This window comes from Pelobates fuscus, chromosome 5 (assembly GCF_036172605.1).
Source record: "Pelobates fuscus isolate aPelFus1 chromosome 5, aPelFus1.pri, whole genome shotgun sequence".
Classification (NCBI taxonomy): domain Eukaryota; kingdom Metazoa; phylum Chordata; class Amphibia; order Anura; family Pelobatidae; genus Pelobates; species Pelobates fuscus.
This window is the reverse complement of record NC_086321.1, coordinates 208,616,381-208,688,469: the sequence shown is the minus strand read 5'-3', so window position 1 is coordinate 208,688,469 and position 72,089 is coordinate 208,616,381. Positions and strand designations below refer to the sequence as shown.

At 42.3% G+C, this 72,089-nt stretch overlaps 1 pseudogene; it reads right to left on the bottom strand.

Annotated features, from left to right (window-relative positions):
* Positions 1-49,689: 49,689 nt before the first annotated feature.
* On the bottom strand, positions 49,690-65,208 carry LOC134612175 (craniofacial development protein 2-like; annotated as a pseudogene).
* Between the last annotated feature and the right edge of the window lie 6,881 nt (positions 65,209-72,089).

The following is a 72,089-nucleotide window of genomic DNA, read 5'->3' as shown; positions in this document are numbered from 1 at the left end:
ACGGAACTGTTGCTCACATTGAGTGTTTTATTTATTTTGCTTAAAATGCTGTCTACTATGAATTACTTTGAACAAGAAATACTTTTTTAAAAATAAAATCAGAAACCCATCTGTCTGTCTAATACAGGCCTAAAGTGCTAATTTTAGCAGAGCAAGACAAGGCAAGCTGAATGTATGTTGACTGAATTCTAAACATGCTTAGTCCATTCCATTTATGATCTGCAGGGATAATTAAATGTCTGACTGCTCTATCTATGTTATGACACAGTTTTAGTGATGCCTTAAAGTACTATATTTTCATTATTACCTTGTTTTTTTCTTTTTAGGTGAATCAGTAAAGGCATTTGCAGTATCTGTGCCTAAGGATGCTTGGGGTATTAATTATAAAAAATATCATAGAGTAAAAAGGCAATAAATATGTTGTTTCCACAAATCTAAGCATGTTTTTTTTTAACACATATGTATCATTACATAAGGATAAAATGTCTTAAATAATACCTCAATATTATGTTTTTATTCCTGTGATTACAAAAACCCAACCAAAAAAAACCCCAAACCACAGGCACCTATATTAGCTGAAAACTGAATTTTAACAAATGAAATCTAAATGGAAAAATAGCTGGTCTAGATCCCACTCAGCTATAGTCATAGCTTGTCTTTTTAGCTTACATTTTGCTAAAATTCAGTGTTTAGTGAATGGCCCTCTAGGTGTTGCCTTAGCACTATTTATTTTTGTCAGTTCACTGAAAAATATTTTTTCTTTCCACGTCACAGAGTACCATGGTAACCTCTGCTACCTTAATGTATTTGATTGACTCCAGTGATTTCTAAAATTATAGTACAGTAGCAAAATGAAAGCCAACTTAAAATGAATTATCATCATACTGCTCTGACAACTGCCTTAATGTTTCTAACTGGTGGGAACATTGAAGGGTAATTTCTTACACGCTGTACTAACTCGAAACTAAATAATTTCCATTGGCACAGTTTTGTAGCATTACCATATGTATAAATCTTGATAATCTTGATTCATCTGTTTAGAATTTTTTTTGTAGCAGTACAGTGTGCATGAATCTTGCTAGAACTGTTAAATACAGGAATAAAATATGAAATAAATAAATTCAATCTTGATCATTTTGGGATAGCTCTTTGTGGAGCAGATGGTAAAGTCTCCTAAACCACGTGAGTTGTCTTGTAAAAATAATAAGAAACAATAAGACACAAACTTATTTTTTATAATTATTGCAAATTTTATAGTAATATTTGTTACCGTGAGCTTGTCGTACTGTTCATATGAAGATATTTAATTTAACATGAATAAGAATAATCCAGCCCAAAATGAAAAACAAATGTCCTCATCCTAAGAATGGCATTGAAATTTGAAATGTCTTCTTTTGTCTTTGTCAGTGTAATTGTGCATTTCTGTTAATTTCGTGGTACAGTTGTGCTCAAAAGTTTGCATACCCTGGCAGAAATTGTGAAATTTAGCATTGATTTTGAAAATATTACTAATGCAAAAAAATTATTTTATTGAAGGATAGTGATCATACAAAGCCAATTATGTCACATAGCCGGTTGCCTCCTTTTGCAGTGAACTGAACAATTTTTATTTCCACCAGGACCCTGGGTCAACACTAAACTGTGTTTCGGAAGACATATTAAAGGGACACTCAGAGAACTTATGCTGCTTTAATGCATTTGATAGGTTTTGGCGTCATTAATATGCTGTATTTTTCTGCATGCTCAAATATCCACAGTTTTTTCATAAAATAAATTATTTACAGAATGCTGCCGGTTGCCTCCTTTTTTTTTTTTTTATTCTTTATTTTTGTTTGACAAGTCAACATATGACAAGGCAGGATATTCCGGTTTAAGCATAAAAAACAGTGGTCAAGCATAAAACATCTTATTACAGCAGAGGCATTCATTTGGTAGGTTTGATAGACATTGGGTGATACAATACATGCCCAGTACACAAGGCTCTTCATTGGGAGTGCGGACATCACACATATGCTGTCAATTTTTATTTTTAATGCTCAGTGACTCATTTGCAGGTGGCCAGGTGGGAAGGTGGGCTTCTGCGGGCATCCGGTGGTGCCTACCGTATAGCTATCTAAAGGTCTTAGCGTATACCTGGGTCTTGACTTATCTTACATTGATGCGGTGGAGCCGCTAGTAATGTTAGACTAGGGGGGTGGCCCTGCTTACTTGCTCCGAGTGCAATGTTTCATCTGTTCTATGGTACCCATGGCTAACACCTGCCTTTTTTGTACTCCATTCAGCTTAGCTTCGGCGTGTGTAAAAGCCGTACTGGTCCCTGGTGCCTACCTGTCTGGCATGTGATTACGTGGGTGTTTGTGCTATTTATAAGCTTCAGTGAGCTATCGATGCCTATGTGTGCTAAGCATGTAATGAAGTATCGAGAAGGCCCTCGTCTAGAGCGAGGACCCTAGTGAGAAGATGAGTGAGAAGTAAAGTAGATAAAGAGGAGGAATAGCAGAGAAGAAGAGTGGAACAGGAGCCCGGGCAGCAGGGGGGACCCAAGAGGGAGGGGGAAGGGGGTGAGGCGGCGGGAGAGGCAGGAAGGGGGCCAACCAACACCTCCCCCCTGCGGGGTCTACAGGTCCGGGCCGTCCCAGGACCCTCCGGGCTGCGGCCCCACTTTCTACAAAACGTTAGGTCAGTCAATCTGCCAAGGGGCATTCTTTCCAGCGTCCCCACATTTTCTCAAAAGCCTTGTGGCTGTGAGGTCGTCCACGAGATAGCTATCCTTTATTTTTCCTAGGAGCACTGATCTGAGGGGGGGTTGCATTTTTAACCAGCATTGTGCCAGGGCCCGCCTGGCTGCCAGTGTGATTTTGTTGAATAGTTTTAGGTCGTATTTGGGCCAGTCGTCTATTGGCCTGCCTAGAAGGGATGTCCACGGGTCTAGGGCGGGTGCCCTCTGGAATACCTGACCCAGTATGTCTCTAACGTCTTCCCAGAACGTGCGGATGATGGGGCATTCCCACCACATGTGGAGGTATGTGCCCCTAAGGCCACAGTTTCTCCAGACCTGCGTAACAAGGGAATGAAACTTCTTAAAGATGGAAAAGATATAAAAAAATATCCAAAGCCTTGAAAATGCCAGTTAGTACTGTTCAATCATGCACTAAGAGGTGCAAAATTTGTGGATCTCTTGATACCAAGCCACGGTCAGGTAGACCAAGAAAGATTTTAGCCACAACTGAATTGTTTGTGATACAAAGAAAAGCCCACGGGTAACTTCAGGAGAAATACAGGCTGCTCTGGAAAAAGATGGTGTGGTTGTTTCAAGGAGCACTATACAACAAGTTGCCAGAAAGAAGCCTTTACTGCACCAATGCCACAAAAAAGTCCAGTTATAATAGGTCCGACAACACCTTCACATGCCTCGCAGCTTCTGGCAAAATGTAATTTGGAGTGATGAGACTAAAATAGAGCGTTATGGTCACAACCATAAGTGCTATGTTAGAGAGAGGCCTATAGTTAAAACAATATAATCCCCACTGTGAAGCATGGTGGTGGCTCACTGATGTTTTGGGGGGTTTGAGCTCTAGAGGCACAGGGGATCTTGTGAAAATTGATGGCAAGATGAATGCAACATGTTACCAGAAAATACTGACAGACTATTTGCATTTTTATGCTTGAAGGCTGCACATGGGACGCTCTTGGACTTTCCAGCATGACAATGACCCTAAGCACAAGGCCTAGTTGACCCTCCAGTGGTTACAGGAGAAAATGGTAAAGGTTCTGGAGGGGCCATCACAGACTCCTGACATTAATATTATTGAGCCACTCTGGGGAGATCTCAAACGTGTGCTGTTCATGCAAGACAACCAAAGACTTTGCATGACCTGGAGGCATTTTGCCAAGACAAATGGGCAGCTATACCACCTACAAGAATTAGGGGCCTCATAGACAACTATTACAAAAGACTCCACACTGTCATTGATGCTAAAGGGGGCAATACGCACTATTAAGAACTAAGGGTATGCAGACTTTTGAAGAGGGATCATTTAATTCTTTCTTTGTTTCCATGTTTTGTTTTATGATTGTGCCATTCTGTCATAATCTACAGTTGAATATGAATCCCATAAGAAATAAAAGAAATGTGTTTTGCCTGCTCACTCATGTTTTCTTTGAAAATGGTACATATATTAAGAAATTCTCTAAGGGTATGAAAACTTTTGAGCACAATTGTAAATCTCTAGAAGTTTTAGGAGGGATTTGCTACACATCTACATTTTAGCAACTGTGCTGTTATCAAAAATAAGGCCAAGCCCTTCATTCATACGTACTTATATCAGGAACATTATGTCACACATTGGTGTGCTATATACTAGTCAGGGCAGAGATTATTTTTGAAGTCAGGTTATTGATGAAGTTCACAGTACATTTTAGGTACTGGTCAACTCCCAAATTCCCTTGCACCCCGGCAGTTTTTCTACTTTTTTTGTGTTTCTTCCTTTTATGGAATTTTGTATTTATTTATTTTTTGGCAACATGAAATTTAAATAAAGCATCACTGTTATGATACCTTAACCATAATTTGTTTATGAAGGACTGCAGTGCAAGAGTGGTCTGAACAATACATCTTTGAGCAATGTTCTTTTAGTTTGCACCTAATAATCACGTTTTCATTGGAGTCTTTCATTTGGAGAGGATTGTCACGGGAACAAGTAAAAATGCCACATTCTGCCTACAATGGTCACTTACCCAATACAGAGACTGCCTCACCACACGGACCATCCCATCCTACTCTCTACTCCCTGTCCCACCCCCCTCAATACTACCCTCTCACTCCGGATAAAAAACAACACGAACCAAGACAGAGATAGAGCCCAGAAGACAAAAACCCTAGGGATACTTTAGAGCTCAATGTAAGACTCTTCTACCATCCTAAAAAGCAGACAAACCTCCACTGGAAGATACACATCACAAACTTACCCGAATCCAGACCAGAAAAGTGGACTCAACCCCCCATTACATCACCAGGACCCACCACACAAACGACAGAATAAGCAAATAACACGGTCACAGGCAACTCAACTAACTACCACGCAAAACTCCCCGACAGACTTCAATCTGTTAGGCTTATAACAAATGGGGAAAGTCCACATGTAAATACGAACAGCCATATGGGTATAACACAATTGTCACAGTCGAACATGAGAAAGTATAACCGCTAAGCTTATATCTGATGTCTAACTTATGTAAATGTGCACGTCTATCCGGTAATTACAGTATTACGTATTGACCCCCAACTTTCTCTTCTGTACCCCCACCCCTTATTACAAAACCTCTCAAAACAAGGTGTTTATAAAAACCAACTTCCCAGGGCAAAGGCACGAACAACAAGGTACTACAGCCCGGGCTTTGACCCCCTTCCCTTTTTATCCTACCCGTAACCCCACACTCCCACGCGATACCCCTAATATTGGTTATAGACACAAAAAGGCAAGTAATCACCATTGGTACAATGCTTGATACGCAAAGTTAAGGACTATGCACCCTACCCCCCACCCTTCTCATTTCTGTTCCCCACCCCAATCCCTAAACAAAAACAACAGACATCGACCAAATGTAGAAAATGTTTATTTGCAATCAAAGCAGGTGGAAACCACCAACAGATAAATTATATACATGCTTGAAATGTTTGCCTACTGTTAAACGCACAAGTCTGTTCTGTGAAATTTGTACTACAAACCTTAACCTCCTGTTTTCTTTTCTGTACCCCCACCCCATAAAACAAAAATCTTTCAAAATAAAGAATTTATAAAAAATAAAAAAAATGCTACATTCTGAAGTGCTTAGACAAGTCCCCAACTCTACTGGGTATTTATTCACTCGAGGTATAGTTACTATGATTAGCTTTAAAATAATTTCTTGTAAAAGGTCAAGCTTAAAATATAGCCAATAAAAACATGGATGCAAATATTATTATTATACATTTTTTGTCAATCTTTTTTTTTTTTTATAGAGGCAATTGCAAGTTACAAGGCAAGCAAAAAGGCGTTAAAACAATATTGGACATGTAGTACACATATAATCGTGAACATGTCAGTGGTAGTAGACATATGCAAGTTAACTCCTGAACAATTCAGCCTCTTTTGTTTGTTAAAGAAATCATAATAAAACAAGCTTGGAATGCATGAATAAACATTTGTATATGAAATGGGTGAGTTTTGTATGAGCAACTAGAATTTAATGAGCAAGCCTAATATTCATAAATATAGAAGTACTGTTAAGAATACTACCCCACGGGGGTCAGAGACATAAATAAATTGTCTAAATTAACTCAAACATTGTGCAATCAAGGACAGCGAGAAGACATTTGTTAGCAAACTTGCTGGTATAAGTCTCTAGGTGGAACCATATGTAATAAGGTCTAGTGGCAACCTATGAGATCTTATGGATCTTGCATAAACCAAGCATGTTGCACAGCTGTATAAAGACCTTCAGAGGGCTCTGGCAAAACAGGGTAGCATGCATCTAGATTGAGAGGGGGTGGGGAGAAAGTTAGAGCGCCATTTAGTGGGGTACAGGTATATGCTGTCCAGGCATACCTATGCATATATGGTACACGTGTATCTGTGATTCATGCATGGCATTGCTAGCAGTGCATAAAACAAGAAATAAAACACCTTTAAGTAACTGAAATAGAAAGTTCCGCAAGGTAATTCCTCTCCCAGTCACAGAGCCATTGGTTGTGAACCTGAAGCCCTCAGGACAAAATGGGTGATCTTCCCAAGATTCCACCGGGGATCCCATGGATGTAGTAACAGTTTGAATAGTAAGTCCCAAAGTTCCCAGGATAGTCGAGGCCACTTTCATCGAGGATAGCATATGTGGAGACCCATCTTGTTTTGCCACCAAAGTGTCATTTGTACCCCCACTTTAGGCTTTTCCTGTAGTGTGTATATGCGCAGTGACTGGGCAAAAAGACTTGCGTAAAAGGAGGTAGCCCTAGAAAGTGACAAAAGTCAGGTGAGATTTGCCCCTTAATGTCAACATGATTTGATTCTTGTTAGGTAGGTGGGACATCTAAGAATCACGTCTTGGGACATAGTGGGCTGAAGATGTGTTGGACTAGGGAGATGGTAGACACCATCAATAGCAACTTTCTTAGCCTCCACCTGTGGTAGGATAGTAGCCAACAGCCTTCAGACGTTGATGGCGCAACCTTCCCACTCTGTTCTTTGTTGTTGCATACTATTGGGGTTCAGGGGCGACTCCCGTTTCCTTAGGTGTGCTGCCTTTAATCCTTTGTTTGATTACTTAGCATTGATCCACTGTTTTATTTCTTTTTATGTAGATTGACCTGCCCTGCATGAATATCACTGAGACTGAGACATTATGTTAAAATACATTAAATTAATGTTGTGTTTGATTGGTACTGTTTTTAACGTTTAATGTTAGGATTTTCCTCTACCCATTTAATTAAATCAGGAATTGACCATTTTGATGATTTTTAAAGATATATTTTATGCTGACAATATAATGCTGAAATAAACAGTGTGATATATGGTTATTGCTTTATACTTGCTAGAATATACAGCACAATCCAAACTATCACAAGCTGATGACCCCCCGCTCTCCTTTTGCATACTATACACAGCCCTCGTAATATTCCATTTAAGCTGTATTCACCTTTAGTTGAAATGCATGCTTTGTTTCTGATATGGCACTGTATTATGTTACCCCATTGCCTCCATTGAATATCTAGAACAAAATGTAATTGGGTATGGCTGGCTCATGTTGCAAAACTGCAGAAAAAAATGTAATCAAGAAAAGTGCCTGTTGAACTGTATAATGTAAAAAAAAAACAGTCTCCATGACAACAATAAAAAGGCACACTGTTCAATAGAGATCTCCTGGCACTGTTAATTTTAATTTTTCTTCCATTTAAGGCAGGTAATTTGCCTTGGTATGGCTTGCTTTTAGAGTACACATTTACTACCTCTACTGTGGCTTAATTACCGTTGATTGCAAAAGAACATAAGATATTTCCAGCAACCAAAATTAAGTCTTTCAATGTTACAAATTCAGGTATTGTGATCACAAAAACAAGGGTGGTTTTGGTTACTATAGAGAGGGGGTTCAGAATGAAAAGGTTTAGAGGAAGATGGGCACATCCCTATCTCAATAGATTAATTAAGTTATATGCAAGATAAGAAAAAACAATAGGAATACTGTAAATGTTTGTCTTTCTGTCTGTCTGTCAATCAATGTATTCTCTTAGCAGGGTAAATGCATACTCTGCTTTCTGAATAGCAAATTTCCTATACACATCAAAGAAAGATTTGTTATCTGCTAAGAGAATCCAGCCAGTACAATTAATATAATATAATAACGTTAAACAACCATTCTCTGACAATGTGTCCAAATATTAAGTAGGGATCTAAACCTGCTTTTGCACCATTTGTGTTATAGAAATCTGGCATAGCCATCCACATACCTCCAAACATTTTAAATGGACAAAGATGTACACTTTGATTTTAGGGTTGTGGGATAAAAGGGGAGGGGGGGACTGGGCTTGCATGGGAAAATGTAGGAGAATTACTATTATTAATTTATACAACTAAAATGTAATTTAGAACAAGAACAATGTATCTTATTTACACACTGGCGGATCCGGGAGGGGGGGGGGGGGGGGGGGGCAACGGGGCAATTGCCCCCCCCCCCCCGAGAATCCGAGGTTCTCCCTCTCCCCTGCCGGCTAATGCAGGGCTGGCGGAGGGGAGATCAGAGATCTTCCTCTCCGGTCCGCAGGCACTGTTTGCTGGCCGCCGGCAGAGGATGGAGAGAGAGGACCCGGGGGAGCTCAGTCTGCAGCTCCTCCAGGTCCTTCTCTCGCGAGCACAGAGCGATGACACGGCAACGCTCCGGATATCGCGATAGTGAACTCTAGCCCTGGAGACCTGGGCTAGAGTTCACTCTCACCACATGGACCACCAGGGATTCCCCACCGGACCACCAGGGATCGAGAAATGTCCCCCCTCCTCCCTAAACAAAGGTAAGAAGGGAGGGGGGACATTATGTATATTTTAAATTAAAAAAAACATAGAAAAAGCCCCCCATCCTTATCACACACATACCCTATTCACACACTGCCCCCACACACATAGACTACCCCCATACACACACACTGCCCCCACATACATACACTGCCCCCACATACATATACTGCCCCCACATACATACACTGCCCCAGATACACACACTGCCCCCACATACATACACTGCCCCCACATACATACACTGCCCCCACATACACACACTGCCCCCACATACATACACTGCCCCATACACACACACTGCCCCCATACACACACATTGCCCCCATACACACACATGGCCCCACATACATACACTGCCCCCATACACACATTGCCCACTGTTCACATACAATACTGCTCCCACACACATACATTGCCCCCATACACACACATACACTTCCCCCATACACACACATTGCCCACATACACTGCCCCCAATACACGCACACACCCTACACACACATTGGCCCCCCACACACATACACTGCCCCATACACACAAACTTACCCCCATACACACATTGCCCCCCCACTCACACTGCAACGCACACATGCACACTGCCACCCTAACACACACTGCCATCCTTAACGTACACACTGCAACTTTCACACACACACACACACACACACACACACACACACACACACACACACACACACACACACACACACACACACACACACACACACACTGCTCACACAGTCCTTCTTACACAAACACACACACACTGCACCCCTGCTCCTATGCCCTACTACAGCCCCATTTCCAAGCAGAGCTCAGGTAAGTTGTCAAACTGTTCTTAAATGGTTTGACTACTTACTCTGGGAGGGGGTCCCGGCACTACTGGTACCATAACCACTACACTGAGCTGTAGTGGGTATTGTGTCTGTATTTTTTCTCTAAATAGTCTGCAAGTGCCCCTCCCGAGGTCAGGCTCTGGATCCGCCACTGTACACACATTGATTTATATATACATTTATTATAATATAAAGACACATTTCTGTGAGGATTATTACTGTGGAACGGAACCCTCTTTCACTCATTAACAATATGTAGCTCCTGGAAAAGCAGTACGTATAGATAGAAAATAGGGACAGAAAGATTTTGACTTAAAATGAGGACTGTCCCCAACAGAAGGCTGCCATTATTTCAAACAACACACTCTGCATTCACTATCTACACACTACGCACAGACACTGCATCCACTACACACACTGCATCTAATACACACAAACACACACTCTGCATTTACTATACACACACACACACATACACACTGGTACAATGCAGTATACACACTACTATAGATAGTAATTGTAGTGAAATATATACACAAATGCTTAACTTATATGTTATAATGCAGCCTCCCAAGATCGTTACCCAAAGAAGACGACCTTTTCAAATATAGATAACCACAAACAACAAAACTTTGGGATACGGCTGAGAATGATTCTAAATGGAACATAAAAAAATATACAACATAGTGAAGTACAATTAACACATCTTTTTGCGCTATATATGAATGCACTCACAAGATTGTAGTAGAATATATCGCTCATAGGGTGCCTCCCCCGATAGATGTGGGGTGCTGATGGTCCCTTGGCTCCTCGTGAGACTCCTTAATAATGCTCAGGACTTCAAACAGGTTGGTAGGAAAAATGCTTTTATTGATAAAAGGTGAAAAATCACGATCAATAAAATAATACGGTATGGTCCTACGCGTTTCGTTCTGCAAAGAACTTCCTCAGGGACCGCATATAAAAATAAGATCAATGTACAATCATAACATATGAAAAAAAACATATCCTATTCCCCCATCCCCTAGTCCTCTTTAAATAGGGCTAATCCCTATGTCCATTGGTGGTTCCGTGGGTGGTACCCGGTGTCCGTCGCTTGATTGGTCTTATCGGTACGTTGTTCAGCTGTTTTCCATCTCCTCATATCGCTATTAATCGAATTTGGCGCGTTCGGAAAACCAGAACCGGAAGTATAGATCATACTACACTTCCGCGTTCCACGTGCGTTCCAACCGCGGTTTATATGCGTTCCACCTCCGTCTGCATTCACTACACACCACATCCTTTTTACACACCGCGTTCACTACACGCACACAGCATCAACTATTCACACTCTGCGTTCACTATCAGCTCCTCATCCACTACACACACTATCTGCATCCACTATACATACACAGCATTCACTGCATCCACTCCACACACACTGCATCCTTGTGGCTGGACTCAGGATGGGCAGTGTGGGCAGGCTGAGAGGCATGACTCAGGGTTCCAGACTTTGAGCTGTGTAAGGGGACCAAAATGTCTGATGGCTCTTCTTAGCACTTTGACTGGATGCAAACCTCCCAAGTATCCCTGTCTGTTAGGGACAGTGCCCATTTTGAGTCAAAATTCCTCCGTCTATCTTTTCTATCCATATGTACCGCTTTTCTAGGAGATCAACATTGTTGATGTGCCTGAGTGTAGAAGAGGGATCCATAGTAATAATTCCTTACATAAATGTGTCTTTATATTATAATCAATGTATATATATAACTCAATTTGTGTACATATGATACATTGTTTTTGTTCTAAATTACAATTTAGTTGTTTAAATTGTTATTAGTAAGTCATCTAAACTTTTGCAGGCCAGCGCAGCCCCGAAGCCCAAATCACAGTGTACGTCGTTGATCATTTTAAATGTCTGGAGGTATGTGGATGGCTATGCCAGGTTTCTATAACACAGATGGTGCAAAAGCAGTTGTAGATTCCCACTTAATATTTGCACACACTGTCAAAGAATGGTTGTATCACAGTGTTACAGTAAATTACTATTTCTTGATTAAATTTATCTATAAAGAAAAGACAACATACAGCATAGCATACATAAAAAAACAAAAAAAAACAAAGATGAATAAGAAGAGATTAAAGGAGCACTCTAGTCACCAGAACAGCTACAGCTTAATATAGTTGTTCTGGTGAGTGTAATGAGTCCCTGTAGACTTTTTTCAGTAAACTCTATCTTTTCAGAGTAAAGGCAGTGTTTACATTACAGCCTAGGGACACCACTAGTGACAACTCATCAGATGGCTACTAGAGGTAGCACAGTGTGACATTCAGTGTCTCCACCTCCTGCATGGAGACACTGAACTTTCCTCAGAGATTTATTGATTCAATGCATCTCTATGAGGAGATCCTGATTAGCAATGGCTGCGTTTGGCACCAACCCAGCCAATAGGAAAAGCATTGGATTGACTGAGATCATCAATTCTAATGATGTTAGCAAAAGAGGTGGATCAGGAACGGGGCCAGTGCCAGCAGTGGCGTGGAGAGCTGGAAATAAGTTTTAACCCTTTGTAAGGGGACAAGGGGAGGGGGTGGCAGCCACTTAAATGGGAAATACATGTTTGTGTTCCTTACCCCAGGGCTGGTGCAAGGATTCTTGCCACCCTAGGCAACAATCCATTTTGCCACCCCTCATTATTGCAACTAGTTTCTCTAAGAAGTTTAATCACTAAACTCTGAATTGCAGTGAAGAGACATTTAGAGAAAGAGATGCTAAGTGAAAGCAGGCGCGTGTTAAGAAATTTAGAGAACGGAAAGCCTGGAGAGACATTTAGGGAAAGGATAGACAGGCTGTTGAGATGTTTAGGAAACAGAAACTGGGAGACATTTTAGGAGGGAGACACATTTAGGGAAAGATAGTGTCACAGTGCCCCAATATAAACACACTCATCCAGAATATGAATTCATATACACACGCTGCCTAATACATCGATACATACTGCTTAGTACATACAATCAACCATACACACAGAGCCGAATACATAAATACATAGATACACACACACACACAAACACTTCCCAAAACATACAGTGAGGGTAAAATGTATTTGATCCCCTGCTGATTTTGAACGTTTGCCCACTGACAAAGAAATGATGAGTCTATAATTTTAATGGCTGGTGTAATTTAACAGTGAGAGAGAGAATAACCAAAACGTTATACATTGATTTGCATGTTAGTGAGTGAAATAAGTATTTGACCCCTTCAACTTAGTACTTGGTGGCAAAACCCTTGTTGGCAATCACAGGTCAGACGTTTCTTGTAGTTGGCCACCAGGTTTGCACACATCTCAGGAGGGATTTTGTCCCACTCCTCTTTGCAGATCCTGTCCAAGTCATTAAGGTCATTAAGGTTTCGAGGCTGTCGTTTGGCAACTCGAACCTTCAGCTTCCTCCACAGATTTTCTACGGGATTAAGGCCACTAGGCTATGCCACTCAGGACCTTAATGTGCTTCTTCTTGAGCCACTTTTTTGTTGCCTTGGCTGTGTGTTTTTGGGTCATTGTCATGCTGGAATACCCATGCACGATCCATTTGCAATGCCCTGGCTGAGGAAGGGGGTTCTCACCTAAGATTTGATGGTTATATGGCCCAGTCTATCGTGCCTTTGATACGGTGCAGTTGTCTTGTTCCCTTAGCAGAAAAACACCTTCAAAGCATAATGTTTCCACCTCCATGGTGTTCTTGGGGTTATAGGCAGCATTCCTCCTCCTGCAAACACGGTGAGTTGAGTTGATGCCAAAGAGCTCGATTTTGGTCTCATCTGACCACAACACTTTCACCCAGTTCTCCTCTGAATAATTCAGATGTTCACTGGCAAACTTCAGATGGGCCTGTACATGTGCTTTCTTGAGCAGGGGGCCATGGAGGTGCTGCAGGATTTCAGTTCTTCACGGTTTAGTGTGTTACCAATTGTTTTCTTGGTGACTATGGTCCCAACTGCCTTGAGATCATTAACAAGACCCTCCCATGTAGTTCTAGGCTGATTCCTCACTGTTCTCATGATCATTGAAATGCCACGAGGTGAGGTCTTGCATGGGGCACCAGACCGACAGTTATTTTGTGTTTCTTTCATTTGCACAAATAATCGCACCAACTGTAGCCCATTCCAGCCTTGTGTAGGTCTACAATCTTGTCCCTGACATCCTTGAGCAGCTCTTTGGTCTTGGCCATGGTGGAGAGTTTGGAGCGCCAGTGGAGATATTCCTCTAACTGGAGCTCCTTTAGTGGGCTACATGTCTGACCCCAGCCAGGGTGTGGACAAGATAGGGAGTGAGGATGTGGTTATAAGCTATCTTGCTACAGGCGTTGTACCCTTAGTTGGTTCTCATGTGAGATCCAGCAATGTAGATTCTGGTCATCATTAAGGTGCGTTGATGCGACACAGTTATTGGGTGTGACAAATAGGGTGGTGATAAGGGCCTTGTTAGGCAGCTATTCGAAGTTTGTGGCCTCAGAGCAGTGTTCTGCCCATGTGGAAAGTGATGTACATAAAGGGGATTTGGTGAAAAAAAGTATGCCAGACAATTCACATGGTGTAAACAGGAAACATGTGATAAAGAACACTTAAACCTGATTGGTTGGATACTTATACCCGAACATGTGGCAGTACTTTGCAAGCTCTTCTTTGATAAAGTTCTAAAGGACAAAACCGGTCGGATTTTTGAGCAATCTGGTGTGACTCCTTTTTCCAGCCTAAACTGTTCGTACAGATGTAATCTTCCTAACTGTTGAAACATCCAGAGCTTGATGGTTGGGAGTAAAATATTATCTTCCTTTTATTTCCCATTTTGTGTGATTTTATGTTCAATATTGTATATTTTCAGTCAGTGATTAAAGTTTGAAGACTTTTATTCATTTAGATCTATATTTATCTGTGGGTCTGAAGATCATCAAGAGCGAGTGTATGTTTACCTAATATTAATTTCGGAGGTTTTTCCACTTAGATTAGTTTTGGTACACCACAACATTTCGTTGTTTGTTCTATATTTATTACACAGAGTTAACCGGGGTGTTGGTGTACAGCGAGGTGCACACTATTCTCTTTGGTTTTTATCTTGTACAGAATTGATATTGATTATGCAAAAATCGAGGCAGTCTCTGGGAAATGGGGAGAGCCTCAGTTTATTTTTATCCATTGATGCTCGACAGCATAACCACCACACTGAGCTGTTATTGTTATGCTGCTTGGAGTGTCCTTTTAATATTAGGTTATGTTACATGCTGACCATAGTATTAGGTGATTGACAGGAATGCTCTGTGTCTTTAAAGCTCCCTCTAGTGGTCTGAAATTTGACTTGTATTTAGAATATTCCTGAGTGAAATAAAAAATAATAAATTCAATTTACTGATGTATCAATAGCTTCTGGACGCACTAGCAGTAACTGTATCAAAAAGGGTAAATTTACAAAATACGTGGATTACAAGTTCACCTTCAGTTAGGCATGCATGGAAGCATGTTCAGGAGACATATGACGCAAATAAATCTCCTAATAGATACACTTGCGTATGGCATAATGAAATGGACGAGTTAGCTGACTGATCAGCTGCCCAGTGTTCGGAGCTGCAACCAACCTCTCCTATCTTGTGGAAGATGCTGTATAGTAGTGATAGTGTGAATAAAGATGCACATGCACACATTAGCTGTAGTGGAGTTTTATCAAGGCAAGGACAGGTGTTATTCTGAGGCAACATGCTAAATAAAGCATAATCACCATGGAAACCAATAAAATGTCTCTTTATCTATGTATATTCTATCACTTTGGTTAGCATAAATGTATAAATTATTTGTAATATCTAGATATGGGACAGCTACTCTAAGGACAGATACACAGATGCGCTATCTCCATCACAAGAGCTGGACTGGATCCTTTCCCTGGGGTCCAGTGGAGATCCTTTCCCTGGGGTCCAGTGTGTGACTTGTATAATCTTCGTGCTCTTCCAGCATTGCTCCCTCGTGTGCTGTTTAGTGATAAAAGGGCTGGAGTGACATCATAACCCAGCTCCCGGCATCACCACAGATAGCACTAGTGAGCATGTTGGAAGATCATGAATATTAAAGCTCTTCAACACCTCCATTCTCCCCCTACTGGCCACCTCCTGGGGGGCTGTAAGGTGGCCAGTATCCAGTTCTTGGCATATCCCCTGCCTCTTGGTGTACCCCAACTGGGTAGGCGTACCAAGGGTTGAGAAACTTGGTTTTAGAGTGTGTTTTTGACTATATCTCACATATAACTTTCACAATCATACTTATGTCTGAACGTTCCTCTTTTGCAATAATGCGTGACATCATCTCTGTACATGCTTCCTAATTCCTGACTGAATTGAAGCCAAACTAATTGTGTCTTTTCAACAACTCTGATTTTAAAAGGACACCACTGCCCAAATACAAAAAATAAGCATAATTTTAAAAATCACTGTTTAGTAAATATACCCCAAATAAAAACATGTATGCATTTAATTATGAACTTTTTCATTGAGAGCATGAACTGATCAGCCACAATATTAAAACCAAGACAGGCAAAGTGAGTAACATTCATTATATTGTTACATTGACACCTGTCAAGAGTCAGCAAGTAATCATGAGTTGGAAGCAGGAAAAAGATCTGGGTGACTGAGAAGCGCCATATAGTGATGGATAAACGACTGGGCCACAGCATCTCCAAAATGGCAAGTCTCGTGGGGGTGATCCCGTTATGCAGTAGTTAATACCTACCAAAGTTGCTGCAAGGAAAGACAACCAGTAAACCAGCATTAGGGTCATGAGTGACCAAGGCTTATTGATGCACGTGGGAAGCAAAGGTTAGCCAGTGAGCATCAGAACTGAACCATGGAGCAATGGAAGAAGGCTACCTGTTTGATGAATCACATTTTCTTTTAGATCAAGTGGATAGCCTGGTGCATTTAATTTGTTTACTTGGGGAAGATTTGGGAGCAGGATGCACTATAGGAAAAAGGCAGGCCGGTGGAAGCAGTGTTATACTCTGGGCAATGTTCTGCTGGAAAACCCTGAGTCCTAGCATTCATGTGATTATTACTTTGACATGTACCACCTAACTAGAGATTGTTGCATATGACCCTTTATGGCAATGGTGTTCCCTGATGGTAGTAATATTTTCATCAGGATTGCACCCTGCCACAATGCAAAATGTGTACAGGAATGGCTTGAGGAACTTAATAAAGTGTTCAAAGTGTTGCTTTGGCCTCCAAATTCCCCAGATCTCAATCTAATTGGGCATCTGTGGGATGTGCTGGAACAACAAATCTTATCCATGGCGGTCCCACCTTGCAACTTGCAGGTCTTAGAGGATCAACTGCTAATGTATTGGTGCCAGATACAACAGAATATGTCTTGTAGAGCCCATGCCTCAACACAACAGAGCTGTTTTGGATGTACGAGGGGGACCTAAACGATATTAGGCAGGTGGTTTTAATGCTGTAGCTGATCAGTATATCAACAACCGCTTGCAAAACTGCGGATCTATTGTCTAATGCCTTTGCAAATCCTCTCCTTGTTTTCCATCCCAGACGTTCTGTGGCTGTTCAATCACAGACTTCCCAATACAGATCAATGAGACGTCTTTGCAAGGTAGTTATTCTGGGCAATTACCTGTCTCACAAATTTATCTCCAGAGGGTTAAACAAACCAGGAAGTTAAATGGCTTGTTGGGTGTGTTAGATAACCAGGGGGTGTAACATGGTTATTTTATAAAAGTGCCAATTTCTATTGAAATCTGCACTTTTTGTTAAATGGAAATAAAAGGACACTCAAAGCATTTCAGCACGTTAAAGTGGTGTAGAGGTCCGGTGTCCCTTTAAGTACCTGTGTAAGAGTTAAAACTGATTTTTTTTTTTCAATGTGTGCAGTTACCTTAATATGTATTTTGCAGATATTTTAGTCTTTACAGGAGCACCATTACTAAGAAATGTATGTTTTGTGTGTCCTAACCCCCACCTTTTTTCTATACTTCATAAAGGAATGATCTATTGAAAACTTCTTGCTCACAAATTCTGCTGGTCCAATAAAATCGGTAATACATAATATTTCGATAATCTATTTTTTAGAATAAATTTCTCTTGAAAGACAAAAGCAGGATGGGTGTTAGGCTGCCTTTTATTTAATTAAACCACCCCATAATCTATCATTACATAAAAATCAGGATACTTTGCATCTTTTATTGTTGCTCTTAACTTGAGGTGTCTCTTTAGTATTCTTTCAACAACAATACTTTTTGGGTTCATATTGTAGTTCCAATGCATTGCTTTCATATTTTTTTATGCTTTGTCTACTTGTCTTTGTTTGACTACTGTCAAACAAAAACTCTATAAATACAGATTTTATATAAAAAAGTATAGTAATAACTTCTGTGATTTTTTTTTTATCTAAAACTGTATGTAAGATAGTACAGACTCAGTTAAAACTGACCACAACAGAAGTAAACATAATTATGATTATTTCCTGTTACTGTACATTTAAACAATTTGATTGCTCATAGTTACCAAGTTGGAGCACTCACCAATGCACAATGCACCATTTAATTAGCTGTAATGTTTGACTCTTGTATGTAATGATAAAATTGACAGAACACTGCCAAATCAAAGAGGAACATTCTGCAAAATGCATATTTCTATGCGTATGTTTGTCTGCTTGACTCAATTATATAAATGTACCCATCCCACAGGACAGCAAGCAATCTTATACTAATGGACATATTATCTGATGGTAACTCAGCCTTCAGCACATTCAGTAAAATTGCAGCAAGCTTTAGTGGCTTTAGAGAGCTTACATTTTAGGTCTATTCCGTCTAAAGATTAAATGTTGTCTGCTCCTGCATTCAGGTGGTGTAATAATATAAAGTGACCCTGTAATATTATCCTCCTACGGAATATCAACAATTCTTATTCTTATTCTCATCCAGATAATGCTGGTTAAATGCCTGGTATTTCCTGCGCAACCATAGCAAAACAGTCAGTATTAAATGGATAAGCGGTTCTTGCATAGCCCATGTGAACTTTGACTTTGGGTTCATGTTCTATGGTTAGTTGACAGAAATTAATTAAATGACATTGACCTGTAAAATATATCCGATATCTAAAATAGATTTTCTTTTGTATGAAAGCCCAGATACACAGAATTACACCAATGGCAGGGTGGTGCATTCAAGAGCAAAAAGAAAGTTTAGTTCCAGATTAAAGTTGCTTAAAATATAGGCAAGAGAAGCAGTATCTGCTTGGGATACAGCCCTAGTTACCTAATTTAGCAGAGTACCGGTCCTGGTACCAATGAATAACTGGAAGGTGGCAGCAAATGAATGCCTAATGTAAAGACCTGTCTCATATAAAATTTACTTTTTGCCTAAATAAATTTGGTAGAACCACCAGGATGGCCAATCGTTAGTGGGATAGATTCGGTCCTTGCATATTAATCAGAATTAATTGGTTATCATTTACAGAAAGATGCACAGGAAGCACCTTCTTATATAAAAGATTCTTCCCACATATTAGAGATAATAGAAAGAAGAAAATGGGGAAAAAACATTTCATATAGATCACAATTGATGTGACTTTTCTTTACACTGTCATCAAACATGATATGTGCACTTTAACAGTTGAGAAGATAATTCAAGACAACACCACAGTACTATGCACTTTAAGGAAGTTTTTACTGGAGAGTATAATTTTTATTTTGCACCATAACTACTTTTTATTCGATGGCAATTCTTATTTGCAGAAAACTGGCACAGCCATGGGGACAAGGTTTGCCTCCAGCTATGTCAACATATAAATGCTTTGTGTGGAGGGGACACGGCTGCAAACCTGGTCCTCTGGAAACATTTTATTTATGACATCTTGTTAATATGGAGGGGCGCTCAAAGTAAACTTAAAAAATTTTGAGGATATATAAATATTCATAATTTCGGCTTAAAATTCACTCCTATGTGAAATAGAAAAAAAAAGATTTTTTTTTTAGACATCACATTATATGTAGAAGGCCAATTATTCAATCAAAGTTTCATACATAAAAAAAGGATTTAATAATAATAATAAATAACACACAACACCAGAAAATTAAGAACATTCTAAATAAACATTGGAAAATGTTATTAAGGGATCCTATATTGGGCTAAGTTCTTCCAAAAATAGCGCTTGTTATTTTTAGAAAGGCAAACAATTTAAAAGCATGTTAACCCCAATCTATGCACTTAAAATTACATGTAAAAGCACTTTAAATGGGGAGGCAAAAGGTTTCACTTTCTGTAATATGTGCAAAGCCTATAAAACACAAAGATTCCTAAAGGCAAATAGATTTAAAAGTTCAGTCACAGGAAAAAAACTTTTTTATAAAATCAAATATTAAGTGTAACAGTAAAAATGTGGTTTATTTGATTCAATGTCCTTGAGGCAAACACTATGTGGGTAGAACATGCAGAAAATTAAAATAGAGAATTTTAAAGCACAAGAATAATATTAAGAATGATTTTAAAAACATACAGTATCAATACATTGTAACCATAGGCGTGCGCAGCCTGTTGCATTAGGGTGTGCAACCTAAAGTACAAACACACGCTGCGTGTATATGTATTTTTATATACACACACATACATACATACACACACACACACATATATATATATATATATATATATATATATATATACAAATACAAATATACATAGGGGTTGGGGTGTAGAGGGGTAGTGACAGGTGTTAGGGGGTAGATGGGCAGTGACAGGGGGTGGGAGGAGTGGAGGGGCAGTGACAGGGGAATGGGGGGTAGTGACAGGGGTTGGGGTAGAGGGGTAGTGACAGGGGTTAAGGGGGTAGAGGGGTAGTGACAGGGGTTAGGCGGTAGAGGGGCAGTGGCAGAGGGTAGGGGAGGTAGAGGGACAGTAACAGAGGATGTGGGGGAGTGGAGAGGCATTGACAGGGGGTAGGGATAGTGACAGGGGTGGGGGGGGGTAGTGGGGCAGTGACAGGGGTTAGGGGGTAGAGGGGCAGTGGAAGAGGGTAGGGGGTAGAGGGGCAGGGGGTAGGGGCAGTAACCGGGGTTGGGTGGGGGGCAGTGAGTGACAGAGGGTACACGGGGGGTGGGGGCAGTGAGTGACAGTGGGTAGAAGGGGTGGGGGCAGTAAGTGACAGGGGGAGAAGGGGGGTGGGGGTCAGTAAGTGACAGGGAGTAGAAGGGGGTGGGGCAGTAAGTGACGGGGGTAGAAGGGGGTGAAGGGCAGTAAGTGACAGGGAGTAGAAGGGGGCAGTAAGTGACAGGGGGTAGAAAGGGGGTTTAAATACCTTCCCTGGTGGTCCAGTGTTCGCCCTCTCTCTTCAGTCTGCAGCTCCGCCGGGAGTGAGCTGCAGATCACATGGTGAGTCTCGCGATCTCCAGGCCGCGGCAACGCTCTGACAGGCTGGAGATCGCGAGACACCTCAGTCTGCAGCTTACTCCCGGCGGAGCTGGAGACTGAGGCTGGATCGCCATCAGGGCAGACGGACAGGAGGGGCCTCGCACTCGGCGGCATTGTGGGCAAGCCGCCGGGCCCCCTCCTGTGTCGGATCCTCGGTCATAGACCGAGCACCCGACATGTTAGTCTGCCCTAAGGCAGTGCAGCACGGAGGTGTGATTAGGGTGTGCCCAGGCACACCCGGCACACCCCGTGCGCACGCCTATGATCAGTGGCGTACATACCAGGGTCGCAGGGGTCGCGGCTGCGACCGGGCCCGGCCCACCAGGGGGCCCGGCCTCCCCTGCGACCCGGTATGTACCCACAGGGCCAGCCTCTTCTGCTGGGGGGCCCAGGAGCTGGCCACCTCCGGGCCCCCCGAGGCTGGCCCTGCTGTCACCCGGCTGGCGGGCGCGCGAGGGAGCACTGTCCCCTGAGTGCTCCCTCTTCAGCTCCCTCGCGCGCCGCACTGAAACCGGAGCCGGAAGATGACGTCATCTTCCGGCTCCGGTATCAGTACGCGGCGCGCGAGGGAGCTGAAGAGGGAGCACTCAGGGGACAGTGCTCCCTCGCGCGCCCGCCAGCCGGGTGACAGCAGGGCCAGCAACACCACTGGACCCCAGGGAATCCCCCCAGCTCTCCCACAGGTAAGGAGGCTGGGGGATTAAATAAAAAAAAAAACAGAAAAAACGTGTGTGTGTGTTTAGTGAGTGTGTGTGAGTGTGTGTTAGTGAATGTGTTAGTGTTAGTGAGTGTGTTAGTGAGAGTGTTAGTGAGTGTGTTAGTGAGTGTGTTAGTGAGTGTGTTAGTGAGAGTGTTAGTGAGAGTGTTAGTGAGAGTGTTAGTGAGTGTGTTAGTGAGAGTGTTAGTGAGTGTGTTAGTGAGAGTGTTAGTGAGAGTGTTAGTGAGAGTGTTAGTGAGTGTGTTAGTGAGAGTGTTAGTGAGTGTGTTAGTGAGAGTGTTAGTGAGTGTGTTAGTGAGTGTGTTAGTGAGAGTGTTAGTGAGAGTGTTAGTGAGTGTGTTAGTGAGAGTGTTAGTGAGTGTGTTAGTGAGTGTGTTAGTGAGAGTGTTAGTGAGAGTGTTAGTGAGAGTGTTAGTGAGTGTGTTAGTGAGAGTGTTACTGAGTGTGTTAGTGAGAGTGTTAGTGAGTGTGTTAGTGAGTGTGTTAGTGAGAGTGTTAGTGAGAGTGTTAGTGAGTGTGTTAGTGAGTGTGTTAGTGAGAGTGTTAGTGAGAGTGTTAGTGAGAGTGTTAGTGAGTGTGTTAATGTGAGTGTGTTAGTGTTAGTGAGTGTGTTAGTGTTAGTGTTAGTGAGTGTGTTAGTGTGAGTGAGTGTGTTAATGTGAGTGTGTTAGTGTGAGTGAGTGTGTTAGTGAGTGTGTTAGTGTTAGTGAGTGTGTTAGTGAGAGTGTGAGTGAGTGTGTTAATGTGAGTGTGTTAGTGTTAGTGAGTGTGTTAGTGAGTGTGTTAGTGTTAGTGAGTGTGTTAATGTGAGTGTGTTAGTGAGTGTGTGAGTGTTAGTGAGTGAGTGAGTGTGTGTGTGTTAGTGAGTGTGTTAATGTGAGTGTGTTAGTGTTAGTGAGTGTGTTAGTGAGTGTGTTAGTGTTAGTTTGTGTTAGTGTGTGTGTGTGTTAGTGAGAGAGTGTGTTAGTGAGTGTGTTAGTGTTAGTGTGTGTGTGTGTTAGTGAGTGTGTTAGTGTTAGTGTGAGTGTGTTAGTGTGATTGTGTTAGTGTGATTGTGTTAGTGTGATTGTGTTAGTGAGTGTGTTAGTGAGTGTGTTAGTGTTAGTGAGTGTGTTAGTGTTAGTGAGTGTGTTAGTGTGTGTTAGTGTTAGTTTGTGTGTGTGTTAGTGAGTGAGTGTGAGTGAGTGAGTGTGAGTGAGTGAGTGTGTTAGTGAGTGTGTTAGTGAGTGTGTTAGTGAGTGTGTTAGTGAGTGTGTTAGTTTTAGAGTGTGTTAGTGTTAGTGTGTGTGTCTGTTACTGAGTATGTTTGTGTGCGTCTGTCACTGAGTGTGTGTCTGTCAGTAAATGTGTGCGTCTGTTCATGAGAGTGTGTGTGTGTGTCTAAAGCACTTACCTTTCTCCAGCGCCGGGCTCCCTTGGCGCTGGGGATCTCTCCGTCCCGATCCGCCTCTCAGCTCCGAATGCACATGCGTGGCAAGAGCCACGCGCACATTCAAACCGCCCATATAGGAAAGCATTACTCAATGCTTTCCTATGGACGTTCAGCGTCTTCTCACTGTGATTTTCACAGTGAGAATTGCAGAAAATCCTCTAGCGGCTGTCAATGAGACAGCCACTAGAGATGGATTAACCCTCAGTGAAACATAGCAGTTTCTCTGAAACTGCTATGTTTTCAGCTGCGGGATTAAAACTAGAGAGACCTGGCACCCAGACCACTTCATTGAGCTGATTTGTTCTGGGTGTCTGTAGTGGTCCTTTAAGTGTATGTGTTTATGCATGCACTGGCGTACATACCGCGGTCGCACGGGTCGCAGCCCTGCGACCAAGTGCCCGCCCGCCATGTGTTGCGGCCCCAGCCCGCAGAGAGTAAGCGCGGGGGGGCCCACAGATCAGTTTTCGCACCGGGGCCCCATGGGTTGTGTGTACGCCACTGCCTATGATTGTAACAAATGTCCAAAGTTTAACGGGAAAGATTTTTATTTTGTAGGTTTAGAAATAGTAGAAAGTCATTGGAGAGGTGGGAAAATGATTAAAAAGAATCCAGAGGGACTAAATGTTGAACTAGATTCATGGTGCTTTTTAGATTTATCGCAAGCTTTCTTACTTTCTTAAATACAATTTATATGTTTAGGGACTTGGCTTATATATTTTTAATTTACGTACATTTTCCAGTAGGATCAATCCTCCTTTTTTCATCAATATTATATTATATATGGAAGATTTTTTTTCTATATATTTTTACAAGCAATTATATAATTCTACACATTAATTTGCATATTTGATAAAGCCTATCCAAGGAGAAACGCGTTAAGTGTATTGTTTATAACTTTTTTTATCACTATTTTATTATATATTGCATTTATTTTATTATATTTTTTTAACATTAAAGTACTTTTTTAATTGGACCTAACTTTACTGCTGTTGGATTGTTTAGAGCTATATCCCTGGTGGGGATCATACCACCCAAGCGCTTTGGATTGAGCAAACCGGAGCTTGCTCATTAGCATGTGAGTAGGCTTAAATTATTTATTTCTGCTTACACTCCTTTTTTTACGGTGTAAACTATTGTGGTTCTGTTTGTTTATCTCCACATATACACGGAGGGAAGAATTAGCATTTACACCTGTATCCTTGAGGGTGGGTCAAGTGCTATCAGAGGAGCCAGGTTTTACGGCTCCATTACACGTGAGTGCACATTTTATAGTTTTTACCTACCCTTGCTTCATAGCTCTACATACTTCACCATATATTATTTGTTAGTTTTTTATGAGGATACCCCCTACCACACCTATAACTTGAAGAATTGCCTCCGCACTTGATCCATAGGCAGGGATTTTTCTGCCCAGGCGCATACACTGGAGCTGTATTGAAGCTCCAGGAAAGTGTGAGTGCACATCTTTTATTTTACTTATCACCACTACAGTTTTAAATACTACACTATTATTCCTTCTCTGGTTCTCTTCACATATACCTCGTCAAGGATTACTGAAGCGCTGCACCTACCCCCCTGTTTTTATATATTTGTATATGTATAGTTATTTTACATACATTTAGGATATTTTTTTTTATATATGATTATTTATATATATATGATTTTAAAGTGATTTACACTCCTTAAGGAAAAATTTATTTGCATTTTTGAATATTCAAAAGATGTATTATATGTTTCAATATTTTATAATCACCATAAAGATTCCCTTTTTTAAAATTTCATTTTATATTTCATGTTTAAATAAGTAAATGTTAGTAAATGTTAATACTCTTTATATTTTCCATTACATTATTTAGTATTTCCTTTCTTTTTCATCCCCACATTCTTTGTCTGTTATGGTCTACGGACTAAGGGATTGATTTAATTTTATCCCAATCAGGCAGAAACCTCCGAATGGAACGCATATGGGATGCATACGTCATAGCACAATATATAATTGCTCATTGATGCAATGTGTGTATGTATGTGGTGTGCTCTAGTTGTATGTAATGTGTGTGGTGTGTGGCAGCTGCATGTAATGTTTATGCATGTGTACTGGTGTTATGTAGTGTGGGCCCAGGGCCGGCGCTACCTTTTAGACGGACTAGGCAGCCGCCTAGGGTGCCCCTTGGGAAGAGGCACCACCAGGAGCGCCGGCCCCCCCCATGCTGCAACCGCCCGAGCGCTCTGTAGAAAGCCTCACGCGGCTGCAGCTATGCCAAGGTTGGTGCGTCCATGAGGGTGAACCGCACCGCCCGGGTGCAGCATGAGGAGAGGGGCTGACAGGTGGGAAGCGCTCAGCGCTCCCTCCTGTCACTCCCTCACTGTAGAGTGGCCGAGCCCTGTATGGTCTGCGTGTACAGGGAGCATCTCTCTCCTGTACCCGGCCGGACTAACAGGAAGTGCACACTGAGTGTTATAAAAGCTCCCTGTACCCGCGGACCACACAGGGCTCGGCCACGCTACAACAGAGGTAGGGGAGGGGGGAGGAAGAAATTGACAGGGAGGGAGGGGGGGAAAGAAATTGACGGGGGAAAGAAATTGACAGGGGGGAAGAAATTGACAGGGGGGAAGAAATTGACAGGGGGGGAAGAAATTGACAGGGGGAAGAAATTGACGGGGGGGAAGAAATTGACAGGGGGGGAAGAAATTGACAGGGAGGGAAGAAATTGATGGGGGGGAGAAATAAATTGACAGGGGGGAGAAAGAAATTGACAGGGAGGGGGGGAGAAATTGATGGGGGAGAAAGAAATTGACAGAGGGGGAGAAAGAAATTGACAGGGGGGAGAAATAAATTGACAGGGGGGAGAAATAAATTGACAGGGGGGGAGAAATAAATTGACAGGGATGGGGGAGAGAAAGAAATTGACAGGGATAGGGGAGAGAAAGAAATTGACAGGGAGGGGGGAGAGAAAGAAATTGACAGGGAGGGGAATTGACGGGGGAGAGAAAGAAATTGACAGGGGGTGAGAGTGACAGGGAAGGGATGGGGAATGAGAGTGGGGAAGGGGAGGGGAGAAGAGAGTGACAACGGGGGGAGAAGAGAGTGACAACGGGGGAGAAGAGAGTGACAAGGGGGAGAAGAGAGTGACATGGGAGGGGGGAGAAGAGAGTGACAAGGGGGGGGGAGAAGAGAGTGACAATGGAGGGGGGAAGAGATTGACATCCATCACATGCACGCACGCACACACACACACACACACACACAATCACACACATTGCATTCTTACACACAAAGACAATGCACCACTTGCACACAGAAAAATGCACAATGCATTACACACTCAATGCATTACACACACAGATACACACACACAAGCAACGCAACCCTTACACACAATGCATCCCTTACACACACAGAAACACACAATGCATTCCTTACACACCCTCAATGCACCCCTTACAAACACTCAATGCACCCCTTACAGATGCACACACTGCATCCCGTACATACACAGAAAAACACCTTGCAGCCCTTACACATACAAACACAGATTCACACAATGCATTCCTTACACATATATCAGGACATCCCCTACACACACCACCCTCTGTGAACAAACTCATTGGTGGAACATTGAGCTGTGTAAAGGGCCCCCAGAAAATGGAGCTGCTTCCCGTTCTCCCAGAACATTGATTTTTGTGACCACAGTTACAAACAGCCTCCAGAGATCCTGTTCTACACCAGACCAGTGGAGCCAGACTGCAGCTAGAGCCCATCAGCATCCTCATCTGGTTGTAAGTAGGCAATCTAGTATATTGTTTGTTGCACTAATCTCTAATTTACCTCACATTAAAGAAACACTATAGTCCCCAGAACCACTGCAGCTTAATGTAGTGGTTCTGGTGTCTATAGCCTGTCCCTGCAGGCCTTTTAATGTAAACACGGCGGCACTGCAGCACTGGCGTTAGTTAACATGGCAGATCATATGGGTGGGGCATTGTGATGTCACACGGGGGGGGGGGCGGCAAACTTTACTTTTGCCTAGGGCGGCAAAACTCCTTGACCAGCCCTGAGTGTGGGTGCTGGTTTTATATAATGTGTGCATGTATGTGTGGTGTGTGCTGCCTGTATGTGATGTGTGTGATGGCACTCTGTTTAGCCTTCCCCCGCTTAGTTTCCCCATATGATATGCTTATCAGATTATATCAGATGTTATGATTATCCCTGGTGGTCCAGTGGGAGTCCTGGGTTCCAGGTTGTCCAATGGGGAGTCGTACTTCCTGTTGGTCCAACAAGGAGTAGCTCTGCCTGGTGGTCTATTGTGGGAGCGTGAGATCTGCAAGGAGTGCCAAACTGCTTCCTGTCAGACCGGGTAGAGGGATACAAGCTCTTCTACTGCAGTCCACAGCATGGCCACACTACAAGAGGGAGGAGAGCTGGCACAGGGGGGAGAGATTTCAAATGGAGAGGTGGAAAGGGGGAAACACTTCCCAGCACTGGCACCAATATGTTTGACGCAATATCCTAGGCAGCCTATCATGATTTACTAGTAGATTGTGGTCGTCTAAAGACAAAAAATTGTGCTCCGACGCATGAGAGCATACTCTTCATGTATCTTCTTTACAAAGGCTACCTCGCAGAGCATTGCATATACAGTGCTACAAAGTGCTACAAAATGGTGTAGTGAAAAAGACAAAACCAAGAAAGCCCAATACATGTTTTGCTGATGAAACATACCTTTGTCTGGGACAACTAAACAGGGAAGGCTGTGGTGCCTTAATTTAAAGGACTGCTATTAATTAATCACATGTACTCCAGCAAATTGCAGATCAAAGCTTGACTGGCAAGGTAATTGCTACAAATTACATGGGTGGCCTTATGAGTGGGTGTGGGGCATTAGTAACCAATTGTATTATATGTAAGGTGGAGGAAAGAAAAACAAATTGCCTTTTTTCCTGAACCCCCAATAGGGTCGGCACATAGAATATGACATCATGAATAGAAGTGGATAGGAGGGGCAGGCAGTGCCTAGTTTTTGTTAGCCAATAGTGAACACGAGGAGTTTGTAGGTGGGCACTGCCCGCTGACTGATTTAAACAATGGGGTATTAGATGGGCATGCCAAGTTTTAAAGTTCAAACCTTTTATAAGCAGCTAATAATGAAAGTCCAAAATATTCATAATACTCACATGAATCATCAATAAATTCAATGCATTTGATGAAAGAAAAAAGAAAGCAAGCCTTTGTGGCTGCAAATCATAAACATTAGTGCAGTCAATGAAAATGTTATGACATATTAGAACCAGCACCTCGGTTAACATAATTTTCGGTTTACAAATGAAAATCCATTGAAAATAATGCCTCGGTTTACAATTTTTTTTTCGCAATATGAAGCAAGAAACCGCTTGGTTTCCATGCCAGCTCATTTTGACTTTTTTCTGACCTCCAGAACGGATTAATTGGTTTTCAATGCATTCCTATGGGACACCGCTTTTCGGTTTACACATTTTTCACAATAAGAAACGTCCTGGAGAAAGCATTACATTCGTAAACCGAGGTCCCACTGTATATTAATAGCAGATATGCGTGTGTTCTGTCAACTTCCACACCTGCACTAAGTGTGGTGAATTGCACATGGGTTACACAGCCAGGTCTCTAAAATCTGGAATTAGGGAACATCTCTGGCAAAAGTAAAATGTAATGGTAATAGCTTGAAATGTTTAAAATTTATAGGTATACAAAAGGTGTCTTTACCTTTAATAAGTGTTAATTTACAAGTGTTACTTGATTATGAGGAGGTCAAGTGGATCTTTGGATTAGAAAACCACTTGACCTAAATTCACAAGTTTGTGAAATAAACCTCCAGGATGAGTGGTTTGGTACTGGTTTGGTTGTGTGATTATTAAGCCTATTTGAATTCTGGTTATATTGTTGTGACATTCTATTTGTGCCCTTTCAAGTATTTTTGAACATTTTTATATTTTGAGGATTTATTTTTCCTTTATTTCTTTTTTTAATAATGGGATTTTTAACTGATGGTGCATATAATTACATTGCAGTGTATGTTGGACTATTATATTATGTTGGGCTGAATTTACTGGAGATGTAAATATATCCCTTCATTTGTAGTCAGCCTTTTTAGGTTTATATATATTTTTTCAATAGCATGTTTCATGAATATGAATGATTTTCTATTGCGTGATCCGGCAGCATTGTTTCTAATTAATATTTGAACGTTTGTGTTAGGCGGATTTTATTCTCAAATGATACCAGATATCAGAGCAAATGCTGTAAAATCATTATTCACAAAGATCACTGTGATTTGTTCCCAATTTCAAGGCTTTTTTTGCACTTAAATAGGGATGTAAAATGGAAGGGTACCTTTAAATGTAAATATTACTGAATATATTCATGTATTTTAATATTTTGAGATGGAGCTGTCACATTTGGTCATTACAGTATTATATTGAATGTGAGCAACAGAAATCTCTGTGTATCTATTGTGACACTGTTTGACTTGTGTGAAGCACCCAAGGGTTAACTACTGGCAGTTTCCTTGAGTTCCTATAGGTAAGTGTGGGCTTCCACATGAAACACGTTAGGACAGGCTTCCCCAAACTCCGGCCCTCCAGATGTTGCTAAACTACAACTCCTATGATTCTCAGCCTATCTATTTAATTCATATAATCATGGGAGTTGTTCAGCAACATCTGGAGGGCCGGAGTTTGGGGAAGCCTTGGGAGAAGTAGATATATATTTCCTGGTAGACATGTGAAATTTGTTTTGTTCCAAATCAAATTTTGTTCAATGCTAGAATTTGGAATCATCAGAACCTGACACAAAATGGCGGGCATTCCCTCCAGAGGCCATTGGAGTAACTAAATGACCTCCATTTGTTTAACCCCTTAAGGACACATGACGTGTGTGACACGTCATGATTCCCTTTTATTCCAGAAGTTTGGTCCTTAAGGGGTTAAAGATGCATAGGGATTAGGGAGAGAGCGCAGGTAACCTTTTTTCTTTGGTTTTTACTATATATTGGAGCTGATGTGTACTATGGTCGTTGCTGCCACCCAGGATTGATGGGAGTGAGCGCAGGACTCTTCTTTATGTATTTGTATTCACTTTTTGTATCATAAAGCTAGGTTACAATGCTGCTGCCCATCCCATGTGTTCCCTATTAAGGGTTAATACGTATATAGGGGTGTATATAAAAAAATACCCCTTTCTGTCTCATTAGAGATATCTTTGCCAGAAGCTAAAGGAAGCAAGGTGAAGGGTCAGGGTAGGACCCGTCTAGGGGGGTCTGCCTTGATGTTGGCAGGCAGGCATTCCCTCCAGTGACCGCTGGAGTAACTAAATGACCTCCATTTGTTTAAATATGCATAGGGATTAAGGAGACAGCGCAGGTAACTTTTTTTCTTCTGGTAATTATGCAAAATGATTACATAAATATATACGTAGAATTATTATATATATGATATGTATATATATATATATCATTTTTTTCATTTATTTTAATTTATATATAGATATATATAGTGATATATGCGTATATACTTATGTATATAGATATATATATTATTTTGTTCTACGTGTATTTTGATATCAATATATATATATATATATATATATATATAGATCAAAATACAGTTAGAACGAAATTACACATTTATATTTTTATTTTATTTATTTTTTATTCTTTTTAAATTTCTATTTTTTAATGTATTTACATATTTATTTATTTTATATTATATATAAATATATATATATAATATAATTATATATATTTAATCAATATCATTCTACATTTATTTTGATATTAATATATATATATATATATAAAATTATGTATGTGTAAGTGTATATATATATATATAATATATATATATGATCTAAATATATATAATTTAATTTTAAACTGTTATAAATTGTATTTAATTTTTTTACAGGCAGCAGTGGTGCGTACCTGTCATTCCAGGCACTCCCCCTGCGGGCAATACTGTGGACGGATATGCAACGACCTCGCGATCACATGGCCCACGAGGGCCGGAACGGCAGCAGGGAGACTCCCTGGCATGGCAGGTAAGTCCCCCCACCGCGATCGCTGGTGTGGGATCGCCGGCGAGCGGATAAGTACAAAGGACGGCAGGGACGTGCTATGCCGCCCACAGGCGTTTAGAGCGCAGGTACCCAAGGACGACATAGTACGCCCACCGTCCTTAAGGGGTTTATAAGGATTGCAAATTAGGAAATTATCAACTAAACAATTGAAAGATCAAAATTAAGAAACAGACTTTTTTACATTTTGCACTTTTAGCTGTTTAGTAGATAGCTTCCCAATTTGGTATCCTTATGTGGGATTGCCATAATTAAATGACCCAAATTCAGGAGCTAATATCCCCAATCTCTGTAATATCCCTGGCTGGATAAATGATATATGGAAAGGCTGAGCCGTTACGGGAATTCTTGGAGGAGTTACCTGGCCTATAAATACACAGACCTCCCCTTCCTCTGGGCTGTGCCCAAGTTTGGCTTTTCCTGTTGCTGTTTGCGCGTTTATTACAACAAAACCGTAAGTTTGTTCATTCAGTCCGCATTGGGCCACTCTGTCCTTGACATTCAACATGTGTTCGCCCCATGTTCAGCCTTTTACTAACTAGGGTGGCATTCGGAGTTCAGTCTGTATTCTGTCCTCATTCGGATAATGCGATTTTCACTACCAACGCGAATTTGGCCCATTTGAATCATACATAGCATCATAGTGATACCTCAATTAGGTCCATGCATTCTGCTTACTGTATTTGGCCCTCATTTGGCCATATCAATTTTATCATATGCAATTCATTTAGTCACCCTACATTTTAATGTTTAATTAATGCTATGCCATATGTGGCAGCCTCCCTAAAGAGAAGAGGAGTTTTGTCCCTAAAGGTGGGGATACGGGCAGAGGATAGGCGTAGGTCTTGGGCTGAGCGCAGGGGTCTCGACGGGACATACTTGTGTATGAGGGAGGATTGGTATGTTGGAGCAGCATTATGTAGGGATTTGTAAGCAACCGCCAGAATTTTGAATTGGGCCCTATATCTAACTGGAAGCCAATGCAGGGACTGACAGAGCGTGGAGGCGTGGGAGGTGCGACCGGACAGGAAAATAAGCCTCGCAGCCGCATTCATTATAGATTGCAGCGGTGCAAGCTGGGAACATTGATTGCAATATTCAAGGCGAGAGAGAACAAGAGCATGGACCAGCACCTTAGCCGCATCCGTTCCGCATCCGCATCTGTTCTTGAGTTGGAAGTGACAGGATTTGGCTATCGATTGGACATGAGGAGTAAAAGAGAGGTCAGAATCAAAAAGAACCCCTAGGCAGCGAGCCTGCGAGGTAGAGGTGATAGTAGCGGCGTTGACTTGAATGGAGACAGACACAGGAGTAGCAGCACTTGAGGAAGGAAAAACTAGAAGTTCTGTTTTGGACAGGTTGAGTTTAAGGAAGTGAGCAGCCATCCATTTGGAAATAGCAGAGAGGCAGTCAGAAACACGAGTCAAGGTGGGCGGAGAGAGATCAGGGGAGGGCAGGTAGATGTGCGTGTCATCTACTTATAAATGATATTGGAAGCCAAAGGAGCTGATGAGTTTACCAAGGGAGGCAGTATAGATAGAGAACAGTAGGGGGCCGAGGACAGAACCTTGGGGGACGCCGACAGAGAGGGGTTGGGGAGAAGAAGCAGAGCCAGAGAAAGAAACACTGAAAGAGCCCTGGGAGAGGTAGGAGGAGCACCAGGAGAGAGCAGTATCCCTTAGACCAAAGTTAAGGAGAATGTGAAGAAGCTGTTGATGATCAACAGTGTCAAAGGCGGCAGAAAGATCAAGGAGGATTAGGATAGAATATTGGCCGCGAGATTTAGCAGCAATTAAATCGTTGGATACTTTGGTCACATCAGTTTCGACAGAGTGACCAGCACGGAATCCAAACTGAAGGGGGTCAAGCAGAGAGTTGGATTCGAGAAAGTCTGTCAATCTGGCGTACACAGCTCTCTTGAGTATCTTGGAGGCAAATGGCAGTATATCACTTCATACACCTGCTAATTCTCATACTGCCCTTAAATGGCTACCCCGCTACTCATGAATTAGAATGAGCTCTCTTCGCCTTCTACTTCTATACCTTGACACTTGAATCTCACAATGCCTACACTTACATAAGCTTTATACGGTCCCAGGTGGGCTTACAGCTACAATCTAAGTTTGGCCTTCCTGTCACTCGGGGGTTATATATTGTCCTATTATACTGTGTTTAAGTACAATTGATAAATTAAAAAAAAAAAAACAGATTGAATACTCACTAGGCCTTCACTCCATATATTACATGGCCCTCTGTGGGCAATCCAATACGACACAATTTCTGCCACACATTTGGTAAATTACAAACATTTCCAGCTTTACAAGGGTCAACTACAGCCCTGTCATACTACGGTTCACTTTTCCTCTCAGCCTTGTTATGCCCATGCAATTCCTTCCTTTACAACCCTCTCTCTGCACTCTTGAGAACCAAGAACCCCTCATTACACATTTAACCATATTGAGGTCTCCTCGGTCTGTCTATGGATTTACCTAAGCCTTGGATAATCCACAACTCCTGTCACAGGCACTTACTAGATCGTATATATGTTGCTTCCTGCTAGTAAACTAGATATGTTCTGATCTTTCTCATACATACTTCAGGTCCTTCTTGTGGGAACTAATAATTAGACACAGCACTACTGGGTATCTCTTTCACATCCATATTGACAATCATAAATTCTATTATCTAGATTTCTACTATCCCTACTTATCATCCTGTTAACGTTTTAATCCTTAACAGGTATTTATACCCTTACCTCAATACCCAACAGGTACTTTATACCCTTACCTCAATAAGCACTTACACCATACCGGACATATTTCCAGTAACATTCCCATTGTGTTCCTCTCTACGATGTTCCTTTCTCAAGACCAACCACAGACTAGTTGGGCAAGATACGTACGTTCAAACATACTTTCGTTCAATTCATTATGTTTTCATTCCCCTACATTACTTGGGGATGAATCAACTGGCTGTGAAGGGTATTTGTGTTTGCCATATTATTGTATATTTGTAATTCAGTCATGCAAGGCCTACACCCATCCTCATGCGTCCATCATCCCAACTCATAGCTAGAGCCTTGCTCCTACCTCTCTAGGTTTTAGATAGGGCCTCACGTGCCACAGCCACTCCTTTGAATCTATTATTTATCACCGAGAGGCAGACATCCCCGCCATATCGTTTGGTGGCCTCATTCCCTCTGCCAATTCATAGCTAGAGCCTCTCAGAGCCACTTGGCAATTAGTAGGGCCTCACCTTTCCCTCATTTAGATAATTTTTCACCATTCGGCACCATGCAAGTCGCCAGTTGTTATACTATCACCTACATGACTGTCACATTTACCCTACATGTACATATTGCACACTTTAGAACTAGTAAGATATTCCAATCCAGGCTCCCCAGCCAAACCCTTCACCCCATCTAGACTATGCACTCCAGCCATAACCCAGTATACCCCAGCCCCAGTTCCTGGCGATCTTGTACCATTCCACCACCATTTTCCCGCAGAGCTCCGACATAAAGGCATGCCATTCCCTTCTTTGACTCAGAAAACTGTACTGTATAGACTCCGGTTTCCAGCTCTGGGCTCCCCTACCTTGTGTCGGCACCCAAGCTGGAAACACAGACAGTATGACAGGGATGTAAGCCATGATGGCTCCCATCCTTTCATCTTTATGAACAACTGTTGACACTAGTGATGTTTAGAATCTCCTGACTTTGGACGTCTTACTCTCCCATGTAGTACCCTACATCCTGCTCCTTATTCCATCCCCTAAGTGTTACACTGCCAGTTGCTATCCTGCATGTTTATCATCGACAAGTATTATCTGAACAGTAAGTTCCCCTGTTCTTTGGAAGGACATAGCTATGAGACTTGTCAGTAGTTCAAAGCTAGGGAACACAGACGGTACAATCTGACTGTTCCGTATTCGTACTTGCCTTTTGTCACAAAGAGGCATCTCTCTCAATACTCACACTTGCCCTCCTCTAGTTGAGTTTCACAGGTTTCACAGTAGGTTTCCGCACAGGCGTCATTATACTTCGATCAGGTATTAGGATTTATCCTAACCTCCAATCTACTAGTTAAGATTCATTCAACTTAATTACTATTAGTGGCAGAATCAAATATTGGTTTCTTTCTGGGACCCTTCTGACAACCTCTTTATTTGCGGGTGCACCTACCATATTAGACTAATTAACGGAAATTCACTGCTCAAATTTATTATCGGCTACTCGTTCCCAGCATTAGGCCATGGAATTTGGCCCTATCTTAAAGAACCACCAGCAAGAAAGACAGGTCCACTAGCCTTCTTTCTTGCTTTTATATTAATTTCCCCTTAATTAAAAATATTTTTAAGTCCTTATTATAGCTAAAACTTATCTCCGTTCCAGCGCCGTGCTCCTCGGCAGACCATGCTCCCTTTTTTCGTCAAATAATGAAATAGCAGGGCTAAATCAGACACTTCTCTTGGAGAAGCCTCATAGAAATCTGGTGCACATGCCACACTTGGTGCTGCACCAATCGCATTCTTCATTGAGAGGCATTGAATGTCGCCCTATGAATGAACAATGAGCGCTCTACCACATGTGTGCGCGGTATGCGCGTTGGCAAGCTGACTGACAGCTCAGCTCGCTATCTATGCCTGCCCCCCTCCTACCGCAACCCTTCAGCCCAAAGTTTGTAAACAAACACTATATATAGAGATATCTACATTTTAGAGAGGCCTTTTATTGTGGCAAGCCTAAGACACACCTTTGCAATAATCATGCTGTCTAATCAGCATCTTGATATGTCACACCTGTGAGATGGATGGATTATCTCGGCAAAGGAGAAGTGTTACTAACACAGATTTAGACAGATTTGTAAACAATATTTGGGAGAAATAGGCCTTTTGTGTACAAAGAAAAAGTCTTAGATCTTTGAGTTCAGCTCATGAAAAATGGGGGCAAAAACAAAAGTGTTGCGTTTATAATTTTGTTCAGTGTATATCTATCTACTTGGGAAAAAATTCCATCTGAGGCTCTCTGCAGTACAAGGCTAAATAAGGACCTGAGATGAGGCACCTGTAACAGGGAGGGGTGCAAAACCAAGGAGTTGGCTGGACTCCCAAATATATATATATATATATATGAAACTTGGGGGATGGTTGCACTCACCTGAACATGCTTAAATGGGGTGCTGCTGGGGCCATATTATACAATAAACAATACACAAGATCCAGCACACTGTCCTATCTACTAAACAGCAACTTCAATGTTGACAGATTTTATTAGTTTTTAAAAGTTTTTAAAAACAGGTAATCTAGGCAAAAAATAATAATGGGGATTTAGACTGTGAGAGTAGGACCTGCCAAAGATGGGGTACATTGACGTTGTGGCAGGCTTATGCAATGTATTATCATATAATGTAACTAAATCCCCATTATTTTTTTGACTAGATTAGGTGTTTTTAAAAACTTTAAAAAACTAATAAAATCTGTCAACATTGAAGTTGCTGTTTAGTAGATAGGAGAGTGCGCTGGATCTTGTGTATTGTTTATTGTATAATATGGCCCCCAGCAGCACCCCATTTAAGCATGTTCAGGTGAGTGCAAGCATCCCCCATGTTTCATATCTATCTATCTATCTATCTATTTCTATATCTATCTATCTATCCATCTATTTCTCTCGCACTCTCACTCTCTCTCTCACACACTCTCACACTCTCACTCTCACACTCACTCTCTGGTGATTTCTACATATGGGATTAATTCAGCACCAATATTAGGATCTGGGATACATTTAATCATGCAAAATGGGGGGAAAAGCTATAGTAAAGCTATACTCTCTGCTTTACAGGAAAGAAGGTCTCCTGAGCTATATTCACTGCAGCCTGGTCAGGTGAAAGAGGTCCTCAAAGACCCTATTCAAACTTCGGTGACTAGGTCTGAAGTGCTCTAGAGTCCCTGATAGCAGCTTGGAAGCCAGCCTGGTGGAGGTACTCAGTCGGAGTACACATGCTCTGCCTTATTATTATATATTTGAGTAAATTGCCTCACTTAATTGACACTTAGACAGTTATTGGGGAAGAGAAAAGATAATATTATACACTTACATTTTGCTGCTGTGCTCTCTCTGTGTTACTTGCAAGATGGCTTTTTGCTTCTCTATCCTATGGGCAATGTTGTCCCACTCCCTGGTGCTATAAGCCAATGATGGTGCCTGAATATAGAGGCCAATAGAATCCCTAAACTCATGGACAGCCAGGGTCTGATTTCCCATAATTGCGCCAAAGCTACAACGTCAATGTGTCACATGGGAGTGGAGCAGTCTTGCTGAAACCCTGTCATTGGTGCTACCTCTTTACCCTTCTCAGTCCTCTTTCCCCCGAAGGCAGCTGAAGGAACTACACTAGAGCAACGAACATAATGCCAGAATTATAACTGTGCAACCTCCTGACCCTCACCTGCCTGCAGTTACCACTAAAGTCCCCAAACCACTGGGCAAGGGGGAAAATTAGAAGAGAAACACCTCTTCTAGTCTTACCTGAAGAGAATCAGGTAAGACTAGAAGAGAACAACAGGAGATGGGGGCTGAGGGGGGGGGGGGCATAAGATGAGAACAAATGATTGAAAGGTGAGACTAGAGGGCACAGTTGGTGGATGGGGAGAGAAAAGAGGAGAACAATTGTGTAAAGCACGGTGGAAGAGTGGAACAGGTGATTTAAGAGAAAAAAGTTCAAGTGAGGGATGGCAAAAAAGAGAGAAACAAGTGAAAAATGAGGGAAAGATGAGGGGTACAAATGAGAGAAGGGGAAAAGAAGTAAGGACAGGGGAGATGAGAAGAGGGAACAATTGGAGAAAGGGAGAGTTCTCAGGAGAAGGGCATAATTGGGGAGAGGTGGAAAAGAACAAATGTGAGGTGGAAATACATGAACAGAGGGGCATGGTGAGATAAAGAGAGTCAGATGGGAATTGTCAACACAGTGCACAAACATACCCATTAATGCACACTACATACCGACACATGCATGAGCTAGGATGTATTGAGGAAACTTTGGGTTAGCAGAGTGGCTTTGGGTTAGCAGAGAGGCCAAATCTGTCCTTGTGGTCAGCTCGCTCAGGTGCCCGAATCACAATTCAGTTGGAGGACCCTAAAATTCCTTTTTGAAGGAGACTAGGTATGTGCAAAATCTGCTGAAACAGGACAGATTTCAATCTGTCCCAATTTATGATATGCCTAGTTCAAGAAGGTTTTTCACAGAGCCATCAATGGCCAGTGCTGGCCCCACCCTAGATCTGCCACCTTGCTGACATCATCAGAATTTATTATTTCAGTAAATCCAATGCTTTCCCATTGGATTGACTGAAATCGGCAAGGTGGCGGGATGGGGTGGGGCCAAACACTAGTTTGGCTAATCAGCACCTCCTCCTAGAGATGCATTGAGTAAATGCATCACTATGAGGAAAGTTTAGCGTCTCCATGCAAAGCATGTCACAGGAAGCACCTCCAATGGCCCCAAGGGGACAATGTAAACACTGCCTTTTCTCTAAAATGCCTGCAGGGAATGATTATACTCAACAGAACAACTACATAAAGCTGTAATTGTTCTGGTGACTAGTGTCTTGTGACCAACTCACTATTTATCCTGTTCTCAAGACATTGACCTCCTCATTTGTGTTATAAGTTTCCCCGAACACAAATACATTTCCCCATTTCCGCAGCTACAATTCAACGACCACGCCCCTAGCTCATTAACTACAAACTAACCACAAACTTAAGTGCTCTCTCTGTGTGGTTTACCTGATAGTCAAGCGTATGGAACTCAAAGTCGGATACATCCACATGCGAACCTCAGTGATCTTGCGTTGATGCCTGGTTCTATTCCCAACAAGACAGGAGACTGCTGTTCGATACGATTGTTTGCATGATCTAGGCAAACAATCGTTACCTATGAGCCAGGGAAACCGTTCAACATTTTAGTGACTGACCACTACCACATTTTCTCTGGACATAATTTGGGCAGACGCCACGTGTGCGGTTGCTCAAAACTTTACCTCGGTGGCGATTCGGCTGTGTTCGAGGGATCTGAGCGCTATTTGGACATGTTGGGCACTCAGATCCAGGCTATCCAGGGATATAATACTTGTGGAGGTTCCTATATGTGTTATATGTATTTTTTTTTTTTTATATATTTTGTATTTCTAGTGCCTGGGAGATAATTAGTTTAAGCAAAAGCACTCTCTCTTATCTCCAAGACACAGAGGCGCCTGGGTGGGCTTACTGTACAAGTGAATAAAGACCCCATACTGGGGGTCTGTTTATATAAGCTGGCCACTGGGCCATAATAAAACATTCTTCTTGTACCCTTCATCAAGTCTTGGCTGATGTTTGGCTATACCAGAGCTATAATCACTGCTTCACTTTGGGACTCATGATAATTACAACGCATATACTCAGTCGGAGTATAGGGGATCTGTTACATGTCTCTTTAAGTTACTGTCAGTGCCTCTTTAACATACTAGTATTCAGCTTATCCAGTCTGCAGTCTACAAGAAAACCATTACCATTGGCACTTTTATTTTAGGTAGTCTACTTCTCTTGTTTGTGCTTAAATTAGCAGAATAATTTCCATCTTTTGTTCCTGTATATCAAATGTATCCTATTTCAGCTCATTTATATCTACCTTCCATGTGTCCATTGCAAATAAATATTGGAAAATCCAGCTTGCATTGAAAATATTAAAAGTCTCTAACTGTCAATAGACAGTTCTCCTTTGTGGCAAACCTAAACATTTTCATGAATTATATTTTCATGCTACCCTCATTGTAAATTAATTTCATCAACTTCTTTTATTTCCAACAAGGAGGAGAAATGCCATTGCATTTAACAATATAAACTCCATTTAGCTGTTATTAACACATTGCCTTGTATATTTAGATGGAAAGGGGAGTTGCATAAAAAGTTAACATTGTTAATATTCCTGAATAAAATTCAAAACAAATCTTTTTGTGTATTGTACATGATTATGTACCAATACACACTGCAGTATTCTATTGCTTGAAAAAGGAAAAATGGAATCAAAACAGTACAAAGTAGAAAACACTCATATATATATATATAAAAGTAGGCAAAATATAGAAATTTGGAAAATGTTAAAACATAACTACTTTAACCCCCAAAACAAGCAGTTTGCCAGATTATTGAACGATATAATAACAGAATATAGACATTACAATAAAATTCAACACAACTATATGTATGGCGAAATATGAAAGCATGACTACAATGAAATACACTGTCCTTGCAGCAGATATAGCGGCTCATTACCTTGGAGTAAAATGGCTAAATGAACACTGTGGGTACCCAGTCTAATATACACACATACACTCATATACACATGCTGACTCATACACTCATGTACACAAACACATATTCATGTACAAATTCACACTCATACACAAAACACACTGACATACACACACTGGCTACTCCGTCCCTGAAATTTCCATCCCACTAGCAGTGGGATGTGACTTGTAAAAGTAAAGAGGGATTTGTGAGTGAGCATACCAGTTGCCCATCTTCCCACAACCACATATGGTTACCAACAGTATGGTAGTTCCTCCATGATGCTGAGGCGCTCCTTCAACCCCAATAAAATTAAAACTTCCAGTAGTGCCAAGGGATGCCAAGGGATGCCCAAAACACGCTTTTTGGGGTCTCTGTTACACCCATAGATTTTTGTGTATGTTTGTAGATCTTCGATCATGCTACAGTCGAATTATCCAAGATAACACAATCTATGGATGAACAGTTACTATAGACATTACTTTATTTTATTGGAATGGGCATGACTAGCTCTATTTATCCTCTCTTCTGCTTTCTGGTGAATAGTTTAATTCTAGCAACATTCGTTGTTAAAACAGTTTAACAAGAGCACTATTTAGTGGATAGGTGCCCTCAAATACACAACAGGGCAGAATAGGTTGGTTTTTTTTTTTGCATTTTTTTTTTTCATTTTTTTATTCTAGCATTGTGCAACATCTCCTTGTAACCTTCAGGATTCTCCACTACCAGGGCTCTGCTACATTCATTGATTGTTTGCATTGTAGGGAAACGGTAGTGTTACATATATATTATCTTACTATTTTGTGATATTCAATAATTCAGGAAGTTGGTGACCACCAAACCTGCATCTATCAATTTGTCAAATATGCTTAGATGTAAAACAAAGTTTCAGCTGCAGATCACTCAGCTGGCAAACCTTAAAGTGTTTCTACCATCTTTGAATTATACCCCTAACTCATTATTGTTTGCAACCATTTGGAGTAAGTGTTTTAGCTATAAAATTGTCTACCATTTTCTCATGCTCTACAAACTGTGGTGTTCTTTTTTTTTTTATATACCTACAATAACGAATCAATTCACCACTTAACTGATAGATGCCTACTGAAGCACCACCTTAGTTGGTTTTGTCCGCTATACTTTCAAACTATTTGCTGGTATTTGGAGGAACAGTTTAGTTATGAGTCACTACTGATCACCCTTTTGCAATGTTTTTCCGATAGGCTGAAGACATTTTTTTAATCTCTTACTATGAGATTATTTAACCCACTGTTTAGTTGATAGATGTTAACTAAAGCGCAACACTAGTCAGCTTAATTATTATTTTATCTTTGATTAGTTGTGGGGAAATATTTATTTTCGTTTATTTTTATTTTTTTTAGACATCGCTGTTTCTGTCCCTATATCTTTTGATTATCAACCCTGGTGGTTCTATAGAATTCCTTAGTGTTTCAGTTGATTCTCTATTATAGGACATTTGTCCCTACTTTGAGACTCTTGCTCTAGCAAACACATGTATAGATTTGGCAACAGTTCCTTTTTAATTCATGGAAACATTGTAAAAATGTTAATTCTTTGCTACTTTGCTACACATTTTAGAGGCAACCAACCATCAGCAACAAAATATATTTTTTACGTATTAGAGTGTATAAATTGGCTAGGCTGACCAAATTAATTTCTATGCCATTTACACAGTAATTAACATTCTTTTATAATCTATCATTAGACTCGTTTTAATATTAATGCTTAATAATAGTCAAGTTTTAGATTGTCTCTACCTTCTCTAGGATATGACTAGGTTTTCTTGTATTGTGAACAATTTATTCCACAAAAAAATCACATGCATTTTATAAAACAAATGATTCCAGTAATCTCAAGCCCAAAGGCCAGAATACAATTGAGCAATTTGCATTGTAACATATCCTTTCATAGTTTTTGTTGCTGTGATATTCTGATTGGTTGTAACTTAGCTTGAAGAACCAGACAATCTCAAATGGTTTTATGAAACCAAAATACAGAGAATACTTTAATAACCTGCTGCGCAGATTACATCTGCTGTTACCAAGTGCATAAATGACAGCACTGTAACACAAAGTTACGTGTAAAATATATTTAAAAATCCCCTTTTGTTTTGAATTTGCATCAAATGAAAGACTGTTCTGGTATTGAAGTGGTAGTAGAATGTTCCACTTTAAAGGGACACTATAGTCACCAGAACAACTACAGCTTATTGCATTTGTTCTGGAGAGTAGAATCCTTGGGCAGTGCTGCAGAGTAAGCAGCACTGCCATTCAGTGTCTCCATGCATGCAAACACTGAACTTTCCTCATAGAGATGCATTGATTCAATTCATCTCCACGAGGAGATGCTGGTTGGCCAGGGCTGTGTTTGACTTGTGCTGGCTCTGTCCTTGATCTGCATCCTTGTCAGTCTCAGCCAATCCAATGGGGAAGCACTGTGATTGGCTCATACCTCCACCTCTGATGATGTCAGCAGATAGAGACAGTCCACAGGCAGACAGGGGCAGAGGTAGCAGCTGCAGACTTACAATACAAGTAAGGTTGTACTATATTTAGGGAGGCAAGAAGCGGCCAGGGGGGCTAGATGGTGATTTTAATATTATAGGGAAATATATGTTTGTGTTCCTGACCCTATAGTGCTCCTTTAACAATACAGTAAGTAGGTAGTCCCAATATTTAATAAACATATGTTAATAAAACAGATCCACCAAAAAATATATAAATATGAGTAACCTCACATTTAACCTCCTACATCTATTAAATATTAAAGTTTTCTATAACTTTTAAATACAATAAGTACTGAAAAAACAATCTTCTACTGTTAACCTATAATACTTCATGGTTTGCTTATAGAAATGGATACCAAAACTAAAAATAAATTGTGTAATGCAATTAGGAAAACATCCACTCAACCCCCCTCACCCACAGCATCCCAATCCTCCAGTCCTTCCTGGAAGTACAAATATTAAGCCTCCAGCCAATCACAATACAACACACAGCAAGCCTCACAGATTATATGTAATTTAGTAATGGCGTATAACTAGAGGGAAGCATATTCATGTGGCCCCATTGGTCATGGTACTCCCAATTATTTTTTTACAGGGCATGGCCACAATGTTGATAATGTGACGGAGGAGCTTGGGAGTTGGACCACTCATTAAACCCTATTCCGCTGGTCCTGGAAAACCACAATTGTTAAATGTCTCCCGTTCCGAGCAAAAAGCAGGAATACATCCTGGGAGAAGATCACAGTTATGAACAAACATAATTTAGGAACTGATGAGGAACATGCAATTTTAACCATTGTTTCTGTCTAGTTCCACTTATAGAAATAAGGACTAGATTTTAAAGAGTGTTTCCAAGCACCATCACAACTTCAGTTATTTGGTAGGCTCTGTAGTTAGTATTTGCAACGTTTTGCTGTGAAACTCAAACCCCCTGACTGCTGGAGGTGTAACGGTCATTAGCCAGTCGGAAACTATTGGTAAGAAGGCAATCCTTAACGGAATCGGGCCAGGATAATGCTGGCATCATAACCACTTGAGTGGGCTGTAGTGGTTAGAATGCTTGTAGTAGTCTTTTAAGGGGGAGTTTGTAGTTTTATCTGGGGTTATGATAGGACACATGCTTGTATAGTGTTCTCAGCTGTTAACCAGATTTTGTTCCCATACAGAATGCTTTACATTGGAATGAAGTGGACTGGTAAAAATTCATGGATATAATCAACCTATTTATTTATTTTTCTATTAATAATAATTTATTAAAAATACATTGTAAAGTCTTATTCCATTCCCTTTGAAAATCAAGTAGAAAATAGTAGATAGATAAAGCACAGCTTCATTTGTCTGTGTTCCAGAGAGACTTGTCATCTTGCTGCAGAGCCCTGTTTAGTCAGTAGACCCCATAGTTGATAGGAGGAAGCATCATCCATATGTCTGTGCATAAATGAAATAATCTTTAGTTGTAAATGAGTGCTGGCAGTCTCCACTCTCCACCATTTAGTGCTGATTTCATAGTAGTGGTGGGCTTATTATAACTTTGAGTGCTCCATATTCATCTTCTGTCAGATTAAGCCCAATTTTAAATCCATTATCACAGAGTGCATACAAATGGGCGAAACTAACTTGGAAGGTTTTTTCAGAGTGTTTACCTGGTAAAGTCACAATAGCAGGCTAACTTTCAAGAAAATTACATCTGGTAGTGAAATAGTCGTTATCCTTTATGCTGTGTTTCTGCATGGTCAGTGGAAGACTTGGGTAATGAATGCTAAATGTTCAAATCATTTTTGTAATAATCCACTCAAACTATGGCATTAAACCCTGTGTGACAGGTAGGGGAAGGACCATATTTTTGAAGAGCTTTAAAATAAAAACTATACATTTGCTACCATTTCTGGTAGAACAATGTAGAGATGGAATTGTAATGCTCTTTAATATACACTTTTTTTTTTTAAACATACACTTTAGTATAATACAAATTTTGTTAATAATACATGCACGTGTGTATGCACATACATTAAAACATATACACATATATAAGCCAAAAAGCTATACAATACACATGGGATTCAGCTGATATACCTAAAGAATAATAAATAAAAAGAACATTGCGTAATACAGTTAGTGGAAATATAATATCCCCTGCTCAAAATTGCACTCACAAGAAATTGAAGTAATATGCACACTAATGGTGCCTCCCCCGATGTCTTGGGGGGCTCATGTCTTCCTCTTAGGATCAGGTATCACCCGGTATGAGGAACAATACAGGACTCCGAATGGTAGATAAGTTAAAAAGTGGTTTATTGGAAGTATAAAAAAAATACAATAAAAAGAAGTATGGTCTTCTTCTGGGACTTCCTCAGAGAGCAATATTTGATAAAAGCAGTTACAACAATAATGCTCCCCAAAAAGCAGCCTAATTCCACCCTCCCATCAGTCCCATTAAATAGGGCTAGTCCCTTTAGTCCATTGATGGTTTTAGTGGGAGTCTTCCATTCCATTCACATCATTGGTGGTGTTCAGTTTCTTTTCACCTGTTCCTTAATCAGAGGTAGCTAACGTGGTAGTCACAGCTGATCGAAATTCCGAGATCGGCAAAACCGATATGCATAATTCTACATGTGGTGACATTTTGTCATCAAACTAATATGGTGACCAGGTGTCATGTGACCAAGCTCATGTATGCCATTCTTACAGAGGGATAAGCTTTACCCTTTGATATTTTAATTGGGTAATTCAATACCTTTACAAGTCAGGAGAGAGATAACCACTTCCCCCTATCTCCGTTGCTTCCTGTTCCTTCTTGGCTGTGTCAACATCACATCCACCAAGGAAGAAAAGGTAGCAACAGAGTGTAACATAGTTCACCATGATAGCACACGTCTGATCACGTCTGCTCAGTAGCACAGTCAAGAAATGTCACAGTACTCTGATTGGTTGGCTTGAAATCCACCAATCAGAGTGCTCTGTGTCATTTTACACAGCTTGGGAAAGTTCTTTTGAATTTTCCCACGCTGTGTAATTTGACTCATAACTCTCTGATTGGTGGATTAAGTAACCAATCAGAGTGTTATGAGTCAAATTACACAGCGTGGGAAAATTCCAAAGAACTTTCTCACGCTGTGTAAAATGACACAGAGCACTCTGATTGGTGGATTTCAAACCAACCAATCAGAGTGCTGTGACAGGTAAATGTAGAGACTTTCCTGTCAGTCTCTTCATTTACCTGTCAGAGCACTCTGATTAGATGGCTTAAACCCACTAATCAGAGTGCTTTGAGCCTAATTGCAGGGCGGGGGAAGGCTTTATAATTAGTATTTAGGGCCCCACCCACCGTTCAGGGGTGGGGGCCAGGGGGGAGGACATTAGGTCCCCCCAATTAGTATTTAGGGCCCCCACCCACCGCTCAGGTGTGAGGGCCAGGGGGAGGACTTTAGGTCCCCCCCCTAATTAGTATTTAGGGCCCACACCCACCGCTCAGGGGTGGGTGCCATGGGGGAGGACATTAGGTTCCCCCCTCATTCTAATTTAGGTCCCCCACCCACCGCTCAGGGGTGGGGGCCATGAGGGAGGACATTAGTTCCCCCCCTTCATTCTAATTTAGGGCCCCCACCCACCGTTCAGGAGTGGGGTCCAGGGGGAGGACATTAGGTTGTCCCCCCTAATTAGTATTTAGGGGCCCCACCCACCGCTCTGGGATGGGGGCCAGGGAGGAGGACATTAGGTCCCTCCCCTCATTCTAATTTAGGGCCCGCACCCACCGCTCAGGGTTGGGGGCCAGGGGGAGGACATTAGGCCCCCCCCTTATTCTAATTTAGGGCCCCAACCCACCACTAAGGGGTGGGGGCTGGGGGGGAGGCAAATAGGTTCCCCCCATTATTTTACTTTAGGGCCCCCTCCCGCCACTCAGGGGTGCGGGCAGGGGGGGCAATAGGTCCCCCCTTATTCTAATTTAGGGGCCCCACCCACCGCTCAGTGGTAGGGGCCGGGGGGCAATAGGCCCCCACCTTCAGGTTAGAAGCCCCCACTCGCACGGCACGGGTGGGGGCTTGGGAGGGGGGATGTGTCTACCAGCTTGTCCAAGCTTGCCATAGCTTTCCTCCCCAGAAGCAAACATCTTTTATTTTCAAGACTGCAGTCACCATCTGAAGAGATCTTGGATCACAGGAAAATAAAATCTGTCACTGCCTCCACTTCTTCCCCATCTATTTGCCAGGAACTGAGATTTCTGTTTGCCATGATCTTAGTCTTTTTAAGGACCAAGCTTTTGGAATAAAAGGGAATCATGACATGTCACACATCATGTGTCCTTAAGGGGTTAATGTTGAGCAGCAAGCCAGCTTTTGCACTCTCTTCTTTTACCCTCATCAATAGGTCCTTTAGTTCTCCCTCATTTTCAGCCATCAGAGTAGTATCATCCAAATATCTGAGGTTGTTGATATTTCTTCCAGCAATATTGATTCCGGCTTTGGATTCATCCAGCCCAGCCTTACGCATTATGTATTCCGCATATAAGTTGAATAAATAAGGTGACAATACACAACCTTGTCGCACTCCTTTCCCGATCTTGAACCATTCTGTTGTCCCATGTTCGGTTCTGACTGTGGCTTCTTGGTCCACATACAGATTCCTCATGAGGCGGATGAGATGATCTGGTATTCCCATCTCTTTAAGAACTTGCCAAATGTTGTCGTGATCCACACAGTCAAGGGCTTTAGAATAGTCAATGAAGCAGAAGTAGATGTTTTGCCGGAACGCTCTGACTTTCTCTATTATCCATCGTACATTGTCAATTTGGTTTCTTGTACCTCGTCCTCTGCGGAACCCAGCTTGTACATCTGGTAATTCCTTGTCCATATATTGTTTGAGTCAAGCTTGTAGGATATTAAGCATTACCTTGCTGGCATGTGAAATTAGTGCAATTGTTCCATAATTGGAGCACTCTTTGGCATGGCCTCTTTTTCAAATTGGGATACTGACTTTTTCAAGTCTTTTGGCCCCTGTTGACTTTCCAAATTTGTTGGCATAAGGTAGGGATGTGCATGGGCAAAAAATTCGGCACTTCAGAAATTCGGGACTTCGGCAATTCGGCACTTTGATCCAGTTCAGCACTTCCGAAATTCGGGACTTCAACAATTCGGCACTTCGGTTTGGCACTTCTGAAATTCAGGACTTCGGGAATTCAGGACTTCAGAATTTCGGGAATTTGAGACTTTGACAATTCCATAACCCTAACCCTACCCCATAACGCTTACCCTAACCCTACTTCTACCCCTACCTCTACCCTTACCCCGAACCCTACCCCATAACCTATAACCCTAACCCTAATCCTACTCCTAACCCTACCTCTACCCCTAGCCCTAAGAGGAAGGTTGGAGTAAGGGTTAGGGGTAGGGGTAGGTTTAGGGTTAGGGGTAGGATTAGGGCTAGGATTAGGGATAGGGTTAGATTCCTGTCATCATTCCCTTAATTTTACCTCCCTCTCCTGTGTTGCCACTTTTCAGAAATCCGAAGCACTTCGGCACTTCCGAAATTCGCCACTTCGGCACTTCCGAAATTCGGCACTTCGGCATTTCCGTTCAGATCAGCATTTCCGAAATTCGGGACTTCACCAATTCAGGACTTCAGCAATTCGGAGCTTCAGCAATTCGGTTTGGTTCAACACTTCCGAAATTCAGCAATTCGGCACTTCGGCAATTCAGACATTCGGAAGCAAGAATGTCTGAATTGCCGAAATTCGGACGAATTTAAATTTGGACCAAAACGAATTGCACATGTCTAGCATAAGGCAAGCAGAAATTTCACAGCATCATCATGAATTTTGAATAGTTCAATTGGGATTTCATCAACTCCTGCAGCCTTGTTATCTGCAAGGCATCCTAGGGCCCATCTCACTTCGCTCTCCAAGATTTCTGGTTCCAGCTCATTGGACCAACTATTGAGATCATCACTGCTGTTAAGATCATTTCTGTATAGATCTTCAGTGTATTCCTGCCATCTCATCTTTATCTGATCTTCTGTTAAGTCCCTTCCATTTTTGTCTTTTATCACACCCACTTTGGCATGAAAGGTAACTTTTAGATTCCCAATTTTCTTGAATAGATCTCTTGACTTTCCCATTCTGTTATCTTTTTCTATCTCTTTACATTGCTCATTGTAGAATGTCTGCTTGTCTCTGCTTTCTTTCCTTTGGAATTCTGCATTTAGTTGGACAAATTTTTTCCGATCTCCCCTACCTTTTGCTTTCCTTCTTTCCTGGGCTATTTTTAAAGCCTCATAAGATAGCCTTCTTAGATTTCTTTCTTTTGTGGATATTTTTTCTTCCGGTTTCCTGGATCATATTGCAAACTTTGGTCCAAAGTTCTTCAGGCATTCTATCGTCCATCTCTATTCTCTCAAATCTATTCCTTAATTCCACTGCATATTCACAAGGGATATTATTTATGTCGTATCTGATTGGTCTGATGGTTTTCCCTCTTTTCATTAGTTTAATTTAGAACTTTGCAATAAGAAGCTCTTGGTCTGAGCCACAGTTAGCTCCAGTTCTTGTTTTTGCTGACTGTATAGAGCTCCTCCATCATTGGCTGCAAAGTATATAGTCAATCTGATTTCTATATTGTCCATCTGGTGATGTCCATGTGTAGAGTCGTGTCGGAGGCTGTTGGAAGAGGGTGTTTGCTATGACCAGCGAATTATCTTGACAGAATTCTACTAATCTCTGACCTGCTTCATTTTGAACTCCATGACCATGATCTTTTGGTTCCCTACTTTAGCATTCCAGACTCCTATGAGGATAGTAACATCTTTTCTTGGTGTTATATCTATCATGTGTTGAAGATCTTCATAGAACTGGACAATTTCAGCCTCTTCAGCATCCATGGTTGGAGCAAAAACTTGGATCACTGTGATGTTAAAGGAACACTATAGTCACCTAAATTACTTTAGCTAAATAAAGCAGTTTTAGTGTATAGATCATTCCCCTGCAATTTCACTGCTCAATTCACTGTAATTTCGGAGTTAAATCACTTTGTTTCTGTTTATGCAGCCCTAGCCACACCTTCCCTGGTTAGGATTGACAGAGCCTGCATGAAAAAAAAAATCTGGTTTCACTTTCAAACAGATGTAATTTACCTAAAATAATTGTATCTCAATCTCTAAATTGAACTTTAATCACATACAAGAGGCATACAAGAGGCTCTTGCAGGGTATAGCAAGCCATTAACATAGCAGGGGATAAGAAAATCTTAATTAAACAGAACTTGCAATAAAGAAAGCCTAAATAGGACTCTCTTTACAGGAAGTGTTTATGGAAGGCTGTGCAAGTCACATGCAGGGAGGTGTGACTAGGGTTCATAAACAAAGGGATTTAACTCCTAAATGGCAGAGGATTGAACAGTGAGGCTGCAGGGGCATGTTCTATACACCAAAACTGCTTAATTAAGCTAAAGTTGTTCAGGTGACTATAGTGTCCCTTTAAATGGCTTGCCTTGAATTTGAATTGAAATCATTCTGTCATTTATTGGCTTGTAGCCGAGCATTTCTTTGCCCACCCGTTGATTTACTATGATGACTACTCCATTTCTTCTGCGGGATTCTTGACCACAGTAGAAGATGTGATGGTTGTCTGATGTGAAATGTCCCATTCCAGGCCATTTGAGTTCACTAATTCCCAGGATATCGATGTTTAACCTTGTTATCTCATGTTTGATTACATCTAATTTGCCTTGGTTCATAGTTCTAACATTCCAGGTTCCTATGTTAAATTGTTCTTTGCAAACACACACTATCACTGATTTGACACACTGACACACTTACACACACATACACATTCTCTCGAAAAATTCATTTTATTTGCTGTTTTTATTTTTTATTTTAGCCCATCCACTCCAGCCTTTCTACCTTTGGGAGAGCTGGTGTAGGTCTTCTCCCTTGGGTCCAGTGGGGCTGCTGTTCTTCATGCTCTATAAGCACTTTTCCCTTGCCTACCCTTTAATGATGCCTGGGCCAGAGTGCTCCTAGCATTTCCACAGGGTACGTGAGGGAAGAGTGCAGAAAAAGCACAAAGATTACAACTACATTGCTACCCATCTAGTGCAACCCCTGGACACTGTACTTTTAAGGAGAGTAGGTACTCGCCCACTAGCTAAGCAGGTGCCTACTCTGCCTTACCACATAGTTGCCTGTCTCGTGGGAAAAAAAAGTACCTGGTCACACTCATGACCCTAGCAACACCTGTTTCTCTGCCACTGGCCCTAGCCACACTGAAACACCGAACTGTTTTTTAAACTTCCCTTATTGCACTGTTTGTTTAATTTAGAGTTTTTTATCTTCTGCTACAGGAACCTCCTCTATGTGCTTAAAATTCAATTAATAGAGCAGGAAATGAGAACTTCTAGAGCAAAACACACTGTGATGTAAAAATGTAATCTTGTTTTCTTTCATGATTTCATCCTTTACACCAGGGCTGTCCAACCTGCGGCCCCCCAGATGTTGCTGAACTACAACTCCCATGATTCCCTGGCTGTTTCATTGAAATAATCATGGGAGTTGTAGTTCAGCAACATCTGGGGGCCGCAGGTTGGACGTGCCTGCTTTACACACTGTTCTTAGATATCATCTTTTTTTGTCTTTAACCCCTTAAGGACACATGACATGTCTGACATGTCATGATTCCCTTTTATTCCAGAAGTTTGGGCCTTAACCTGCCTGGCGGTATTCCCGAGCGTGACTCGGGGTTAATTTTCGCTGCCAGAAGCGGTAACCCCGAGTCACGCTCGGGGTAGATAAGATTCACTTACCTCCGCCGCGATCCGCTTCGGGAGGACTGCCTCACAGCCCAGGCAGCCCTCCCACGGCAAATCAGGCCCCCGGGGGCCATGTGATCGCTCTCAAAGAGCGATCACATGGCCCTCTATAGCTGGCTGTGGATCTGCCAGCAGGGGGACTGTTTGAAATATCAGACAGTCCCCCTGCTGGTGGGAAGTATAAAAAAAATAAAAAAAGACAAGTGTAAAAATAAATTAAATATATTTTTATATATATATATATATATATATATATATAATATGTATATATATTATATATATAATAGATGTACATATATATATATTATATATAAATACGTATAATTAAAATAATAAATAAATAAAATAATAAAATAAATAAATAAAATATTGAAACAAAATTTAATATAAATTATATATGCATATGTAATTTCATTCTAACTGTATTTTGTTATTAATATATATATATCGGTAACAAAATACACTTAGAATGACATTCTATATATATCTATATATATATAAAATAGAAATAAGCGCAAATATATATATATATATATATATATAGATAAATACATATAATTACATAAAAGATTACATTAGTATACACGTAGAATTTAAATACCTATAAATGCATATATATAAAAATTCTACATGTATATTTAAATAATCTTTTAACGTAATTATGTGATTTGATTAATTAAAATTTGATTGACATGCCTGACATGGGGGCGGAACTGGGCGGTAATTCAAATGCAAAAAAATGGTACCGCTTTTGGTACAAAATTCCTGACATAATCATACCGCCAGGGAGGTTAATGGGTTCAACCAAAATCCCAGAGAATGAACCTGAAATGTATGCAACATTGACACCAACAGGCATTTCATAAAAAAAATAAAAAAATTCAGTAACAACAACAGCTTATTGAATTTGTTCTGGTGAGTAGAATCATTACCATCAGGCTTTTTGCTGTAGGCCCTGCCTTTTCAGAGAAAATGCAGTGTTTACATTACAGACTAGTGATAACTTCACTGGCCACTCCTCAAATGGCTGTTAGAGATCCTTCCTGGGTCATGGCTGCCTAAAATGCATCCAAACATTCAGCATCTCCTCCCTTTGCATGCAGACACTGAACTTTCCTCATAGAGATTCATTGATTCAATTCATCTCTGTGAGGAGATGATGATTGGCCCGGGCTGTGTTTGAATTGTGCTGGCTCTGGCCCTGATCTGCCTCTTTGTCAGTCTCAGCCAATCCTATGGGGAAGCATTGTGATTGGATCAGGCCACCACTTCTGATGATGTCAGCAGACAGTGAGCAGGTCAAAAGGAAACAGGGACAAAGTAAGCAGCTCCAGACTTGAATACAAGTAAGCTTTTACCATATTCAGGGAGTCATGAGGGGACCAGGGTGGCTAGATGGTGGTTTAACCCTATAGGGTCAGGAATACATGTTTGTGTTCCTCACCCTATAGTGCTCCTTTAAGTCATCTGAAATAATTACTCCTAAATCCCTTTCATTGGATGTTGAGGTTAGGACTCTATCAAATAAAATGCAAAGAGAATAAGTGATGTTTTACCAAGAAAGGTACAGTCAGATATTCTCTGGTTTCCCAAATAAACCATTCATATTTAATCTACCTCAGTTGGGAATTGAATCTGCAACCCACAAAGTATAAACAGTTTCTGATAATGCAATAGCCCATTGAGCGATCTCACCAGGCAGGAAGCAGTTTGACAACAGTTACAGCACACAAGTTGATGATCACAATTTAAAAATTGTGTCTTGAAGTCATGAAGAATATAGTCTCTCCTTGACTATTTGAAATTATACATCCCCTCCCAAAAACACCAAAAAAATCAGCATTTTTGACTTTTAAATATATTTTTCCCTTAGTCTCTAGACCAGAAGACTTATTTATTTATTTTTAAATCGATTTTTATTGAAACATAATTTTATATATAACAATAATCCATAGCCTATGCACAGGTTCAAGTTATATGCACAATCACGTAGTTAATTACATATCATAATAACATATTGCATCAAGATGTCATATACTTGAGGCATAAGCCTAGAATAACAAACAATAACAAAGATAAAAGACCAGAAGACTTAAATGCTTACTATTAACTTTTGGAGATTAGCTCCTGGAAGTATAATTCTATCTCAGACAGTGTCACTGGCTAATGTCAATTCTGTGTCATTTTTTATTTTTTTAACAAAATTGCATTCTTATGCTAAGAGCGGTCAGCTGACACTCTCAGCTAATGACAACTGCATCGACTTCCAGCTTCTTCAGCTCTGAAAAAGCCAGCACCCGGTAGGAGAGGAGACCAGGTGTCTCGTGAGGACCCAGGCAAGGGGTCAAACTGTTACTTAATGGTTTGCCCCTGTAACGGAGCCACTGTTCTCCAGTTGAGCACTCCAGTTAGGCCAGCTTCCTCAATGCTAGCCGGGGACGCTGGAGCACTTCAGACCCAGTAACCAAAACTGAACTGAAGGTCTCTTCATACTGCTGTCCTGGATAGTGCATACGTGATTATAGCTCTCTACAGTGGTTATAGCTCTGGAGACCCTTTCTCCTGTAAAGCAGAGATTATAGATAGCTATTCCCCATGCATTAGTCAAGACTGAATGTGGGGGAGTAGAATGCAGCTTTATTGAAGACACAGGTATTAATAAACAGAAATGTAAATTCCTACACCGGTGGGTCCTTGTAACGAGTATATACCCCTACACGCAGGATCCAGCCTAACAGAAGACAGTACAGAGGAGAGATACGTCTACCGGACCTTAGAGTGGCCGGACTCGACGTAATAGGATAAGACAGAGTCAGGAACGATCCGAGGTCAAGGGCACAAAGAGACAGCGAAAACGAAAACTAGCCGGGGACTGGTACACAGGAATCAGCAAGCCGGCAAACAGTACAGAATAGGATAAAGCGAAAACGAAGTCAGAATACAAAGCCAAGGTCAAATACGGAGAAACACAACTGAACACAACAAGCACTAAAGGGAACTGTAGCAGAAACCACGATAGGGCAAGGAACTAAGGGAAAAGGGTAAGTATAAGTAGCCTTCAAACTAATATGATTGGCTCCTGTCACTTCCACTCCCCCAACAGGTAAGTGTATGGGGTGATTGGCATGACAGGAGCCAATGGGAGCCTTTTTGCAATTTAGGCTCCCACTGTCTCTTTAAGAGCGTGCCCGAGATTCGCGGCGCGCTCTTAGCTGCAGGCGGGACACGTGACCGCTTCTCGCGGTCACTGCCCGCCTTCCTGTCTGAACAGTCGGACGAGCCGCGCGCGGCTCGTGCAGCCGCAGGACCGCGCGCGGCTTGAAGAGAGGACCGCGTCCGGCCCCCGGATAAGGTAAGTACCGCTACAGTACCCCCCCCTGAGGACACGCCCTCCGGGCGGGCAGGACCAGGCCTGGCAGGAAAACGCGAATGGAAAGAACGTACAAGGCGGGGAGCATGAACAGTATCCGCAGAGATCCAACTGCGCTCCTCAGGCCCATAACCCTTCCAATGTACCAAGTACTGAAGCCGACCCCTAAGAAAACGAGAGTCAATAACAGCAGATACTTCGAACTCCTCATGACCCTCCACAGAGACAGGAGGGGGAGGGGGAGTATGCCGGGTATAGCGGTTGCGTACGTAAGGCTTCAACAAAGAGGTGTGAAATACATTGGGTATACGCAAATTCTTAGGCAGACCCAAGGCATAAGAAACGGGATTAACCTTATGTATAATGCGATAAGGACCAATGAAGCGGGGAGCCAATTTCATAGAAGGCACCCGGAGGCGAATATTCCGTGTGGAAAGCAAAACCCTGTCCCCCACAACATAGGACGGAGCCGCTCTGCGATGCTTGTCAGCCTGAGCCTTCTGGCGGGCAGCAGAGTCCACCAAAGAACGCTGAACCTGCTCCCAAGTATTACGCAAACCAGCCAAATGCTCATCCAGAACTGGCATGCCCTGTGAGGAGAATGCAGCCGGAAGAACAACGGGATGCTGGCCATAGACAACGTAAAAAGGGCTTTTGCCGGAAGAATCATGAGTGGCATTATTCCGAGCAAATTCAGCCCAAGGAAGCAGGTCAGACCAATTGTCCTGATGGTGAGACACAAAACAACGGAGGTACTGCTCAAGAGACTGGTTGGCACGTTCAGCAGCTCCATTAGACTGGGGATGGTAAGCGGAAGAAAATGAGAGGGAAATACCCATCTCCGAACAAAAGGCTTTCCAGAACCTGGAAACAAATTGGCTACCCCTATCGGATACAATAGATAAGGGAATACCATGTAATCGAAACACTTCTCTAGCGAAGATAAGAGCCAATTCCTTGGAAGTGGGCAACTTGCGAAGAGACACAAAGTGAGCCATTTTGGAAAACCGATCTACTATCATTAGGATGACTGTGTTACCATTCGAAGGGGGTAATTCAACAATAAAATCCATTGATAGATTAGACCAAGGTCTCTCGGGAACGGGTAACGGATGCAACAGCCCACAAGGAACTCTACGAGAAGTTTTCATACATGCACAAGTAGTACAAGCACTTATATAGTCAGTAACATCCTTACGTAAGGTATCCCACCAGAAATACCGAGAAACGGCTGACACTGTTTTGGAAATACCAGGATGTCCAGCAGTCTTAGTATCGTGATAAAGTGACAGAATATCCCGTCTCTCGGGAATGTCAACGAACAATTTATCATTAGGCCTCTCGCTGGGTGCCATGCCTTGTTTCGCTTGTATGGCCTGCAAGAGGGACGAGGAAATAGACAATATAGTAGTTGCTATTATCCTGTCTGGGGGAATGACAGGAGTGACATCAATCTCCTGTTTGTCAATAGTCTCGAATTGTCTGGACAGAGCGTCCGCTTTGGTGTTCCGGTCACCTGGCCTATAGGTGATTATATAATTAAAATGAGACAAGAACAGTGACCACCTAGCCTGCCTTGAAGACAATCTTTTAGCTTCGCTAAGGTAGGATAGGTTCTTATGATCTGTAAATATGAGAATAGGATCCTTAGTTCCTTCTAGCAAATGTCTCCATTCTTTGAGTGCTAAAATGATAGCAAGGAGTTCGCGATTACCCACATCATAATTCCTCTCTGCCTTAGACATTTGTTTAGAAAAGAATCCACAAGGATGCAATGGCTTGTCAGGAGACTCTCTTTGGGATAAGACAGCACCTACCCCTATATCGGAAGCATCAACCTCAAGTATATATGGCAATGAGGGGACAGGATGCTGTAAAATAGGGGCAGAGGCGAACGTAGTTTTAAGAAAGTCAAAAGCCTGAAGTGCCTCAGTAGACCAGACACGTGTATTGCCATCCTTTTTAGTCATACGAGTAATAGGCGCTACTATAGACGAAAAACCTTTGATAAAACGTCTATAATAATTAGAGAAACCCAGAAAACGCTGGATGGCTTTCAGACCTTGCGGCAGAGGCCATTCTATGACTGCAGCGAGCTTCTGGGGATCCATCCGAAAACCCTCGGCGGAAATCAAATACCCTAGAAACTGGACCTCGGACTGGTCGAATAGACATTTTTCTAATTTGCAATAAAGACCATTAGCAAGAAGGGTCTTCAGAACTGTTGTAACATGTCTGTGATGAGCGTGAATGTCAGTAGAATATATTAAAATGTCATCCAAGTACACAATAACAAATGAGTGAATAAAGTCCCTTAAGACATCATTAATAAATTCTTGGAACACTGCTGGGGCATTGCAAAGCCCAAATGGCATGACGGTATACTCATAATGACCTGACCGAGTGTTAAAGGCTGTCTTCCATTCGTGGTCCTTTTTAATACGTATCAAATTGTATGCTCCTCTAAGATCTAATTTGGTGAATACCGTAGCATGTTTGAGCCTGTCAAACAATTCTGTTATTAGAGGTATAGGGTAAGCATTTTTGATGGTGATCTTGTTAAGACCTCTATAATCAATGCAAGGTCTTAAATCACCTTCTTTCTTTGATACAAAGAAGAACCCCGCTCCAGCCGGAGAAGAGGATCTTCTAATAAATCCCTTGTCTAATGACTCTTTAATGTACTCCTCCATGACACGGTTTTCTTGAACCGATAGGGGGTACACCCTGCCCTTAGGAGGTATAGTACCAGGCAACAAATCAATAGCACAATCGTAGGGTCTGTGAGGCGGTAATTTGTCAGCCTCTCTTTTATCAAAGACAGTCTTTAAAGTTAAATACTGAGAGGGTATTGTCGTAGATAAAGGAGGAACAGTAGGAACGTTAATAGAATTCACAGGCGTGACTTCAATAGTACATGACTCATGGCAGGCTTCACTCCATGATTTTATCTGCCCTGTCTCCCAGTCAAAAATGGGATTGTGGGCACGTAACCATGGATACCCTAACACCAACTGTGAAGAGGGAGAGGTGATGACCTGGAACCGAATGGTTTCATAGTGTAGAACCCCTGTGTACATGTGTAGCGGTGTAGTCTCGTGAGTAACAACAGGAGATATCAATGGTCTACCATCTATGGCCTCAACGGCCAAGGGTATCTCCTTCTCTCTGATGGGAATATTGTTTCTCTTTACAAAACCAGAGTCTATAAAGTTCTCGGCTGCCCCAGAATCAACCAGGGCGTCTATGTTTTCAACTATACAACTCTCTCCCATATGTAAAGAAACAGGGAGAAGCAGTCGGTTAGGAGGCAATGTAGGAGACTTAGAAATCACACCCAAGGCCAGTCCCCTATAAGGTCTTAGGTGCGAGAGTTTTCCGGGAGCAGAGGACACTCCTTTACCATATGGTCTCTCTTACCACAATATAGGCAGAGTCCCTCCCTTCTCCTATGTAATTTCTCAGTATCTGAGAGTTTGGCAACCCCTAATTGCATAGGTTCCTCTTCAGATACTTTAACACTCTCCGGTATATTAACTCTGGGTTGAATAGGTGTAACAAAACGTCTATTCCTGTTCTTAGTATAGAGCCTGTCACGAATCCTATTATCTATATCGATGAGGTAGTCAATAAGGTCCTCTAAGGCAATAGGAAGCTCCTTAGCTGCTACCTCATCCAATATAGAGTCTGATAAACCTTCCATGAAGGCCGTAGTTAACCCATTATTGGTCCAATCGACCTGTGAGGCAAGGGTACGAAACTGTATAGCGTAATCAGCCACAGACCTAGAACCCTGTTTAACCCTCATTAATGCTCTAGCGGCATTCTTAGACCTTTTCATAGTATCAAAAGTTCTGCGAAAAGCTGTTAGGAAACTGTGAAAGTTATGCACCATAGGTCCATTAGCCTCCCAAATAGGGTTTGCCCATTCAAGTGCTTTGTCGGTAAGTTGGTGCATAAAGAACCCAACTTTAGACCTCTCTGTGGGAAATGAACGTGGATACATTTCAAAATGAAACTCTATTTGGTTAATGAACCCTCTGCATGTCTTAGAATCCCCTCCATACCTAGGAGGAGGCGTTAAATGTGCTGTAGCGTTAGGCATAGTCGATACTTCAGGAAGCAGGGGTGCAGGAGGGTTAGGTGCGGTTGCTGGAATGGTTCTAGCTAAGAGCGTCTGGAGAGCCTGAGCTATTTGATCCATACGGTGATCCTGCTCTACAAATCTAGCCTCATGGGTCGCCATCTGTTGAGCTAAATCTGCGGGGTCCATGGCCCTATCGTAATGTAACGAGTATATACCCCTACACGCAGGATCCAGCCTAACAGAAGACAGTACAGAGGAGAGATACGTCTACCGGACCTTAGAGTGGCCGGACTCGACGTAATAGGATAAGACAGAGTCAGGAACGATCCGAGGTCAAGGGCACAAAGAGACAGCGAAAACGAAAACTAGCCGGGGACTGGTACACAGGAATCAGCAAGCCGGCAAACAGTACAGAATAGGATAAAGCGAAAACGAAGTCAGAATACAAAGCCAAGGTCAAATACGGAGAAACACAACTGAACACAACAAGCACTAAAGGGAACTGTAGCAGAAACCACGATAGGGCAAGGAACTAAGGGAAAAGGGTAAGTATAAGTAGCCTTCAAACTAATATGATTGGCTCCTGTCACTTCCACTCCCCCAACAGGTAAGTGTATGGGGTGATTGGCATGACAGGAGCCAATGGGAGCCTTTTTGCAATTTAGGCTCCCACTGTCTCTTTAAGAGCGCGCCCGAGATTCGCGGCGCGCTCTTAGCTGCAGGCGGGACACGTGACCGCTTCTCGCGGTCATTGCCCGCCTTCCTGTCTGAACAGTCGGACGAGCCGCGCGCGGCTCGTGCAGCCGCAGGACCGCGCGCGGCTTGAAGAGAGGACCGCGTCCGGCCCCCGGATAAGGTAAGTACCGCTACAGTCCTCCATGTAATGCCTTTATAGGCTCAGAGCTTCAGGCGTGCAGAACGGCTATGTTTTTAACTGCAGGGTTGAAAAGAGGGCACATGGCACCCAGACCACTTCATAGAGTTCCTTTAAATATTATGTTGTGTAGAGAATCTTGTGATAGTTTCACATTTAAGTGTTGAAAATAGGTAGAAACAATAAAGACACAAGCATTCAAGCTACAGTCATTGTCAAACCTAGAATCATTTTACACAGCAAAAAGTGGTTGAGTTGTTTAAATTGGGTTCATGTCTGAGCAGTAGACCTTCCCAGGTTATAGTATTAGTTTGACTGACAGGTATTCAAACTTCTTCTCAGCATACAGGCTGTATACATTCCTAGAGGTATCACATGAGGATTGAAATAAGTACGCATCCATCCCACGTGATCTCTTTACCAGTATCAGGCAATGCTAAGCATACATAGTAAATATAGAACATAATACAAAAACTGTTGAAATGTAGACGTTAAAGTCATATTTTTATAAGTTTCATATGAAGTAGCATGTAATATGTGCATGCATCTGGTGAGTCTTAAAATGTATACAAATATAAAATGCAGAATATGTATTTGTACACTTAGAATTTAACTTACATATAAAATATAACATACACATAAAAATTAAATTATGAAAAATGCATCTAAATATAAAATATATGCATTGTTGAGAAAAAGCATTAATAATATAAATTCGACTCATGAGCTAGTAGAGTTATGGCGTCATCTAGTGGCAGAATTAATGTGTGCAAATTTGTAAACTTTTATCTTCTGTAGTTGCTGTGACTATGAAGCATGTAGGAAACTGTACTACACTGTCTCAAAGCACCTGGTAGAAGCTCTAATTTTTATTTAATAGAACATTTTATTTAATAGAACAGTACAGTTACAGGCCCATATGAACATTCGTGTTATCTTAAAGGGAGTTGTGACTTCCCAAGATTTTAATATAATGTTTACTTATCCCCTGCATTTAAAATGTATTTGTGAGTTGTAAAAAAATTAATATTATTTAAAAATACAGCTTAATAATATAAATACTTGCAAAAACATAACATACAGGGATATAATTTCTAATTAGTGGGGTAATAGCTGCTTGATCCAAGGAGACATCTGACTGCTATTTTGGGGTCAAGAAGGAATTCTTTCCTAGTTTGTTGCAAACCTGGAAGCGCTTCAGACTGGGTTTTTTGCCTTCTTTTGGATCAACAGCAAAAGCATATGTGAGGAAGGCTGAACTTGATGGACGCAAGTCTCTTTTCAGCTATGTAACTATGTAACTATGTAACTATGTAGCTTTATTCTACAATTGTGTGCATCCATCTCAGCTCACTGTCAATCATTGTTCAAGCTCAGTCCTTCGCAAAGCAGAATTCACGGAAGAGGATAACATTAAAATCTGTGTATGTCTACCTACACTTTATTTGCAATGTGTGGACTGGCCATGTATACATTAAATAGGATTGTGGTGTGGTCATTTGCTAACTCTTTAATATAAATGTAAAAAAATTGACCATCACAGTAAAAGGAGGTTAACACAGCTGACAAACAATTTTTTATGTTTTATTCAATGGTGCAATTTCCAGAAAAGTGTCAGTTCCCCTTCATGAGTTATGCATTAAAAGTTTGCAAAACGCATATTTTTAATTACATCTCTGATTTTACACAGATTATGGATTATTCTTTTTTAGCATTGAGATATTTTTTTTGTTCTCATTTTTTTTTTAAATTATTATTTTTTGCTTCTACATAAAATGTGTTATGGAGTTAAACAATCTCCCCAGCCAGCCTGTACTCAGTAAGGTGCCTGCACAGCCTCCCGCTTGCCCCTGCTGCTAAAAATCTGCTCCCCATTGCTGGGTAAACTGAGGGACAGGTAAAGGGCCTTCCCAAAGACCCCACTAGGCTGCCCCTCAGTGCGCCTGTCTGTGTGGCTGAAGGAAATCGGCAGAGCTTCTGCCAGCAGATCAGCATAGCCTGTGTTACAGGCAGCATATCCAGCCTCTAAGGATAAGAATTCCCTCCTCTCTGGCCATAGGTAAGACTCAGGGAGAGGGGAATATTTTTTTTTTTAAACGTATATATATATATATATATATATATATATATTAAATTAAAAAATATTTAGTGTCTCATCTCCCTCCCATTGCCCCTTCACAGCGTCTATTTCTCCAACCTGTTAACAACAAAAGCCCCTATAACACTCCCTTTACCCCTGCTCTTAATACAACTCCTATTACCCCCAGGCACCCACTACAACCCCTAACCCCAGGAACACACTAAAGCCCCTACTCCCTGCACCCACTAAAGCCCCTATCTCCACTGCACCCACTAAAGCACCTATCCATGATCAACCACTAAAGCCCCTATCCCCACTGCACCCACTAAAGTCCCTAACCCGCTGCACCCACTACAGCTCCTGCAGCACCTACCCCCCTACGCCCACTAAAGCCCCAACCCTTCTGCACCCACTACAGCCCCTGCAGTCCCTACACCCACAAAATCCTCTACCCCCTGCTCCCACAACATCCTCTAAGCCCCTGCACCCACTAAAGCCCCTACCTCTTAGCACCCACTACAGCCCCTACCCCCTGCACCCACTACAGCCCCTGCACCCACTTAAGCCCCTACCCCTCCTGCATCCACTACAGCCCCTACCCCACTGAGCCCATAACTTCCTCTACCCCCTGCACAACATCCTCTACCCCACTGCTTGCACTACAGCCCCTACCCCCTGCACCAAATAAAGCCCTTACCCCTTATAAGCCATTATCACTGGATAGGCTTGGATAGGAAAAAAAACACTTTTGATAAAGCCTACCCAAGGAGAAACACGTTAAGTGTATTGTTTATATCTTTTAATCATTATTTTATTTTATTATATATTGCATTACTTTTATTTTTTTAATATTAAAGTACTTTTTTAATTGGACCTAACTTTGCTGCTGTTGGATTGCTTGGAGCTATATCCCTGGTGGGGATCATACCACCCAAGCTCTTTGGATTGAGCAAACTGGAACTTGCTCATTAGCATGTGAGTGGGTTTAACTTATTTATATCTGCTTACACTCCTTTTTTACAGTGTACACTATTGTGGTTCTGTTTGTTTATTACCACATATACATGGACAGAAGAATTGATATTTACATCTGTATCCTTGAGTGCGGATCATACCAATTCAAGCGCTATCAGAGGAGCCAGGTTTTACGGCTCCATTACACGTTAGTGTACATTTTATAGTTTTTACCTACCCTTGCTCCATAGCTTTACATACTTTACCATATACTATATTTATTTGTTTTATTTTCTATGAGGATACCCCCACCACACCTATAATTTGAAGAATTACCTCTGCACTTGATCCATAGGCGGGGATTATTCCACCCAGACGCATACACTGGAGCTGTATTGAAGCTCCAGGAAAGTGTGAGTGCACATCTTTTATTTTACCTATCACCACTACATTTTTAAATACTACACTATTATTTCTTCTCTGGTTCTCTTCACATATACCTTGTCAAGGATTACTGGAGCGCATGTGTAAATAACCTTCCAGTGCTGTCTTATAGAAAAGCATTGGATTGGCTGAGATCATCTAATTTTATTATCTCAGCCAAGGAGGCAATATGGGGGAGGGATTAGCCATGAGGAGGTATTAAAAATAAAGTATTTTTAGGCTGAGGACCTAAATGACTATTATAAACCTATATAGTGTCAGGAATACAAATTTGTATTACAGACACTGTAGTGTTCTTTTGAGGTGGCTTGTAGTTTTTAACATCTGGTTTGTAATTTAAGACGCAAAATTTGGAGGCCTACATACTTCATACAAACACATTGCCATAATTCACACACACACCCTTATTCATACTTCCATGCTAAACAAACACACATATCAATACTACCCTATTTAAAAAAAGCAAAAAAACATGTATTTAAATATACTCTGAATCCACATATCCTGACACTACACACAGACATACATACACCACTTACACTAGAGCTCACATTAAAGATACACACAGAAACATACATTCAATTTACATACACATACAATCAAATACATAGTACATCTACACCAGCATATATATTGGTCTGCAGGGGGCCCAGGCTACTGTCAGTCTGTCCCTGGTAGCATGTTGGTGTCAGCCAATGCCTTGGCTCGGTATGGAGGGAGAGTCTCTAGATTTTGCTGCACGAGGAAGGTACGTCAGGGAATCATCTCCGCCTCTCCACGTCTGAGAGGGTGTCTGCTTGTGGGACTCATGGACCTGGACTATGTGGGGGCTTTGGGTGGGCCTCCGCCAGACACAGATGCCGAGTCTCCGACATTGTGGTTTGTGCGTTGCGGCTTTAGTCGGAGCGTCCCTTCCCCCCTGTGGGTCAGGATTAAGCTGTACGGATGCTTTTGAGGACGCTTTGCCAAAAGAGGTCCAGGCTCTCCGTGGTTCTCGCCATTTTGCATTCTTCCTTGTTGCTGGGGCTGTGAGGTCAGTGTTCAAGCTACTATCTAAAAGCTTCTAGCCAAAATCTCTCAAATACCTGTCAAGGCGTTGCAGCATGCCGTCAACCAAGCCCGGTAGGATCTTCTCCAGTCTGTGCAGCTCGTGCCCCTGCTCAGGGAGCTCGTCTGCCATCTTGAGTGTGTCTGCTGGGTACCCCATGTGGCCGGTGTTGGTTGTCTGAGTGTAGCTTGAGTATATGCAGCTAGCCAGGGGGGACTGGGATAACCGCAGCTGGTTCATAGGGGAAAGGGAACAGCACTAATTGAGTTTCTCACCACCAGTCAAAGAAGTAGAAGAGCGTCCGCCTCTCCTCCGCCCGGTCATTGGTAGGCCGCAAAGCCTCGAGGCAGGGTTTTCAGTGGTGGAGAAGCCCATGAGAAGTATCCCCAGCATCACCAGTGTTTCAGGAACAAGCATAGTTGTGCTCTGCGTACAGGTAAGTTTTTGACTTGGTCTGCTTAGTAGCCAGGCTCCGCCCCTCCATTTTTTATTTTATTTTATTTTATAAGTTCAACGGAAATTATGGATTTTTATTTGGTCTTTTTTGGGGCTGACTAAAAGTTTTAAGAAAAAATTAGACATCTAATGGCTAGTACAATTTTTTTTATTTTTTTTACAGGTATTTAGGTTTATTGCTTCCTCCCTCACTATTGTTAGGGTGAGGGGCTAGGTAGGCTTTTAGAAACATAGAGCTCTCTCCTGCTGCTCATTTAATTTTGAGTGGGGTGACTAGAATCTAGGGGATCCGTCACCTTGAGGGGTATTTTTACGACAATAGGTCCGCCTCCCTTTTGTCATAAAGGCCGCTGCTCATGTGTGGGTTCCGGGGGTTCCCCCCACCCTATTGCCCTCTCCTGACGCTCATGGGTGGAGGGGAGGGGAGCAGCAGGTCCCCCATTTAGTTTAGTGGCTCTCACTCTCATTGCGCAAGTGGGGACTTGGGGGGACACTATGTCCCCTTCGTTTATTGTTATAGGTGCCCCACTAAGGGGCACTTTATTAGAGGTGTGGGGGGGGGGTCTTTTAATTACAATAGTGAGCAGTCACTGGCTGCTCACTGTTTAGAATACATGCCCTTACTTGTGGTATAACAAGTAAGGTCAGAAGGGAGATTTTAATCTCCCTTAATTACTAATATTAAGTAAACTTGACTTAGTATTAGTAAATTGGGCTGAAAGACGATTTTTTTACTAAGTGGCTGCAAGATGCAGCCGTGGGACGGATAGGATCAGAATTTAATTTATTCAAACACGAATTGCGTCCTAACACGAATGGACATACTGTTCTCTGTTGTTTTGCCGGTGTTCAAACAGCAACTGTAGCAGCAGGAGCAAAGGTGAAAATTGTGTGAAAATCTCTATGACCACAGGAAATTAAGCGGACTTAGCGCCTCCTCTGGGTCAAAGATGGTCATCTACTTTGTCGTATGTTTTAAAGAAAACTAGATCAGTTGTATTCACCTAATTTTAAGACCTGTTAAGGAACAGATGATTGTTGTTTTGTCCTAATATGTAAAACCATAGAATTCAAAGATGGTGTACTTTACCCCCATGACTGTATATGGGTTTCTGAACTCATTATTTTAGAACTAAAGAATTGATCACCAAACAAATGCCACATATGTAAATTGTATATGTGAGAGTTACATTCTATAATGTGAACTATAACCTTCTGTAAAAGAGCAGAGCCCTTGTTGTCATTTATGAAACTGGCTTGTTCCTCTGTAAAATGTCACACATTTTGAATGTATATTTCTAATCCGTTTAACCAGACTGACCTTTGACTTTGTAAATAAGAGATGTTTAATATAGTTAATGGGTTTATACATTACATTTTAAACAAACAAGTGCTCAACCGCATATTTTAAAATACACCAAGAATGACCTTTTATCATGCATCATCCTCTCAACAGCCTCCTTCATTTGTGACACATCATGGTCCTGGGTCATATTTTGTTTTGTTTTAATAATAATTTACATGAAAATGACAATAATACCTTACCTCTCTACCCTGATGTCTCTACTAATTTTCTGTATTATGTCATCAAACACTACCAGTACATGTATTTAGAAAAATGACCTGCTTCCTGAAACTTGATCTGAGCTTTTTGTGTTTGCAAGCACAAACCATTCCTTCAAATAAGGGATGATTCCATCAATACTATATTTCGTGCTTGCTTTCTTGGTGTCGTTTTTGACTCTATTTGAGTATCTGTTCAATACCCACTTCAACATTCCACTCAGTCTCAAAATTATGCTGCTCTTATCTTCAAAATGAAGGTTTGTCGACCCTTAAATTGGCTTATCGTACCATTTAGATTTAAAATCATGTGTTCACCTACAAAGCACTTTATAATTTTGTCACAGTCTAGAAATCTCAATATTGACCAATTTATCAGCATATAACTTTGCAAGGGAGAGGCTCAGTACTCATACTATGCCCAGCTGCCTGAGATGAGCTACAACTCTCTGCCAGTTTTGTGAATGGGGAGTCAATGATTGGCTGAGAACGTCAGCTGACTGCCCTCAGCCAATTAGGGAAGCCCCTGCCTAGCGGCATTTCACGCTTCCTGTAAGTGAAATTACAGAAGCAGGAAGCCGCCAGGGGGGAGCTGAGACCGGTGCTGGAGGCAACTTCATGGTTAAATCGTTCGAAAACGGTTGTGGTTTGACCCACATTTTGAAGACCACACCCACAGTTTAGAAGATATACTATACAAGTGTTATTACAGCTAAACCTGTGTTTAACTACGTTAGTTAATTTATTAGCAAACGACTTTAACTGCATGTCCCTTTATTGAAATAATCTCTTATTTAAGAACGCCTGATAATCTAAATTGCTAGGAAAACCACGAACGATAGAATTACATATTAATATTCTTACATGCTCCCAACTTGCGCCATTACAGTCCATAATGAATGCGGCGGCGAGGCTCATCTTCCTGTCCGCCCAAACCTCCCACACCTCACCCTTCTATCAGTCCCTACATTGGCTTCCTGGAAGATATAGGGCTCAATTTAAAATTCTGTTTTTTGCTTTCAAATCTCTACATAATGCTTCTCTCACCTATCTATCCTCCCTAATACACAAGTATGTCCCATCTAGGCTTTTACGCTCTGCTGAAGACTTGCGTCTGTCGATAGGCGTGGTTCCGGCTCTAGCCAAGATGGCCGCGTGAAGAGTGAGCTCCGCTCCACCGGACCCCAAATAGCTACATAAGCACACATCCACTAACTCCATGGGGCGCACAAAACGCCCGGAGCACCCCCAAACCCCTAAGAATCCACAACAGAGACCACTGGACGGCTTCTTACAGCCGCAACCCGGATCGAGCGGAGGCTCCCCAAGCCCCAAGATGGCGGCGCCCACTACATCGGCGCCGGACGCGGAGGTACCAGCCCTGAGCCGCATTGAGGCCTCCTTACAGGACCTAAAGGAGTCAGTAGTTACAAAAGCTGACCTCCAGGCCATTATCGCCACAATTCAGGACACCATGCGGTCCGAAATAGCGGAGATGCGCAACGACCTCACCGCGCAGGCAGGCCGCATTACAGTGGTGGAGGAAGCAAGTGAGGCCCTTACAGCCAGGGCGACGGCCACAGACACCGCGGTAGCACGTCAGGGCGAGATGCTGCTCTCTCTACGCCGACAGATGGAGGATATTGACAATAGGGGAAGAAGGTGCAACATACGAGTCCGCTGGGTGCCTGAGGCTGAGGGGCCGGAGGATGCAGTGGCTACACTTACCGACCTCTTTGGCTCTCTCCTGCAACCATCTCCGCCGGCAGAAATTAAGTTTGAAAGGGCACACAGAGCCTTGCGACCCCGCTCAGCAGAGGAGGGCCCGCGTGACCTAATTTGCTGCCTACACTCGTTCCCGATAAAAAATGCTATAATGTTGAAGGCCAGGGAACGGCAGACCTGGCCCTTCCGGGGGACCCAGGTCTCTCTTTATAATGACTTCTCCCCAATGACGCTTGAAGCCAGGAGGGCCTTACGACCGGTCACTACGATATTGAGAGACCGCAACATACCTTATAAATGGGGATTCCCCTTCTCCCTGCAAGTCAGACATCAAAACCGTTGGCTCTCGCTTAAGTGGCCTGAAGAGGTGCCACACTTCATGGAAGAATTGGGCCTTCCCTCACCGCCGGTTCCTGACTGGATCCTTGGTTCTTTGAATCCGCCGCCAAGGCCGCAGAGGGGACCTAGACATCGGGGCGGGAGAGCACTCACTGCTCCACATATGGGAGGCCGCAGAGACCCGTTGTCTCCAGAGGAGTGACACCGTTTGCCAACCTGGACCCAGGCACGCCTGATACAACCCCGGGACGGCTTTCCATACAGCACCCTCAACACCTCATACGCCCTCCTTAACCAACTACGATGCGCCCCTAAGCTGTTGCCGGATGGCTGATAATACCTCTCAGAATCTACAGGAAACAGGTTTGACTTATGACTCAGTTTCAGGTACCTTGTACTTTGGGCTTAATAAGAGGGGAAATGGGCTTTGGGTGGAGGGGAATGGGGCACACAGTATGGGTGGGGAACCAGGTCCTGCCTCTGACACGGGCGGAGGTACCATGGAGATAGCGACACTGGCCTGTATGTATCTCCAACCGCTAACTCCTTACAGGTTGAAACGGGTTCGCCTTGCCTTGGGGTGGGGGGGAAGGGGGGCATTGCGGGATGTTCACACTTGTTGCCGTATGGATGGCACCTCTTATAGGTTTCACCCGGGTGTAGACTGCCTAGATTCATATGTTCAATTGTTGCGGGGAACTACTCTTCTACGGGGACATACAGGGGACTGCGGGTTCCTTCTTGATTGGCTTTGGGAGGGGAGATGGGGGGAAATGTGAATTGTGTTTCATGCTTTTACCATACGTTGTGATGTTTTATTGATTTTATACATGCACCTCATATTGGGCCAGTATCCACGTACATTGTTAATCAGTATTGCACGGAAAGTTATGAAGGCCTGCGGCTCACCCCCATAGCATTTCTAGCGCCCCCCCCTCCCCCTCCTCCCCGACTGATGGAACACACACAAGGTTCGCCGCCATACCCCGGGCCTACGGGCTCATGAAAGCGTGTGAGAGTTTATACTTACCTGTGGTTACTTGGTGTGTTTCCCCCTCCCCCCCCCCTCCCTAGTAGGGGGAGCCCTTGCATGGTTCGCCACCCGCTACCTCCTAGGCCCACTGGCTCACATCAGTGGGTGCAGCATTTATCCTTAACTCTAATCACCTGACGCAGGTGCGACCTGCACATCTCCCCCCCACCCACCCCCCCCCCCCCTTATGGTGATACACCTGCGATGGCTGCTGCCCGGGGACGCCTCTGGCGCAATGGTTCTAGGGGGCTAGAGGGACACGGGTACGATGGGGATCCTCATATTGGGTCATGGGGGGAACTGTATATATATTCATGATGTTTAATGTTGACGGCTCGCTCCAATTATGACGTGCAATGTTCCCATGTTGTTACTGTTTGCTCAAAGCTCAAATTGGGGGGTGTGGTGGAGTGGATGTCCTCGTACTTGACCCATCGACTCTCTGACACCTCGCTTGGCTGGGGCTTGACCCACGTTCTCTACAACCTATACTCGCGCAAGTCACTTGGTGACCGGACGGAAGGAACTTAGACTCCTGGGCTGGTCCCGGAGCTAACTTCAGCCGCAACCGGTTACCGCGCGAGACTTTCCTTCAACCTGTTTAGGGAATCCTAACTTGGGACGCTCACTGGTTACTGGGAAATTACCTACATACAGTCACACGACTAACCACACATACACAAGATACTGTTAGCCTGACCCTCCTGTACTGACTCCGGCTCGCCGGCATCCGACTACTGCTATCGCCCGCTTTCCCCCCTCTACCCTCGCCCTCCCTACACACACCCTCCCCCCCCTTTCCCCACCTTCTCCCTTCTTGCCGCTCGGCTTCTGGCCCGCGCGCCGGGTGCGCGGTCGCCCTTGGCCTCCCGGCGTCTTGGGGTTGCCACCCGGTCCTCCTTCGTTTGGGAGTCCTACCGACACGTATAGGGAAATATGGCATTCCAGAGTGCACCTCTGAGATTCCTCACCCAGAATTGTAGGGGACTCAACATCCCGGAAAGGCGAATGCACCTGCTACGGGAAATGAGGAAGAAACGCACCTCAATTGCCTTGCTACAAGAAACGCATTTCAAGGAGGGTTCGGCACCAGGACTGCGAAGTAGACACTACCCGGTTAACTACTTTTGCAACCACCCTACAGCTCACAAATCTGGTGTAGCCATATTAATTGCGACGGAACTGGATTTTAAAGAGCTGGAACGTGCTCAGGACTCACAGGGGAGATATCTCTTCCTCAAAGGCACCATAGCGGATAAGATATATACGATAGCGAATATTTATGTCCCCAACAAAAGGCAAGCATCATTTATACGCAATGTCTTACTCCAACTGGAGGACTTCACGGATGGGATACTGGTGATGGGAGGGGACTTCAACGCCCCACTCGATCCGACCCTGGACTCCTCCACGGGTCATAGCTGCATACCACAACGCAACATTAGGTCAATAAAGCAGTCGCTCGACTCTTTACGATTAGTGGATTGCTGGAGGGCCCTTCATCCCTCAACGAAGGATTACACCTATTACTCCGCACTCCATCGCGGAACAGTTCCGATTGTACTATGAACGCCTATATAACCTCTATGGTCATAATGGAACCCCTACAGTCCCGAGTGTACACAACTCGTCACGGGACTATTTGACCGAAACAATCACCAAAGTGATAGACCAAGATTCTGCCACACGTTTGGATGCCCCGATAACCATAGAAGAACTGTCAGCGGCCCTTAAGTCCTCCAAAACGGGCAAGGCCCCCGGACCGGACGGATTCCCCACGGGATACTACAAAAGCTTTACTAATACATTGTTGCCCTGGCTTTCTAAGGCAGTCAATGCGGTTGGTGAAGGCGGATCCCTAGGGACGGAATCCTTGGCTGCCACCATCACAGTCTTA